The sequence below is a fragment of the Eretmochelys imbricata genome, chromosome 14 (assembly GCF_965152235.1).
Source record: "Eretmochelys imbricata isolate rEreImb1 chromosome 14, rEreImb1.hap1, whole genome shotgun sequence".
Classification (NCBI taxonomy): domain Eukaryota; kingdom Metazoa; phylum Chordata; order Testudines; family Cheloniidae; genus Eretmochelys; species Eretmochelys imbricata.
This window is the reverse complement of record NC_135585.1, coordinates 53,179,262-53,251,350: the sequence shown is the minus strand read 5'-3', so window position 1 is coordinate 53,251,350 and position 72,089 is coordinate 53,179,262. Positions and strand designations below refer to the sequence as shown.

General features: G+C 45.9%; 1 protein-coding gene across 1 annotated transcript; it reads left to right on the top strand.

The window, feature by feature from the left end:
- Window positions 1-43,369: 43,369 nt before the first annotated feature.
- On the top strand, window positions 43,370-59,561 carry LOC144274564 (killer cell lectin-like receptor subfamily B member 1B allele B). Its single transcript, XM_077833443.1, has 7 exons — window positions 43,370-43,409; window positions 45,528-45,747; window positions 51,503-51,601; window positions 51,977-52,090; window positions 55,191-55,345; window positions 55,677-55,786; window positions 56,624-59,561. Exons 2-7 carry the CDS (start codon window positions 45,675-45,677, stop codon window positions 56,742-56,744), a joined length of 672 nt encoding a protein of 223 aa, XP_077689569.1. The 5' UTR covers window positions 43,370-43,409; window positions 45,528-45,674; the 3' UTR covers window positions 56,745-59,561.
- The last annotated feature ends 12,528 nt before the right edge of the window (window positions 59,562-72,089 follow it).

Sequence of the window (72,089 nt, the reverse complement as noted above, 5' to 3'; positions counted from 1 at the left end):
CCTCCAGCGTTAGAACTAGGGGTGCAGGGGCCTACGCCAGTAGCCGAGGGACCCTCCAGGGAAGCCTCTCCATCCGTCACTCAAGAGGATGTTCCCCCTACCTCGGCAACAGAGATTCTCAATAGACGAGACAGGGTGATAAGACCAGTGAAACGGTTAACTTATGATGCACCTGGGGTGACTAGTGAGGAGCCAATACATTTAGCACACAGGCTTGTGGAAGCTAAAGTGGGCTTCCTGAGGCCCTTTGGAGGAAACCAATGAGTTGGTATAAAGGGGGTGTGATTTGTCGGGACGACAAAGTCTCGGCTGGGGGGAGGATGTAAGCAGTGTCAGGATGAGCTCCACCCTGACATCTGGTGGTGAGGTGTGGCAAGTTGTGGAAAAGAACTTCAGGGGCCGATGTCATTTGCATAGGCACACCCACCACGCCTAGAATGAGACCATAGCTGCTCAAATGGTCACTTTGGCTGCTGTGGGATCCCCAGCGTCTCTGTTATTGGGGCAGGAAGAATAAATTGTTATTACCCTGATTATGGGAACTGTGCTTGGAACTGTACGTGGCCTTTTGTTATGATGGAGGGATTCACCATCAACTAAGTAGCACTCGCTAGGCAAGGGTCATGGGTTCCAAAACTGTGTGAATAGAGAGAGGTTGGGGACAAGTATTAATACTTGGTGGCATGGGCCCCTTGGTGAGGACCTTACATGCTAATTGCACTTCCTCCTCTCTCCACTGTGGAATATCAGAGCTAATTTTGATTTCATTAGAAGTCTAGTTATAGGCTGCTGAGCTCACTTTGGGCTGACAGTGCACCAGCACTGGGGCTCCCCTACTACAAGCTGAATTCACCTAAGAGCTGAAATCACTGAGTGTTGTGTTAAGTAGTGGGGGAGCCTGAAGATATATTGTGGAGCAGTTTGCGGCACGGCTGGCGAAGCAGTTCAACGCGGAGCAGTGTGTGGATGGCAGGAGCTGCTTGTGGGTCGTGGAGCTGAGCGAAGGAGTTCGTGGGGCGGCTGGCGGAGCGGAGCGCAGCGGAGCGAAGGAGTTCGTGGGGCGGCTGGTGGAGCGGAGCGCAGCGGAGCGAAGGAGTTCGTGGGGCGGCTGGCGGAGCGGAGCGCAGCGGAGCGAAGGAGTTTGTGGGGAGGCTGGCAGAGCGGAGCGCTGCTATGGAGCTACGGGGCGGTCAGCTTCAGATCATGTAAGGTGCCTCTTACCCCTGTCCCATTTCCACCCAGGTTGGGAGGTAAAGCTCCGCAGATAAACTTTCGAACTCTGGGGCTGCCCTGACCAGGGACAGAGACTTTTGGGGCATTGGACTTTTGGGACTTTGGGTGATTTGGGGTTGCTGGACTCAAGAACCAAAGGGAAAAGGGCATGCCCCAATTTGCCTGGGGTGGGTTTTTTTTGCTCATGGGTTGTGTTATGAATCCTGTTGGTGGTGTTTCCCCAACATAATGCCACATTGTTTCTCTCTGTTATTAAAAGGCTTTTGCTACACTCAGGCTATGTGCTTGCGAGAGGGGAAGTATTGCCTCTTGGAGGCGCCCAGCGGGGGTGGTATATATTTGTCCCAGGTCACTGGGTGGGGGCTCGAGCCGGTTTGCATTGTGTTATTGGAATGGATCCCCTAGATATTGAACCCGGCCCTTGTTGCTGCCAACTCTGACGGGCAGAAGGGTTACATAGGAATGGGGAAGCTTAGGAGATGGCACGGCAGGGTCTGCACGCAATGTTTTCTGGGACTCGGCACAAGCCGCAGGAGAGAAGCTGGCAGGGTCTAGTGATGGCCTCAGGGGTGTGGGGAAAGGCGGAGGAGTCGGGTGTCACTTGTGTTCAAAGCCTGAACTTCCTGTGGTTTCTCATGAGGAGGGTCAGTGCTGCTCCTGGAGGTGTGAGCCCTGAGCTGCAGAACCTGATGGTCAGCTGGTAGCTGGCTCATTTCCCACCCCTGAGTATCGGCTGAAAAGAATTCAAACCCAGGATGAGCCTGGCCAATGGAGGACGAAGCGGGTTACATGGTATTCAACCGTCGTCCGAAGTTGACAACATCAGACCGGCCGTGTCAATCTGGGACCCAAGGTAAGTGATTTACTGTCTCCCTGCAGTGTCCGTTACTGACTGTGCCTTTACATGTTACCTGGCAGGGAGCCAGCGCTCCACACAGCCAAACTGCTGTGAAATCTATTTGTTGGTTCTCTCCCCATGTCTTTTTGTCAGCCCAAGTGAGAGCTTCTCTCTCCCCCAAGGCCAGCTCTTACCTTAGCCACCAGACACCTCTTGGTCCATTGTCCGCCCCAGAGCCATGCTGAGTTCAGATGCTCTGCCTGCCCAACATTAGGTGTTCAGTCCTTGGGGCTCCCATTGTTTTTCTGGATCCTCCATTGATATGTCGGTTTCAGCCAGTCCTTTAATGACCCATGTCACCCCAACTCCACGTCTCCTGCTCTGTTCCAAGAGCAGATTTCACCCTTCCGCAACCACTAGGCAGCAGTGCCAAGTACTGAGGGAAACTGAGGTACAAAAGTATTACACAAAATTCCTGCTTGGTCACAACATCCACCAACTGGAGAGCAACCGTCTCTAAGGCGAAACTCTAAGTGGCTGTCAAGCAGTGCACAGCAACACTGCCCAATAGCTAAGGACAGAAAGTGAAGGAGAATCCCAACTGAGCATGACCTGCATTAGCCACTACAATTCAGGACTGGAGTGCTCACATCCTGACCCATACCCTTCACTCCTGGCTGCAGAGCCTCCTGCTGATTGAATATTGGACCTGTCCCCCAAAATAAGGATATTAGTTCTAGCTGCACGAAGGCTCTGTGATTGACTTGGATGAAGGTCAGCATTCGTCAGAACCTTCTGTTCCATTAAGTGTTTCCATTTTCCCCTCCAGAAAGATCAGGGTGTAAGCTCTGCCCCACAAACTGGCTCCTGCACATGGACAAGTGCTACTGGGAGTCTAAAGAAAAAGCTCCCTGGAACAAAAGCCGCGACGTGACTGGCCCAAGGTCACACAGGAGTCTGTGCTGGAAAAGGGAATAAAATCCAGCTGTCCTGCGTCTCTGGCTAGCACCTAAACTACTGTAACCTCCTTTCTCCCTGTCAGTTTATTGTTCCATGTCAATTACAGGCTTTCATACAAATTACTTCCAAAGATATAAACTGGATCTGGCTTGGACTCACCATTACATTCCCTGCACGGAAAAGGAATTGGGTGGACGGCTCCCTGTTAAATCAAACACTGTGAGTGTTATCCTTGGAGTCCATGTAAGATGTGCAGCAGGGGCCACAGGGCTGTTGGCTTTCCAGCATTGCTGTGAGCAGAGGCTCTGTCTGGGCGTAAGGGATGTTCAGAACTGTGCACAGTCGTCTGCACAGAGAGGTGATCAGTCCTAAACCTCAATAGATGATTTACATCAACCGTGAGGGTAATCCTGAGGGTTGGATTTTGTAATGTGAACAAGTAGTGTCCACTTCTGGAAAACACCAGCCAGCTACAGGATCGTGTGCTAGGAAGTCTTATCAACCGGGGCACTGTAGGAACAATTCAGGTGTTAGGAAGAAATTCAAGAGAGGTGTCAGAATGAGGAAAAGGTGCTATAAATCTTGTTCAAAAACTCTAAACAGAGATTTTGTTTCCCAGGTTCAAGGTAGTGGATCCTGCTGAAGGGAACAGCTGCGGGGTGATAAAAGCAGATCAGATTCATTTTGAAACCTGCAGTGCTGTATCTAAATGGATTTGTGAAAAAGACGCTCTCCTGCTATAGACAGTGACATTAGTGCTCTGCACTTGTGTGTGTGTGAAGGACAAATCCTCTTTAGTGTCAGTCTGTCACGTGAATGATGAATAATATAGGTGAGCTTCAAAGGGAAAAAATTGGACTTACGCCCTTTCCCCCTCCCTCCTTTTATAAAGTGGATAGAAATGGCCCTGAAGCCTTTTCTTGCATTTGAAATTCAGGTCCTGTCTAGGTTGGAAGATTATAGTGAAAGGAGAACTAGTGAAAAGACATCACAAGTAGAGGTGGGGGAAATTTTCCAATATATCATTTATTTGCTTTAAAAAACATAATGCACTTTTGGGCCAAACAAGACTATTCACCAATGGGTGTTGAATTCACGGAATAGTTTCAGCCTAAATCACTAAATAAATACAATTCAGGCTAGGCTCACAAGAGGGCTGGAGGAGGAGAGAGCAGCTAACCCCACCCAATAGCCAAGTGGCTACCCCACCAGGTTTGAATCCCTGTTCTAGAACAGTGCTAATAGATGAATCATATACATCTAGACATGGCTGTGCTATTTTAAGACAGTTTTCTGTCAGCAACCGAATCCATTCCCTAGAAAGAGCTCAACATACCTGATAAGCAGATCTGAGTATGACAAATATATTGCAGAGCAAGTTTACACAGTTGAGTTCAGATACCTTCAAGATTCTAAAATGCTGCAGAGAAGGCACATACCTCAAGAAGCAGCAATCTGCCCTCTGGAATTTGGAATAATTAGCATTTGTTTAACTAGCAGCCTGGACGTTCCAGCACTGCACATTGTTGCACTGCAGTTTCTTTATAAAAGACACGTAAGAAAATATTTTACATTAAAAAGTGCCTTAAAGAAATCTGCCCCTGAAGTGCGGCCTGCAGATGTGAAAATCGGCAGTCAGTGAACAGGGGCACCACAAAAGTTTGGGCAGGGAGGGGAAAGAGGAGCCTCTAGGGGGGGAGAAAAAAAAGTGTGTCAAGTCATCTCTAGGGCCACATTTTCACCAAAGGAGGCTCCCAGGCAAAAATTCAGAGGCTGGGTTTGCATGACGACACCCACACTCCATATCTCACAGGGCAGCACAGCTGCATTGCTGGCTGTAGCTAGCGGACGTGGACAGAGCTTGGAAGTGCCAACACCACATGGAACCTAACACCCAAGGCCAAAGCCAACCTATGGCACCCAAGGGGTTGCAGAGATGGCTGTCTGCAGAGAGGAATGTGTTGCAAGGAGCCATGTCCCAGTCTGAAGGGTGCAAACCCCAGAAGAGCAACAAATCATTAAAGGCACCAGGGAGCAACTGGAGCTAATGGGATGAATTGAGCAAGAGGGGAAATTTCAGGCTGGTGCTGAGGAGATGATCCTGAGCAGTGAGGAAGTCTGAGAATCTGGGATATTGCAACCCCCTGCAGTCTCTTTGGGGACCAGTGTGTTAAATGTATGAATGGCTTCTGTAAGCTTGTGTTCTACTCCATGGGGAGGATGACCACAGCTCCTCAGGATCTACAAACAGTGGAGGTTGATTAAGGTGAGTCACTAAACAACTCCAGAGAGGTACCACCCTGTGACAGCATGTCCCCTGTATTCACACCCTACACTCTATTTTAATAAACTATACCAATATACCTTGTAAGGCGTTGTTTGAAAACTAATAACTTGTTGGTCAGTAATATCACCGTGAAATGTGTGTTGCAACATTATATGTATAACGCTTTTGCCCATCAGAGTTGGCAGCCACAAGGTCTGGGTTCAGTATAAAAATGAACCATGAGCAAAAGACCCACCCCCACGTAAGTTGGGCAGTGTCTTTTTCCCCTCAGGTTCTTAAGTCCAGCAACCCAAAAGTCCCTTTAATGTGCCTGTCCCTTCTCTGCACTGCACTCACAGTTGCTGTCCTTGGCCAGTGCAGCTCCAGACTTCAAAGGTTCATCCACAGAGTTCACCTCCCACCCTGTGTGGAAGGCAGGGGCGGGGGTAAGGAGACACTTTACACACGCCACTGCTCGGGCACTTGCTTATCACCCCAATGGCCGATTGCCACAGGGCTCTGCTCTGGCCCTCTCTACCAGCTGCCCTGCTGGCCGCTTGCTGCACCTCTCTGCCCTTTTGGCCATGCCTCTCCACCAGCTGCCCTGCTGGCCACACTTCTCCACCAGAAGGCCACTCACCAGGATGTCTTCAGGGCCCCGCATGTAACACAGCTCTCAGTAATTTCAGCTGTTAGTGGGGGAGCCTCAGTCTGGTACACACTGGGCAGTCTCTTGCAGTAGAGACACTGTCCCAAAGTCTAATACTTAGACCTAGGTATCAGCAATTTCAGCTCTACAGCATGTAACAAGACTCTCAATTGAACCTAAATTAGCTGTTTTATTATAAAATGGAGAGAGGAAGGGTCAAATAGTATCTAGGACCCTTAAACAGGCCACACACCGGTCGGTCGGTCGGTCGGTCGGTCGGTCGGTCGGTCGGTCGGTCGGTCGGTCTATTATTCTCCTTCTCCCTGCCCCCTACACTCACCAGGTTTTGGAATCCATGTCCCCTGCCTAGCGAGTGCTGTTTAGTTGAGGGTGAGTCCCTCAACTGGGAAATGCCAAGTACCGTTTTGCTACCTTTGATTCACATAGCAAGGATAATAACCCTTTATTACTCCTGCCCCAATAACAAGGAGACTGGGGATCCCACACCAGCCAAAAGTGAGCATTTGGGCAAGCAATCCCATCATGCTGAGCACCTAGGCAGGGTGGGTGTCCCCATGCAAATGAGATCAGCTCCTGAAGTCCTTTTCCACAGCTCGTCACTAGATGTCAGGGAAGAGCTCATTCAGACTCTGCTTACATCAGTAAAGTTATGATTTCCCCCTAAATGGTGGTGTTGGCACCCATTCGAACGCACGTAGCCCCAGTTAGGCAGCACTGGTCAAGCAGGTCTGAAACAAACGAATGTGTGTTTCCCTCAGTTTACATACAAGTTGTAAACAGTCCTCAGACAACAAGAGGGGGAAGACAGGAGACAAGGAAAAATCTGCATTTCAGGAAACAGAGGTGAGAAGAAACAACACAGAACTTTTCACCACCAGACATTATGTCACCTTCTTTACTGGTTGAATAAACTGCTTTGAGGGGTGACCTTCAGGAAAATGTATCTCAAAGGGGGACTGAACTATAAAAGTGAGGGGCAAAACACCCCATGTTCCCTCTCCCTACCCAGCTCTCTCTTTTCACCTAAGATGACAAAAGAAAAAGCTGTTGGACTTTGGGAGCAGATCCTGGCTTGAGAGTTTGGTCAGCAATGTTACTGAGAACCTGTGGTAAGGGATGTCACCTTGTACCAAGTCTAGGTTGTTTAGTGTAGAAAGCGTTTATCTTTATTGTTCTTGCAGCCATTCCTGACTTTATGCCTCATTACTTGTGCTCACTTAAAATCTCTCTTTGTAGTTAAATAAACTTGTTTTAGTCTTTAATTTCACTAATCCAGTGTTGTGACTTGTTTGGGTAACTCCATTTAAGGTAGCAGACTGTGTATGTTGCTCCCCTTAGACGGGCAATGGACCGAGTAGATCTGGCCTGTCCAGAAGAGGGCTGGACATTATAGTGGACCCAAGAAGGTTGGGTCCGGGTTGTCTAGTACACTGGGGTAGAGGGCCTAGTACATTACTTACAGGCTATAATTAGTGGCCGTTCTTTAGAAGGTTGCCTCCCTCTTGACTGTTTCCATTACAACATAACACAAGTATACTTAACAATACACCAGCTGCTATGATAATCCACAGCAACACAGAGTCCTGACCACTGTAGTATAGTCCAACATCCTGGCCACCACCAAAAACACTGCTTCTCCTCCTTTGACAGGGTTAAAACCCTGTTAACGCCATCCTGAAGTGTATATTTTAAATGTGTTTAGTTGTTGGCAGTTGCAGTGAGCTGCCTCTGCAGGTTTCGCATGCTTTTGTCCATATCAGGAGTCCACTGTATAGTCACAGAAAAATAGGGTATTGTCCAAACCAGCTGGACCACTTGGTATGGAATTGGGTAGTATGCACTAGTTCGATTGTGCAAAGCAATGAGTTCCACAGATTCATTTGTGCACCATAATCCTGATGACAGCGTGTGGATGTGTGTAACTGTGTCAGATGCTGGTGTAATTGTGTCCCCAAGTGTTGTGTACATTCCCAGCAAACACCCCCTACCCCATATATATCACCCCTAATGGCCCCCATTTGCAACAGGCCATTAATTCTGCCCCTCCATGGCCATTGAAGAGGGACACATTTAAATATTTTCTCTGGACAAACAATTACTTAACCGAATTATTGTCCATTTTACACCATTCCATCCTTCCGATCTATCTCCCGGTGGTTCCCAGCGAGCTCCTCCCTTTCTCATTATTCCCAGGGGACTCATGGGGACCACCTTAGTAGCATTCCCTTCCCATGGTATCATGGTAACTATTACACAGGTGCTAGCCCCAGAGTTGAGCATTTTGTATTCCCATACACACCTCTCCCTCCCAAGTTAGCCTTTTGAAGCCACCCTCCATCCATCCTCAACCCTTCTCTGTATGTTCTGCAGTTGGGGTGTACCTGGTCCACCCACCATTTTTGGGGGTGTGCTGCCCGTGTTATGGACTGGAAAGACATGTTGAACAGCGCTAGTTTCCACCCGCTCCCACAGCACCTTCGCCCGTCAGGAAGTATTTCCGGCTCCAGGCTGCGGCCAGCTCAGATCAGGATTCTTCCAGCGTGGCATCCACATTACCTGTAGGGTTACGTTCTGCAAAGCGGTTACATTGTCATACCCAGCGTCCCAGGGGAGACTGTATGGCCAGTGTGATGTGTACATAACAACTGCACGTCCAGGGATTTTCCTCCGTGCAGGTACCATTATGAGTACACATGGGAACATCACACCCTAATTGTGATTAGTGGGGGGCGGAGTGGGGGCGGGGCCTGGGGCAGAGCAGGGGTGGAGCATGGGCGGAGCCACAGGTGGGCTGGGGAGCTGGCCTCCCCAAGCGGCAGCTGCACCCCCCGCCTGTGACAGCGGGTAAGAGCAGGTCGGCTCCCGCACACCCAGCCCGCGCTGCAGTCTCCTTAGGCAGGGGCCGTATAAACAGAGCCGAATGTGCCGGCACCGCGTATTCTGCGTGAGGGGGAGGGTCCGGGGGTCTCTGCGGAGAACTGTGACCCTCTGTGAGCCAGGCCAGGTGGCTCGGTATCCTTTTCAGTCTCTTTCCCCACCGCCCCACCTTGGGCTGCGAGCCTGGGCTGCCATCAGGCACAGGGGCACCAGTTTAATAATACTGTGTAGGGCCCCATAAATCCTAAGGACGACCCTGGTTGGTGGTATCATTCCTGGGGGGGATGGAAGGGACAGGGAGACCCAGGGCGGCTAGTGTGTATGTGTAGGGGTGGGGGGCGACAGTCACTGGTATCACAGGGGGTGCCTCTGGGAGAGCCAGGGCAGTTAGTGTTTATGGGGTGGGGGGAGACAGTTGGTGGTATATCACTGCTGGGGGGGTGGAAGGTTCTGGAAGAGCCAGGGCAGTTACTGTGTGTGTAGGGGTGGGGGCAGACAATCACTGGTATCACGGTAGTAGGGGGGGGTCTCTGGGTGAGCCAGGGCAGTTAGTGTAGGGAGGGGATGGTGGGGGGACAGGCAGACTGTGATCACCATGTGAAGGAGGGCCTGGAAACAGCAGAGTCAATAGTGAATGGGGAGCAAATTGGAGGGCGTGGGCATGTTTAGGGATGGCAGGTTCAGAGCTGGGGTGGGGGGTGTCACTCGTGAGGGCAGCAGATCCGTCACCGCAAGGGGAGTTCTGGCCATTCGTGAAGGGCAGACAGCCCGGCAGAGTTTGTCCAAGACCTCACAGGGGCCTGGAGGAGCAAAGGAGGATGCTTCTGGCAGAGCCAGGCAAGGGGGAAACCACCTGGCAGTTAGTCGGGGTGCCATGGGGCTGGAGAGAAGAGGGAAGTTGTCACAGAACAGACAGACAGACTGACAGCGTTGAACTACCCGTGACTGGGTTCCCTGTCCCCATCCCACCCGCCTGTGACCACAAAAATCCTGGCTGCCTCCTTCGTACCTGCAACCCCATTCAAGCTGCTGTGGTGACCTTCCCCTCCCCTGCTCCTGTCCTGGACTCCTTTGCTGCCAGCCCTGCAGTATGGGCACCGTGAAACCAAGAGGTGCAGCTTTCCGAACGGTGAGTGGGGAGGGAGATGGGAATCGGCCCTCGGCTGTGGCTGTGGGGTCAGACAAGATCAGGGTTGGCGCTTGGGATGGTGAGCCGGGTGTGTGGTGTAGGGTTCCTGAGAGAGCAGCAGCAGGGGGCCATATGCTGCCACATACGTCTCTACTGGGGGTCAGTCAGTGATGACAGAGAGTGAGGGAAGGTCTGGAAGGACCTGTAGGATCTGCAGCAGCTGCTCAGCGAGTGCCCATCCACACTACGTCAACCACGCTTGTTCTAACCTTTAATTCCAGTAACCAATGATGTTGCTGTTTCAGTTTGTGTATGCTCTAGTTGCAGTTTTAAAAGCACCATTTTCTTTTGTTCGCCATGTCCTCCTGGTTGTCGGAATTGGGAATTCTTTGAACAATCACCATTGCTCTTCCTCCGGGGGTTACTTGTTAGACAGCCAATAGCATTTGTTCTTTTGTGGCAGCCAGTTCCAGGGGCAGAATTTGCACCCAGGTCCCGTTGGCAGCTGGATTGGGGGTGGGGGATGGGGGTGTGGGCGAATTAAATAACAAACACTTTCCACACAGTAATTTGAGGGACCATCATGCTAAATAATTTGCACTGAATGCAGGAGTTACTATCTCAAGTTCTCTAGTCTGGGTTATGCAGGAGGTCATATTAGATAAAGTGGCCGCTTCTGTTACTCTAATTTTATTTCTATATCTTTTGGTGTAGATAGGCTGCATCCTGGGAATAGGAAAGGCGGGTGGGTGGAAGCAACCAAACATAAACATGTTCAGTCTGTTATGGATTTTAGGGAAAAATTTAAGAGCAGAATGGGTTAATAATCAAAAGGGGCCAAGGGAAATCTGAAGGGCTTTTACAAATGTATATATAAGCACTAGAGAGCATTGGATGCAAATCTAATTTATCTGGGAAGATCTACAGAGAAACCTAAAAAGAAAAGGAGTACTTGTGGCACCTTAGAGACTAACAAATTTATTTGAGCATAAGCTTTCATGAGCTACAGCTCTCTTCATCAGATGCATTCAGTGGAAAATACAGTGTGGAGATTTATATACACAGATAACATTAAACAATGGGTGTTACCATACACACTGTAACCAGAGTGGTCACTTAAGGTGAGCTATTACCAGCAGGACAGCGGGGGGGGGGGGGGAGGGGGGCAGGGACCTTTTGTTGTGATAATCAAGGTGGGCCATTTCCAGCAGTTGACAAGAACAGTGGGAGGTGGGGGTGGGATAAACATGGGGATATAGTTTTACTTTGTGTAATGACCCATCCACTCCCAGTCTCTATTCAAACCTAAGTTAATTGTATCCAGTTTGCAAATTAATTCCAATTCAGCAGTCTCTCGTTGGAGTCTGTTTTTGAAGTTTTTTGTTGAAGTATTGCCACTTTCAGGTCTGTAATCGAGTGACCAGAGAGACTGAAGTGTTCTCCAACTGGTTTTTGAATGTTATAATTCTTGACTAACACGGCTGCTACTCTGAAACCAGAGAAACCTAAGATAGGGCCTGACCCAACTCCTGTAGAAATCAACTCTCATTGACTTCAAATCTAGCCTTACTGGACTGGGTCAATATTTTAACTTTTTTGCAAATATTATTGAATAAATGAAAACTTTAAACTTTTTCAAAAACTTTCAGGACTTTTTGCAAATTCAAAGCTCATTTTCTCTTCAGTTTTTCCCACTATCATTTTTTGATCTTTTTCCAGTTGAAAAGTTGGGGCAAGTTTATTTCTTTAAATGAGAAAACACTGTCATGTTCTTTTCTCCCCTTTTCCAATGAAAGCGAGAACTTGCAAAACTGCAATGAAATTTTTTTATCAAAAACCATAAAAACTGACAATTTTCCACAGGAAACTTTTGTTTTTGTTTTTTGCTTTTGTGTTTTAAAATTTTTTTTCAACCAGTTCTTGAAAGTAGGTCCATTAATACATGAGGAATATGGGACAGGGGAGAAATGACACATTTCCAGATGACAGCAAATTGGGAGGAGTTGTGTACACCAAAGAAGAAGAATACACAGGGATTAGAGCATTTAGAAATATGGATAGAAAACAGGATTCAGTCTGGGAGACAGGAAGGCAATACATGAGGGGAAAACTAGCAAACAAACAACTTACAATATGTACTGCTTGACCACTAGATGGTGCTGCTGCTATAGACAATCAGAGTTGAGACTATCTCTAGGCCAAGCTTTTCAAAAATAGGAGCCGAAAGTTGGGTGTCTATATAGATTGAGAAGCTAAGTAAGTGGCTTGGCTTGCAAGAGTACTGAGCACCCAGTAGCTCCCACTAATGTCAGTGGCAGCGGTGGATGATCACCACCTCTGGAAAACACACCAAGATGCCTCAAGCTGGGAAACCAGAAATTGAGGCACCTGAACAGAGTGGACGCTTTAAAAATCGTGGTAATGGAATTCAGATCTCCTAGCTCCAGTCGAGTGCTTTAACTGGAAGCCTGTCCTTTCTTTCATCCTTCTGTCTCAAATCAGCAAGTGTTGGAGCACCTTGGGTTTAGTAGGACTGAGGACCTAACAATAGTGTACTCGGTGCTTTAAGAAGTAATGGTAATAGGCTTGCTCACCAGTCATAGCAAGTGTGTGGAGAACTCTTGCAGGATCTGAGATTACTTGTTATGCTACTGCATGGTGCCTTATGCAGAATTTGTTTCAAGTGAAACCAGAAATTCTCAAGGTGAATGGTGCCCTCTGCTCTGGCAGAATCTTAGTCAGAGCCATTTAGAGGTACTCTGGCCTGACCTTTCTGACCGGGACTGTGGAAAACTTAATAAAAGCATCTTTGTGGAGTGCATGGTAATGTCTGGGTGCAATAAAGCAGCAAATAATGTGCATCATAAACAGCACAACTGAGAGTAGCAGGTGGGAGAATCTGATTCTGTAGAATTTTAAGGGAAATTTCGATGGCTTTTCAGCATGTTGTGGAAGTGACACTGTTAAAGGTGACTTGTAACAATTAAGTAAATGCGGAGGGGAGTGTATTGAATGTGAGCCCTTTCTTGCTGTTTTCAGGTACATGAAGGTCTGAAGGGGTCTTTTATGTTAAATTATGGATGCGGGCATGTTCACAGCATATACACAGAAAAAATAGATAAAAACAGAACCACTCTTGCTGGAAGGTTGCAATGTAACTATTTTATTTCTTAGAATTGAGAATAGTAACTCAAGAACCGAAAACAGAGAGAGAGCAAACAGGCTGTTCCCTGCGGTGGCGAGACACAACTCACCCACCTTGCTTTACTCTGGCTCATTCACATGCTTTGCCCCAGAGCCCCTTGTCTGCAAACAAGACCAGGAACCTCCTACTCTTAAAGAAAGCACTTGCAATTCTAATGCAGTCCTCAATACATGGGGGCGGGGTGGAAGGGATTTGCCTTTATATATTAGAAATGTGGATCTTGCCTGTCCTGTTTGTCGGGAGACTCGGTGGCTAACCAGAGAACTAGTGCGTTTATTGTATCAATATCAGATTCTGAATGTGGGGTTTGTTAGTTGTGCTCCTTCTCCTGTCTGCCTCATCAGCAGCCAAGCTACAACACTGGATGGAGCTACGTACCCAGATTTTGGGAGTAAATTACTTGGCACAGTAGCCCCTTTAAAGTTAAAGGGCTTGTTGATCAGAGGTTTTGAGCAGAACTGTTAGCAATATCCTGTTTGAGGGGCCTCTCCTCTTGTGGTGGTGATAAGTATGAAGCGTCAGTATGACTGGTATGAAAACACAATCCAGGCTGTGTTACTGAGTCTGCCACTTACCCAAAATACTCAGCTAACACAGCTAACGTCAGAGAGATGCTTCCAGCACCCAAAATTCCCCTAGTCACTTCATACCAACACAGACTGACTGTCTCTAAAGATCCATTTTGGGGTGAAACGTTGTCATTGTCTCTTTGGAATAAAAACAGTCGCTGGGTATTTTAATGTTATATTGTGACATGTTGGTATTTTCCTAGATCAACAGCAGGGAATGAAAGAAACACATGGGGGAGAGGGGAAAACCTCAAGGGACGCTAGAAAAAAATCTTCATTTATTTCAGTGCATATAATAGCTCCCACATCATTACCAAAAGTTAACTTTTCATTACTGAGATGTGCTGTATGTGCCCCTTACAATATTAACAAAAGAAATGGTCAGACATAGGCTTGACAGAATTTGATTTTTATGTTTGACAATTTTGACAGATAATTCAATGTTTATTTTTAGCATTTTTCCATTTTTATTGACTTAAATTTTCACAGTTGTAGGAAATTATTGCAGAGGGTCAGACAACAATTATTTAATGATAGTAGATGTTGAGATTCAAAAAGTTAAAGCTTTATAACCGTTAAAACAAATTGTCGGTACCATATGTCACAGTATACAATGTAAATATCCTTAAATCAAACTCTGAAGCCCCAACTATTTTGTCTATCTGTAAATTTTGATTATTATTGACTGGAAATATTTTTGGGTCAGTTTGTGTGTGTGTGGTGAAATCTGTTTACTGATATTTACTAATAAGAATCTAATCTTTCCAAACCTAGTCATAAGAATGGCCATAGAGGGTCAGACCAGTGGCTCATCTAGCCCAGCATTCTGCCTCTGACGGTGGCCAATGCCAGATGTTTCTGGCAGCTGGAGACTTATGGGCACCTGGACCATAGAGTTGTGTCCCTGATCGTCTTGGCTAATAGCCATTGATGGACCTAATCTCCGTGAATTTATCTACTTCTTTTTTGTACTTTTGGCCTTTACAACATCCCCTGGCAAAGAGTTCTGCAGGTTGTCTGGGTATTGCATGAAGAAGTATTTCCTTTTGGTTTAAACCTGCCTATTAATGTTATTGGGTGAACTCTAGTTCTGTGTTCCCTATTCACTTTCTCCACACCATTCATGATTTTACAGACCCCTATCATATCCCCTGTCCTTAGTCATCACTTTTCTAAGATGAAAAGCCCCAGTTTTCTTAATCTCACCTCATGTTCCATCCCCCTAATCATTTTTGTTGCCTTTTTTGAGATAGGGCGACCAGAAATGCATACCTGTGTAGCCAGACAGCCAGCCCCCCCCCCCCCCCCCGCTCAGACCAGCATTGCTGGAAACACAGGAGGAAGCCGGAACAGGGCACTTAACATATATTCCAGCACAGCCTTTGAAGCTGTGAGAAGCACAGGTGTGCTGCTACAATGTGCCTCTGGGGGCAGATACAACGATTAAGCTCACAGCAGGCAGAGGCCCTGTGACAGACATGGCTTTTAGCCCCTACTAACTAGCGTGATGCACACACACCAACATCCTAGTTGGGAAAATATTTACCCTGATAAAAGAAATGTCCAGTAGTCAACACTTATTGTTTCTCTCCCTTGCAAGTGTAAACTACTCTTGCGAAAGCTGGCGTCACCCAGACAGACCAGCCTCAATTTGGCATAAGAAAGGAGAAAGAGAATAAAGGAGTACAGAGGTATAAGTAGGGGACCTACAGCACCATGATTTTTGAGTGCTTTTCACTATCTATCTGCTGGTCAGATAAGTGACAGCCTCCCAAGGCTTCTGCAGCTAAGAGGGTCCCTACGCCTTGTCCCTTATTCGTCTTTTCGCGGAATTGAGTGACCGATCCTGGCTTGGCACCGCTGGAATCGAGAGATGCAAGGAGGGTAAGAAGCACCCACACCTGATCTCCTATCTTTAGTGTACACATATTTTGAAATAGAGCTCTATATTTTGTTTTCTTTCTTTGGGATTGTGGCTTCAGTTTTGTAACTTGTTTGTGTGTGTAACATCTCTACATTTAAATAAGTAGGCACTAGCAATTTTGTAACCACATGATTAGAATCTAGCTTAATAAATTTTGGTAACCATTTATGCATAAGCCTGACTTGTTTTCTCTGGTTTACTGTAAAGCAGCCAACACAATTAAAGAACCTCAGCCGTTTTGGCTCTAAAGCCTGGCCATTAGGTGAGAGTACTAAGAGCCTAGCGTTGAGTTGTGCCGCCTCCACGGGGCAAACTCTTGGGGCACCTGTCAGTCAATCCTGGCTGCCCGCTGCGAAGGAGCTGTGAGCTCTAGCAGTTAAAGTCACGGGTGTGGAGAGGCTCTTAGTGCTGCCATTGGGGCACCTGTCAGTCAGTATTGACTGCCCGCTGCGAAGGGGCTCTGAGCTCTAGCAGTTAAAGTCACGGGTGGTTAGGACCTTGGGGCATCCGTCAGCCTAGCCCGGGCTGCCCGCCGCGAAGGGACAGTGCGTCCTAGCGGTTAAAGTCACGGATGGTATAAACGGGCATAGCTGGCACCTCACCAAACATCCTTGGCCGTCGGCTAACAGAAATTGGCGTCACGAACAGGATTGTGATATAGGCTGCACTACAGTAACACAGTGAAACCAGTCATGATAAACACCACAGAATTCCCTGAGCTAGAGAAAAGTTTGACCCAAGAGGGATGGGGAAATCCTCTGTGGAGCAAAGAACTGCTGGAGAAATATTGGGGAAAACCAGTAGAGATCTGGCAGCATTTCTGTAACTGGAGAACTGCCTGCAAGATGAAGAAAGGGAAAGGAAAAGGTGCTTGTATATGGCTGCTTACTAACATTTGGCAAGCTGCCTGTAAGGATTATCATAGTCTGGCAATAGAATTTAATAGGCTACAACAGGAAAGGGACACACTGCACAAGGAATGCCAGAATTTAGATACCAGAGTAAGAACACTGAATAGGGATATGGAACATCTTCAGAAAAGATTACTTCCCTTAATTGAGAAAGAAGGGATAGAACGAAGGGAAAAGCTGGAGACTAAAACACGCAGTATCAACCGGGCTAAAGTTGAGACTGCTCTCTGGCTAGACCCTGAGGAATGGGATGGAGACATTTGGGATTCAGCAGATGAGTCCCCCTCCTCTGAGGAGGAAGGTCCCTCTGTAAAATTAAGACCAGCTATCACACATCACAAATCAGAAGAACATGAGGAAAATTTGAGTGGGGCAGAGCTGGATGAAGAAGGGGATGACAATTATCCATCCACCTCTTCAAAAACAAAGAAGGGAGGTAAAAAGGGAAAAGGGAGTAAAGCTCCAACACACTTTACCAAAATTACCACCCGCCAATATACTCCCTTGGAGTTAAAAACAATCCAGGGAGATTTTGCTAAAAAACCTGAGGAAGGTATAATAGAGTGGCTGGTCCGCCTCTGGGACACTGGGGGTGGATATATACGCCTGACAGCCCAAGAAACTGAGCGCCTTAACTTAGGTGCAGGAATATTCCTGGAACATTCAGAGGGGAACACCCCTAAAACACTTTGGTCTCTGGCTTGTCGATGGGCAAGGGGAATTTACCCAGCAGACCGAGATGAACCCACAGTAATGCACTGGACCAACATAGATGAGGTAAAAACAGCTCTATTAACTGTGGCTGTTATTAGCATGCTTGGCCAAAACCCTCAAGAGTTAGCCTATGAAAGCCCATGGGAGGGTCAGGTAGATGTAGATGATCTCAGACCCCTGCTTAAGGGAGTTCCAAGTAACCACAGGGCTATGGCACTGTCCCTTAGATCAGAAGCTGCAGCACATAACAGTACCTTTCGGGCACTGCTAAACCGTCTGGTGTCATACTTTAGAGAATTCGGAGACATCAGAGCACTGACAGGCAAAGCTAAGATACGTTCCCTTCAGGGAAACAAGGGGGCACCATCTAAAGGACATAAAAACAAGCGAGAGCCAACCCAGGAGGAAAAGGAGCTTAGAGCCAAGTTGTGGAGACAATGTCTGGCTTTAGGTTATCCCAGAGATGTGATAAATGGACTGCCCACAGAGCGGCTAAAATTATTCACCACCTTTAAAAGAGCTGACTGGGAGACAACTAATGCTACTCCCAGTGCACCTCTGCAGCTCTCTCCTCTTTCCCCACCTGCAGACACCCTGTATACTCCATTGCTGCGGCAACTGCAAGAGTTACCAGAGCAGGGAAACTAGCTTGCGGGGGTCAGTCTCCTCTCCTAATAAACCAGCTTAAATCCAAAGAGGAGAAAACAACAGCAAAAGACCCCCGGATACATGTAACTGTAAATGACAAACACATTATTCCTTTCTTAATGGACACAGGGGCTCAAAGGTCCATGATTAAGAGAGAAAGTTTTCAGGGCTTGCCACCTACTGGCGGAAAACAGGTACTTGTTACAGGAGTAAATGGCAGTACCATAACTTACCCATTAGTTAAGATAAAACTGGATATCCCCTTGCAACCCCACCATCAGCCCCGAAAATATGAGGTGATTTTGGGCAATGCCAACATACTGGGCATGGACGTTTTAAGAGGAAAGAAGGGAAGGATTAATGGGGAAAGATGGGCTTTTGGAGTCAGTTCTTTTCCTCATGCCACCCACCCGGAAGAGGAAAGCCTTCCCCACTATTCTGTAAACTTACTTAGCAGCGCGCCTGCTCTCCCGCCCTCAACAGTAACAAACATAAAGCAGTATAATGTTCCAGCTGAGGCCATAAGCCCTGTTACTGACCTGATCAAAGATTTGGAACAGCGAGGAATTTTAATTCGTACCCACTCTCGCTTTAATTCTCCTGTGTGGCCCATCAAGAAACCAAATGGCAAATGGAGACTCACTATAGACTATAGGAAGCTAAACAGTAACACTGGACCATTAACTGCAGCAGTCCCTAGCATAACAGATATTGTAAACACCATACAAACCTGGGATAAACCCTGGCTAGCAGTATTAGATGTAAAGGACATGTTCTTCATGGTCCCTTTGCAACCAGCTGACCAGGAAAGATTTGCTTTTACTTGGAAAGGTGTACAATACACTTTTACCCGAATGCCACAAGGGTTTAAACACTCACCCACTATTTGCCATGGGGCACTGGCAAAGGTCCTAGATGACCTTATATTGCCACCCAATGTACAAACTGTGCAATACATTGATGACATCTTAATAGGTGGGAAAACCTCAGAAGAGGTACAGGAGACTATGAATCAAATCAAAGGAGCACTAGAAGCCCTTAATTTAGAGTTACCAGCTGAGAAATGCCAAGGTCCCTCCCAAGAGATAAAATTCTTAGGTACTGTATGGATGGGAGGTAGGAGGTCTGTGCCTAATGACACTGTGCAAGAGCTAAATCAGGCACCCTCCCCTGAAAGTAAAGATCAATTGAGACAGATTTTGGGAACCCTGGGGTTTTGGAGAAAACATGTACCTGGCTTTGCCATTATAGCCAGACCATTGTACATTTTGTTAAAGAAAAGTGCTGCCTGGGAATGGGCTCCTGCCCATGAGGAAGCCCTCAGGCAACTGATAGGGGAGATACACACCTATCAGGCTCTGGGTCCCATACATCCTGAAGCCCCATTCCATTTGTACCTAACTGTGGGAGCCACTGGAATGTCTTATGCTCTCTGGCAAGAAAGTGACACTGCTCCCAGACGACCAATTCAGTTTGGTTCCAAGTCATGGCAAGGGTCACAGGCTAACTACGCGCCTTATGAGAAGGTGCTTCTGGCAGCTTACACAGCCTTGAGAGAAACTGAGGAATTAACTCAGGATAAGGACATCACAATTCACACTCCTCTTCCAATCATTAAACCTATATTGGAAGGGAAAGAGTTACCACCTGGTGTAGCACAAAAGATGACTATCCAAAGATGGGCACTTTACATACACCACAGGGTAGGGAGTGCAGACACTGCACAGAACCCCACTATGATTCAGGAATCCCTACGGAAAGTAGGAATGCCTGATGAATACCGCCTACCTCCACAGCAGTCTCCCATTAAGGATGCTGCCCCATTTGATCCTTCTAAGCCTGAGGGAGTATGGTTCACTGATGGCAGTGCCAGGCTGGTCAAAGGAAAATGGAAGGGAAAAGCTGCAGCAGTGCCTGCAGACACCTCTGCAGCACCCCTAACTGCTGGAATTGATGGGTCAGCACAACTTGCAGAATTGGCTGCAATTAAACTGGCCTGTGAAGCAGGAGCCACCGCAGTATATACGGACTCCTATGCGGTATGGGCAGGTGCCACTCAGTGGATCGCTAGCTGGAAAAATAACCACTGGGAAATAGGAGGTAAACCAGTCTGGGGACTGGAATACTGGAAGTGGTTATATCAGCATGCCCTGCAACAACCCCTGTCTATAGGACATGTCTCAGCTCATCAGAGGAATAATACCCCAGCTGCACAGTTAAACAATTTAGCCGATGCAGCTGCCCAGCTCTTTACCGCACAAGTCGAATGGGAACGCTTATATTCATGGTTACATGATAATTTAGGACACACAGGAAGTGATGAGTTAGTGCGGCAAGCACATATCAGGGGGTGGCCTATCACCCACAGACAGGCTAGAGACCTGGTGCAAGCCTGCACTATTTGTGCTGAGACTAGAAAACATATAGCAGAAGGACAACGGTTTGCCAGGCTAAGAGATGGAAAAACACTATGGGCAACCTGGCAGGTCGACTATGTTGGACCACTGCCCACTACAAGGCAGAGGTGGAAATACATCTTGACTGGGGTAGAAATTGTTTCAGGGATTGGTTTTGCATATCCAACCCGATTGGCAACAGGGTTGTCCACAGTTATGGGACTAAACCGCTTAACAGCAATTGTCCCAATGCCTCAAGAAATCCAATCAGATAATGGTTCGCATTTTAAGAATAAACTTGTAAGGGAATGGACCCTTAACCATGGAGTCCAATGGACCTTTCACCTTCCATATCGACCTCAATCTAATGGCATGGTCGAGCGCTGGAATGGGTTGCTAAAGAATCACTTGAAGCCTACTGATGGCACATGGGGAGACAGACTGGACGAAGTGGTGCAGAGATTAAACAACAGACAGACTCCTACAGGAAGTCCAATCAGCAGGGGATTCTTCCCTACAGGGAAAGCTATCTCCCCTGCCAGAACACCACTGCACAGTTCCAAGTATGCTCCCGGAGACACTGTTGTGATTAAACACCCAGCCCTGGGAACCTTTACCTGCGTTTTGCACGCCTATAAAGAGAAAGGTGTATGGAGTGCCTTAAATGCTGATAAAAGGCTAATAACCATTACAGAGGCTTGGATCGCATCCAAGACCGGCTGACCATGTGATTTATTGCAGGAATGGTCCCACGGTTCCGAGCAACCTGCCAGCTAACCTGTCAGCAAAATGGACCATGCAGCAGACCTGTTTGATCACTAGAGACTACTATGGACTGTTGATATATTTGCCATTACTTATAATAGCAGGTGTAATTTTTGCTTTTGGTTTTAAAATAAGTTTTTTAGCTAGAACACGACCCACCAGAGATATGTTCCTGCAAGCTCTCATGATCCTTCTGTTGGCTCCAGTCACCTTGGCAATACCAGAACATCCTCTCCGGGGAGCAATCCAAACCATCGCCTCAGCTGCTGGTGCTACAAATTGCTGGATGTGCACCTTGCTAGATTCAACCAATGGACTGGGAATTGAATTTGTACCACTACATGCAGTGGCTGAGAATGGACAAACCTCATGGATGCAATGGTTAGCTCAACACTTGGGATTTTCCCTCTCCCCGTTTTTACATTCGGTTGTGAATACTGTTTTAACCATTTTAATTATTGTAATTGTTTTTTGTGTAACTTTATGTATTATGAAGCGTTTGATTCAAACTGCTCTTTCCTCCACGCAAATCAGATACCTAGAGCTAAAAAGGGATCCTAACCAATTCCGCGAACCCTCATCCTCTAATTTGGTTGTTGGGTATTTCTAGATTTCCCCAAGGAGGGCAAGAGGTGCTGGCATCACCACCACCTTGCAATCTGGGATGTAGTGTGGTGCATCAGGGGGTGGAATGTAGCCAGACAGCCAGCCCCCCCCCCGCTCAGACCAGCATTGCTGGAAACACAGGAGGAAGCCGGAACAGGGCACTTAACATATATTCCAGCACAGCCTTTGAAGCTGTGAGAAGCACAGGTGTGCTGCTACAATGTGCCTCTGGGGGCAGATACAACGATTAAGCTCACAGCAGGCAGAGGCCCTGTGACAGACATGGCTTTTAGCCCCTACTAACTAGCGTGATGCACACACACCAACATCCTAGTTGGGAAAATATTTACCCTGATAAAAGAAATGTCCAGTAGTCAACACTTATTGTTTCTCTCCCTTGCAAGTGTAAACTACTCTTGCGAAAGCTGGCGTCACCCAGACAGACCAGCCTCAATTTGGCATAAGAAAGGAGAAAGAGAATAAAGGAGTACAGAGGTATAAGTAGGGGACCTACAGCACCATGATTTTTGAGTGCTTTTCACTATCTATCTGCTGGTCAGATAAGTGACAGCCTCCCAAGGCTTCTGCAGCTAAGAGGGTCCCTACGCCTTGTCCCTTATTCGTCTTTCCGCGGAATTGAGTGACCGATCCTGGCTTGGCACCGCTGGAATCGAGAGATGCAAGGAGGGTAAGAAGCACCCACACCTGATCTCCTATCTTTAGTGTACACATATTTTGAAATAGAGCTCTATATTTTGTTTTCTTTCTTTGGGATTGTGGCTTCAGTTTTGTAACTTGTTTGTGTGTGTAACATCTCTACATTTAAATAAGTAGGCACTAGCAATTTTGTAACCACATGATTAGAATCTAGCTTAATAAATTTTGGTAACCATTTATGCATAAGCCTGACTTGTTTTCTCTGGTTTACTGTAAAGCAGCCAACACAATTAAAGAACCTCAGCCGTTTTGGCTCTAAAGCCTGGCCATTAGGTGAGAGTACTAAGAGCCTAGCGTTGAGTTGTGCCGCCTCCACGGGGCAAACTCTTGGGGCACCTGTCAGTCAATCCTGGCTGCCCGCTGCGAAGGAGCTGTGAGCTCTAGCAGTTAAAGTCACGGGTGTGGAGAGGCTCTTAGTGCTGCCATTGGGGCACCTGTCAGTCAGTATTGACTGCCCGCTGCGAAGGGGCTCTGAGCTCTAGCAGTTAAAGTCACGGGTGGTTAGGACCTTGGGGCATCCGTCAGCCTAGCCCGGGCTGCCCGCCGCGAAGGGACAGTGCGTCCTAGCGGTTAAAGTCACGGATGGTATAAACGGGCATAGCTGGCACCTCACCAAACATCCTTGGCCGTCGGCTAACAGAAATTGGCGTCACGAACAGGATTGTGATATAGGCTGCACTACAGTAACACAGTGAAACCAGTCATGATAAACACCACAGAATTCCCTGAGCTAGAGAAAAGTTTGACCCAAGAGGGATGGGGAAATCCTCTGTGGAGCAAAGAACTGCTGGAGAAATATTGGGGAAAACCAGTAGAGATCTGGCAGCATTTCTGTAACTGGAGAACTGCCTGCAAGATGAAGAAAGGGAAAGGAAAAGGTGCTTGTATATGGCTGCTTACTAACATTTGGCAAGCTGCCTGTAAGGATTATCATAGTCTGGCAATAGAATTTAATAGGCTACAACAGGAAAGGGACACACTGCACAAGGAATGCCAGAATTTAGATACCAGAGTAAGAACACTGAATAGGGATATGGAACATCTTCAGAAAAGATTACTTCCCTTAATTGAGAAAGAAGGGATAGAACGAAGGGAAAAGCTGGAGACTAAAACACGCAGTATCAACCGGGCTAAAGTTGAGACTGCTCTCTGGCTAGACCCTGAGGAATGGGATGGAGACATTTGGGATTCAGCAGATGAGTCCCCCTCCTCTGAGGAGGAAGGTCCCTCTGTAAAATTAAGACCAGCTATCACACATCACAAATCAGAAGAACATGAGGAAAATTTGAGTGGGGCAGAGCTGGATGAAGAAGGGGATGACAATTATCCATCCACCTCTTCAAAAACAAAGAAGGGAGGTAAAAAGGGAAAAGGGAGTAAAGCTCCAACACACTTTACCAAAATTACCACCCGCCAATATACTCCCTTGGAGTTAAAAACAATCCAGGGAGATTTTGCTAAAAAACCTGAGGAAGGTATAATAGAGTGGCTGGTCCGCCTCTGGGACACTGGGGGTGGATATATACGCCTGACAGCCCAAGAAACTGAGCGCCTTAACTTAGGTGCAGGAATATTCCTGGAACATTCAGAGGGGAACACCCCTAAAACACTTTGGTCTCTGGCTTGTCGATGGGCAAGGGGAATTTACCCAGCAGACCGAGATGAACCCACAGTAATGCACTGGACCAACATAGATGAGGTAAAAACAGCTCTATTAACTGTGGCTGTTATTAGCATGCTTGGCCAAAACCCTCAAGAGTTAGCCTATGAAAGCCCATGGGAGGGTCAGGTAGATGTAGATGATCTCAGACCCCTGCTTAAGGGAGTTCCAAGTAACCACAGGGCTATGGCACTGTCCCTTAGATCAGAAGCTGCAGCACATAACAGTACCTTTCGGGCACTGCTAAACCGTCTGGTGTCATACTTTAGAGAATTCGGAGACATCAGAGCACTGACAGGCAAAGCTAAGATACGTTCCCTTCAGGGAAACAAGGGGGCACCATCTAAAGGACATAAAAACAAGCGAGAGCCAACCCAGGAGGAAAAGGAGCTTAGAGCCAAGTTGTGGAGACAATGTCTGGCTTTAGGTTATCCCAGAGATGTGATAAATGGACTGCCCACAGAGCGGCTAAAATTATTCACCACCTTTAAAAGAGCTGACTGGGAGACAACTAATGCTACTCCCAGTGCACCTCTGCAGCTCTCTCCTCTTTCCCCACCTGCAGACACCCTGTATACTCCATTGCTGCGGCAACTGCAAGAGTTACCAGAGCAGGGAAACTAGCTTGCGGGGGTCAGTCTCCTCTCCTAATAAACCAGCTTAAATCCAAAGAGGAGAAAACAACAGCAAAAGACCCCCGGATACATGTAACTGTAAATGACAAACACATTATTCCTTTCTTAATGGACACAGGGGCTCAAAGGTCCATGATTAAGAGAGAAAGTTTTCAGGGCTTGCCACCTACTGGCGGAAAACAGGTACTTGTTACAGGAGTAAATGGCAGTACCATAACTTACCCATTAGTTAAGATAAAACTGGATATCCCCTTGCAACCCCACCATCAGCCCCGAAAATATGAGGTGATTTTGGGCAATGCCAACATACTGGGCATGGACGTTTTAAGAGGAAAGAAGGGAAGGATTAATGGGGAAAGATGGGCTTTTGGAGTCAGTTCTTTTCCTCATGCCACCCACCCGGAAGAGGAAAGCCTTCCCCACTATTCTGTAAACTTACTTAGCAGCGCGCCTGCTCTCCCGCCCTCAACAGTAACAAACATAAAGCAGTATAATGTTCCAGCTGAGGCCATAAGCCCTGTTACTGACCTGATCAAAGATTTGGAACAGCGAGGAATTTTAATTCGTACCCACTCTCGCTTTAATTCTCCTGTGTGGCCCATCAAGAAACCAAATGGCAAATGGAGACTCACTATAGACTATAGGAAGCTAAACAGTAACACTGGACCATTAACTGCAGCAGTCCCTAGCATAACAGATATTGTAAACACCATACAAACCTGGGATAAACCCTGGCTAGCAGTATTAGATGTAAAGGACATGTTCTTCATGGTCCCTTTGCAACCAGCTGACCAGGAAAGATTTGCTTTTACTTGGAAAGGTGTACAATACACTTTTACCCGAATGCCACAAGGGTTTAAACACTCACCCACTATTTGCCATGGGGCACTGGCAAAGGTCCTAGATGACCTTATATTGCCACCCAATGTACAAACTGTGCAATACATTGATGACATCTTAATAGGTGGGAAAACCTCAGAAGAGGTACAGGAGACTATGAATCAAATCAAAGGAGCACTAGAAGCCCTTAATTTAGAGTTACCAGCTGAGAAATGCCAAGGTCCCTCCCAAGAGATAAAATTCTTAGGTACTGTATGGATGGGAGGTAGGAGGTCTGTGCCTAATGACACTGTGCAAGAGCTAAATCAGGCACCCTCCCCTGAAAGTAAAGATCAATTGAGACAGATTTTGGGAACCCTGGGGTTTTGGAGAAAACATGTACCTGGCTTTGCCATTATAGCCAGACCATTGTACATTTTGTTAAAGAAAAGTGCTGCCTGGGAATGGGCTCCTGCCCATGAGGAAGCCCTCAGGCAACTGATAGGGGAGATACACACCTATCAGGCTCTGGGTCCCATACATCCTGAAGCCCCATTCCATTTGTACCTAACTGTGGGAGCCACTGGAATGTCTTATGCTCTCTGGCAAGAAAGTGACACTGCTCCCAGACGACCAATTCAGTTTGGTTCCAAGTCATGGCAAGGGTCACAGGCTAACTACGCGCCTTATGAGAAGGTGCTTCTGGCAGCTTACACAGCCTTGAGAGAAACTGAGGAATTAACTCAGGATAAGGACATCACAATTCACACTCCTCTTCCAATCATTAAACCTATATTGGAAGGGAAAGAGTTACCACCTGGTGTAGCACAAAAGATGACTATCCAAAGATGGGCACTTTACATACACCACAGGGTAGGGAGTGCAGACACTGCACAGAACCCCACTATGATTCAGGAATCCCTACGGAAAGTAGGAATGCCTGATGAATACCGCCTACCTCCACAGCAGTCTCCCATTAAGGATGCTGCCCCATTTGATCCTTCTAAGCCTGAGGGAGTATGGTTCACTGATGGCAGTGCCAGGCTGGTCAAAGGAAAATGGAAGGGAAAAGCTGCAGCAGTGCCTGCAGACACCTCTGCAGCACCCCTAACTGCTGGAATTGATGGGTCAGCACAACTTGCAGAATTGGCTGCAATTAAACTGGCCTGTGAAGCAGGAGCCACCGCAGTATATACGGACTCCTATGCGGTCTGGGCAGGTGCCACTCAGTGGATCACTAACTGGAAAAATAACCACTGGGAAATAGGAGGTAAACCAGTCTGGGGACTGGAATACTGGAAGTGGTTATATCAGCATGCCCTGCAACAACCCCTGTCTATAGGACATGTCTCAGCTCATCAGAGGAATAATACCCCAGCTGCACAGTTAAACAATTTAGCCGATGCAGCTGCCCAGCTCTTTACCGCACAAGTCGAATGGGAACGCTTATATTCATGGTTACATGATAATTTAGGACACACAGGAAGTGATGAGTTAGTGCGGCAAGCACATATCAGGGGGTGGCCTATCACCCACAGACAGGCTAGAGACCTGGTGCAAGCCTGCACTATTTGTGCTGAGACTAGAAAACATATAGCAGAAGGACAACGGTTTGCCAGGCTAAGAGATGGAAAAACACTATGGGCAACCTGGCAGGTCGACTATGTTGGACCACTGCCCACTACAAGGCAGAGGTGGAAATACATCTTGACTGGGGTAGAAATTGTTTCAGGGATTGGTTTTGCATATCCAACCCGATTGGCAACAGGGTTGTCCACAGTTATGGGACTAAACCGCTTAACAGCAATTGTCCCAATGCCTCAAGAAATCCAATCAGATAATGGTTCGCATTTTAAGAATAAACTTGTAAGGGAATGGACCCTTAACCATGGAGTCCAATGGACCTTTCACCTTCCATATCGACCTCAATCTAATGGCATGGTCGAGCGCTGGAATGGGTTGCTAAAGAATCACTTGAAGCCTACTGATGGCACATGGGGAGACAGACTGGACGAAGTGGTGCAGAGATTAAACAACAGACAGACTCCTACAGGAAGTCCAATCAGCAGGGGATTCTTCCCTACAGGGAAAGCTATCTCCCCTGCCAGAACACCACTGCACAGTTCCAAGTATGCTCCCGGAGACACTGTTGTGATTAAACACCCAGCCCTGGGAACCTTTACCTGCGTTTTGCACGCCTATAAAGAGAAAGGTGTATGGAGTGCCTTAAATGCTGATAAAAGGCTAATAACCATTACAGAGGCTTGGATCGCATCCAAGACCGGCTGACCATGTGATTTATTGCAGGAATGGTCCCACGGTTCCGAGCAACCTGCCAGCTAACCTGTCAGCAAAATGGACCATGCAGCAGACCTGTTTGATCACTAGAGACTACTATGGACTGTTGATATATTTGCCATTACTTATAATAGCAGGTGTAATTTTTGCTTTTGGTTTTAAAATAAGTTTTTTAGCTAGAACACGACCCACCAGAGATATGTTCCTGCAAGCTCTCATGATCCTTCTGTTGGCTCCAGTCACCTTGGCAATACCAGAACATCCTCTCCGGGGAGCAATCCAAACCATCGCCTCAGCTGCTGGTGCTACAAATTGCTGGATGTGCACCTTGCTAGATTCAACCAATGGACTGGGAATTGAATTTGTACCACTACATGCAGTGGCTGAGAATGGACAAACCTCATGGATGCAATGGTTAGCTCAACACTTGGGATTTTCCCTCTCCCCGTTTTTACATTCGGTTGTGAATACTGTTTTAACCATTTTAATTATTGTAATTGTTTTTTGTGTAACTTTATGTATTATGAAGCGTTTGATTCAAACTGCTCTTTCCTCCACGCAAATCAGATACCTAGAGCTAAAAAGGGATCCTAACCAATTCCGCGAACCCTCATCCTCTAATTTGGTTGTTGGGTATTTCTAGATTTCCCCAAGGAGGGCAAGAGGTGCTGGCATCACCACCACCTTGCAATCTGGGATGTAGTGTGGTGCATCAGGGGGTGGAATGTAGCCAGACAGCCAGCCCCCCCCCCGCTCAGACCAGCATTGCTGGAAACACAGGAGGAAGCCGGAACAGGGCACTTAACATATATTCCAGCACAGCCTTTGAAGCTGTGAGAAGCACAGGTGTGCTGCTACAATGTGCCTCTGGGGGCAGATACAACGATTAAGCTCACAGCAGGCAGAGGCCCTGTGACAGACATGGCTTTTAGCCCCTACTAACTAGCGTGATGCACACACACCAACATCCTAGTTGGGAAAATATTTACCCTGATAAAAGAAATGTCCAGTAGTCAACACTTATTGTTTCTCTCCCTTGCAAGTGTAAACTACTCTTGCGAAAGCTGGCGTCACCCAGACAGACCAGCCTCAATTTGGCATAAGAAAGGAGAAAGAGAATAAAGGAGTACAGAGGTATAAGTAGGGGACCTACAGCACCATGATTTTTGAGTGCTTTTCACTATCTATCTGCTGGTCAGATAAGTGACAGCCTCCCAAGGCTTCTGCAGCTAAGAGGGTCCCTACGCCTTGTCCCTTATTCGTCTTTCCGCGGAATTGAGTGACCGATCCTGGCTTGGCACCGCTGGAATCGAGAGATGCAAGGAGGGTAAGAAGCACCCACACCTGATCTCCTATCTTTAGTGTACACATATTTTGAAATAGAGCTCTATATTTTGTTTTCTTTCTTTGGGATTGTGGCTTCAGTTTTGTAACTTGTTTGTGTGTGTAACATCTCTACATTTAAATAAGTAGGCACTAGCAATTTTGTAACCACATGATTAGAATCTAGCTTAATAAATTTTGGTAACCATTTATGCATAAGCCTGACTTGTTTTCTCTGGTTTACTGTAAAGCAGCCAACACAATTAAAGAACCTCAGCCGTTTTGGCTCTAAAGCCTGGCCATTAGGTGAGAGTACTAAGAGCCTAGCGTTGAGTTGTGCCGCCTCCACGGGGCAAACTCTTGGGGCACCTGTCAGTCAATCCTGGCTGCCCGCTGCGAAGGAGCTGTGAGCTCTAGCAGTTAAAGTCACGGGTGTGGAGAGGCTCTTAGTGCTGCCATTGGGGCACCTGTCAGTCAGTATTGACTGCCCGCTGCGAAGGGGCTCTGAGCTCTAGCAGTTAAAGTCACGGGTGGTTAGGACCTTGGGGCATCCGTCAGCCTAGCCCGGGCTGCCCGCCGCGAAGGGACAGTGCGTCCTAGCGGTTAAAGTCACGGATGGTATAAACGGGCATAGCTGGCACCTCACCAAACATCCTTGGCCGTCGGCTAACAACCTGCCATGGATTTATATAGTGGTATTATGACATTTTGTATTTTATTACTTATCCCTTTCCTAATGGTTCCGAACATGGTTAGCTTTTTTGACTGTCGCTACACATTGAGCAGATGTTTTCAGAGAACTACCCACGATGACTCCAGTATCTCTTTCCTGAATGGTAACAGCTAATTTAGATCCCATAATTTTATATGTATAGTTGGGATTATTTTTCCAATATGCATTACTTTTCACTTACAAACACTGAATTTCATCTTCCATTTTGTTGCCCCGTCACCCAGTTTATTGAGATCCCTTTGTAACTCTTCACAGCCAGTGTTGGACTTAACAAACTTGAGTAATTTTGTATCATCTGCAACTAGTCTCTTACAATGTGTATAGTACTGCATCTAACACACTGACGTAATGTACCGGAAGACCAGACAATGGTCAGTTGGCAGGTTTTTGCCACCTCGTCCTCTCTATTTTTTGGGCAGATTATCATTAAAGGAGTTAAGTATATGTGCTTCCAAAGCCCATAGTCTCCCAGGCCCAAATCCACAAAGGTATTAGGCCCCCAACTTCTATTGGTTTCAGTGGAAGTAATAAACCTAAATATCTTTGTGATCCTATTGACTACTTTGAGGTCTGTATGAGTCCCTAATCTTAAAAGATACTGAGCACCTATAGCTCCCACTGACTTCAGTGGGAGTTGAGGGTCCTTAGACTGTGTCTTACATGCTCAGCATCTCTCAGATGATTTGATCATGGCTATTTATTAAGCTAACAAAGATTGTTTCACTGCTTACCTCATCCCTTCATTACCCCCATTTATTTGTTTAATCTACATGTTGTCAGTCTGCAGATGATGAAATTTCCTACCTCACAGAGCTACTGTCTTATGTGTACGATGCCTAACATGACTGGGGCCTTTAGGGGCACCATTACAGAAATACTTAGGAATGGGTTAAGCAATAAAATTAGCATTGACATATTGCCACAATTATGCATGCAACTGTGGGAATTGTATGCACAAACTAATTTTGCAATTGCACACTTTTCTGTACAACTGTACTTGTAAGGTTTTGAAGTTTAGGTAAATAACATCTAAAATAAGTGTCCTGAATTGCCTTTTCGTTACAGCTGTATTGGTTTCCTCTTTAAATTCATTTCTGGTTTAATACAACTGACAAGCATTCAGGTATAAAGTCTTTGTACATTATTAGGAAGTTAAATACATTTGTCTCACAACTGTCAAATAATGGTTTTTCTAAACTTATTCAGTAGCTTCTAACGTGAAGATTCTTTACATCAAATTATATTTTTATAAAAATATAAAGTAATTTCATTGTTTTATCCTCATCAAGTTGTTGATTGCATCCTAAGCATCTGTAGTTTATTTTGAGAGGGAACTGTTTGAGCATTTGCCTAAGGATCATCTTATGGTTAAACATAGACTTAGTCAGGCAACATTAGTATGACTTTGAGCCCTGCCATAGACTTCCTGTCTGACTTTAAACAGATCCTGTCTCTCTGCCTCAGTTTCCCTATCTGTAAAATGGAGATATTTACCTACTCATAAAGCCATTGGGAGGATTTAACATATGTTTATAAAGCTCTCTGAGGGCTCCAGATAGGATGTTATTTATTAGTACTAAATACTACATTTAATTGTAATTAGTCAGTTCTCTGAAAAAATGTACTATAGAAATGCTGAGTACAATAGTTATTATACCTTGAGTCCCTCTTTGAGACAGGTGGCTGGGGTTTCTCACTTTAGACTCAAGATTTAATGCGTGCAACCCCGTTCATCTTGCATCTTTTTATATTCTGCTAAATTATTAGATGTTAAGGGGTAGCTAAGCCCATGCTAAGACTGTTCAACTTAGGATATAGGCCTGTGGTGGAAACAGTGACATCTTATCAAAGGTTTGAACTGAGAAACCACTTGAAAATGTAGACAAGTTATAGCTGCAGATAGAAGAGCAATATTTAGAAATTGTTAATCAGATTAGACAGAACTTCATGATGCATGAAGATTGTTTTCTGACCGCACAATATAAAGTTAAACCAAAGAATCATACAGATAATGTTTGTGTAATGAAGCCAGACAAACAGCTCCATCATGTTATTCACTCTTAGATGTGGCTATCCTTCACTTCCTCCTTCTCCCTTACCTGTTCCCCTTTGAAAAAGAGGGTTAGTTGCTTTTTTTAATAGCCCTAACACAAGTGTGAGCCTTTGAAAATGGGTGGGATTAAGCTCTAGGTGTTTGCCTTCACTCTGCTCAAAATCACTATTGTTTATTACTCGGAGTGGACATAGGGGCAGAGTCACAAAGCTACTTAGACACCCAGACTGAAGAATTAGACACCTAACTCCCAGTTTTAGGCTCCACAGAGATCCACAACACTCCCACCAAGCACTGCAGACACCTAACTTTTCATGGGAAAAATTCCCTAGGTGCTTTTGCCTCTGAGCATAGGCCGTGCTGCCTCACTGGAGGTGTCAGGATGCCGAGCTCCCGCCTAAGTCCCCACCCAATCCATGACCCAGGGTAGGTAGGTGTTTGCCCATCTAGCTCACATGCAGGGCCTGATCCGGTAAGTGTGCTCAGGGGCTGCCTCCCACATAGGCTCCCATTCAAGATGTGGGCAGCACTGGAGGTGAGAGCGGCAGCCACCTTATAACTTTTAGCCCGGTGGGTGGAGCACTCACCTGGAATGTGGGAGACCCAGGTTCAATGTCCCTCTCTGCCTGAGGGGGAGAAGGGATATGAAGAGGGGTCTCTCGGGACTGTGCGCCAGCCACTGAGCTAGGGGATAGTCTGATGGGGAGAGGGTCCCGAAGTCTCTCCTGTTGAAGCTGTTCCACTGTGGATAAATAAATATCCATTTGAACAGGAGGACTAGACCATGAGTCTCCCACCTCTCGAGTGGGTGTCCTAACCCTTGGACTACACAGCCATTTATTCTCTTTCCCCCAGAGGCGCCGACTTTCCAATGTGCTGCGGGGTGCTCGACCCTCCAGCTCTGCCCCAGGCCCCACTCCCACCCCACCTCTTCCTGCCCCATTCCGCCCCCTCCCCAAAGTGCACCCACCCTCACTCCTTCCCCTCCCTCCCAGTGCTTCCTGCACACCGCAGAACAGCTGATCCAAGGTGGGCGGGAGGCGCTGATCAGCAGGGCCGCTGGCAGGTGGGGGGCGGCAGGGAGCTGGCTGCAGCATCCATCATTTTTTCCCCTGGAGCCCTGGAGCACCCACAGAGTCGGCGCCTATGCTCTCCCCCCTTCTCTTGCTCCAGAAGCATATGCTGTGTGAGCAGGGGTCTGAATGAGCTCTCCCTTTCCCTCTTTTGATGCACTGGGGGCAAAAGACCTCAGGAGCAGACCGTATTTGCATAGACACACCTAAATTGCCAAGGTGATCAGCAGACAGACCTGCTTTGCCAAAATGACCAATTTTTGCTGTTTTGGGTTAAAAATCACTTTACTTTTGAATGTGGCAGTAATAAAATGTTGTTCTCCTTACTGTGTGACTGAAGGGCAGCAGAATTGTGGAGGGTCACCCTAACTGTAACCTCAATAGCTAAGCAGGGGGTAATGATGTCACATGTTAGTGAAAGGGGAGGGGACTGTTCAGTGATCACCAGAGGTGAAATTGCTGATTAATAGGTTTAAGGGGCTGAGCCTTAGCCCTGGTCTGGGGAGAACTACCTGGTGAAATTGCTAAGCAGTAGAGCCTCAGAGCACGACATTGCGGCTAGAGGCAGAGGCGACAGTAGAGACAGGGGTGAGCAGCAGCAGCAAAGAGGTGGCAGAGGCTACAGAGGTCAGCCACAGAGGCATTGATCAGTCCCCCCTTTCAGGGGTGGGAATGAGCCACGTGGACACACCCCCGAATTCTGGGACTTTGCTGACTTCGGACAACCAACTGTGAGTGGGGTGCAGCAGAGGGAAAGGGGAGTTGTGTTTTAAAGGGACATTCATCCATCAGACTTCCACACCACAAGCTGGGAAACTGGGGCAACTGACACAGCCCAAGATATTGTGGAACAGGCGTTTACTTACAGTTTGCATACTTTTGAATCATTGTTGCAGTGTTTTCCCAAAGAAATGCTGAGTGCCCTCTCCCTTTTATTGAAAGTTTTCGTTTGTTATACACAGACTCAGTGCTTGTGAGTGAGGTGCATATTGCCTCTTAGAGGTGCCTGGGGTGGTGTTTAGTTTTCCCAGATTACTGGGTGGGGGCTTGAGCTGGTTCTCTTTTGCAGTGTTAAGAGGAATCCCTAGATATTGAAACTGGCCCTTGTTCCTGCCAACTGGCAGAAACAAGGGCCAGTTTCAATATCTAGGGATTCCTCTTAACACTGCAAAAGAGAACCAGCTCTAGCCCCCACCCAGTAATCTGGAAAAACTAAACACCACCCCAGGCACCTCTAAGAGGCAACATGCACCCCGTGTGTGCGTGTATATAATATATATCTAAAAAAGGGACTTAAACTTAAGTGCAAAGGGTGTCCCACCTTCAGGTTTATTGCAGAGTTTGCGTGTGTGTGTCTCTCTCTCTGCTCCAAAAGCGTATGATGTATATCACTGGGACGTAAACATATGTACAAAGTGTCCAAAGCGGCCTTGCTACTTGGCCGCTAAATATGTTGTTTCATGCATGGCAGACAAAATCTGTACATCCAAACAAACTCTTTTATACATGAATTGGATAGAACTACGTGATTGATATGAGCAAAGATCCTCTGCACATCACATGTGTTTTTCATGTACAAATACTTGCATGCAAATATATTGTAACCTTAAGGCCTTTTTTTTTTTAAATGGCTGTCTTCTTCTGAGAGCTTTGCCTGAATACGGCTTGGGCTGTATAGTACATGTCATGCTCCGCTAAACAGCAGTTCCCCTGGAGTGAAATGTGCTGCTGAACAGTGGACAGCAATACTGTGCGGTACTTTAGGACAAGAACTGAAGATGCTCACAGTAATAGCAGGTTTACTGAAGTAGTGCCTGGGGACCATCAAGAAAGGAAGGATGATCCAGCGGTTTAGGGTGCTTTTGTAGGGCTTGGACAATCTGGGTTTAAGTCCCTGCTGTGCCACAGACTCCCTCTGTGACCTTGGGCAAGTCACGTAGCCGTTCTGCGCTTTGGTTCCCCAACTGTAAAATGGGTATAATAACCCTGCCCTGCCCCACAGGGGTGAGTGGGGATAAAGATTTTGACGGGCTCAGACCTATGATGATCACGGGTTCCATATAGGTATTTCTGACAGATAGAATGGGCCCCCCGCTGTAGCAAGTGTTGTACAAAAGAGCTGATTGTCCCTGCCCCCAAAACCTTAACAGTCTAAATATACAGGACAGGGAACGGGCATAACAGACAAGCACAGTAAACGAATGTGATGGCCTGGAAATATCCTGCTACTGCCCCAATTATCTGTATTCCTTGGATGGGGTTTAGTTAGGAGGGGATTAGCTGCTGAACAGACAAAGGAAGGGGGCGAAGGGGCATAGGAGAGGGAGGGAAGGGAAGAGAGGAACATGGAAGCAAGATGGGGTGAGGCTGAGGGGAAGGCATTGGAGCAAACCAGTCCCTGCTGTAGCAGTTGTTGAGGCAGCTTCTGCGTCTGCTCCTGCAGGCTACTGTCTCTTTGGCCTCTGAGACTAGTTCCTCCATGGTCGTTTTCTTTCCCCAGCCCCACATCATGGCTCGGGGTGGGGGGTTGCTGCTGCATGGGTCCTGGTGCTCTTGTAGGTTGCGGTGGGAGAGATCGCTCCTGCACAGTTCTGGTTCTAGAGGTATTGGGGAGAGGGGGCCCTTCCAGCTGGGCCCCACCTCTTCCCCTTCCCCAGCCCACTGTGGCAATACCTGCTGCTTTTGGATCTGCTCTTGCTGTCCTTCGTAAACGTGAATTGTGACACTAGACGTAGGGGGTTGGGGGGTCACTGTTTGTTTATTTTGGGTTTTAAAAAGGTAGAGATGTTTATTTCACAGAGATTAAGAATCTATGTGATGTTCTTTACTGGACTACAACAGTTTCCAGAGATGATAGATGTTCGTCTAAACTTTTTAATGTTGTCCCTCAAATTCTGTTTTTTATTTTGTATTTTCCGTGAGAGTGGGTGTCACAACCCACACTGAGTTAAACATCGCCCTGCAAAGTTTTCTGCTGTTTGCTTGCTGGTTTGTACAAGAAAGGAAACTGAGCCTTTCACCAGCACAATTAACACTTCAGACTTCTGATACCGCAAGCCCCTGAGCCCAGCTACCTTTTTACAGAGAGTTAGGCCCTGATTCTGCAAGCTCTTCTGCATGTTTACCTTAAAGCAGGGGTCAGCAACCTTTCAGAAGCGGTGTGCCGAGTCTTCATTTATTCACTCTAATTTAAGGTTTCACATGCCAGTAATACGTTTTAACGTTTTAGAAGGTCTCTCTTTCTATAAGTCTTTAACGTATAACTAAACTATTGTTGTATGTAAAATAAATAAGGTTTTTAAAATGTTTAAGAAGCTTCATTTAAAATTAAATTCAAATGCAGAGCCTCCCGGACCGGTGGCCAGGACCCGGGCAGTTTGAGTGCCACTGAAAATCAGCTTGCGTGCCGCCTTCGGCACGCGGACCATAGCTTGCCTACCCCTGCCTTAAAGCATGTGCATACTGCTCTTGATGCCAGTGGGACTGCTCACATGCGGAAAGCGAAGCATCTGCATAGATGTTTGCAGGGTGAGAACTTGTTTTGAAACCTACGGGAGAAAACAAAATCAGATGACAATTTTTTCGCACTTCTGGTCAACAGACGGGTGCCATAATGATTAACAGCTAGCAAAATCTCTTTTGTGCATCATCCTGTTAACCACAAATTCTTTCCCCTTATTGGCCACCTGCTTTTGCTAAACATCCGCATCATTTTTTCACTAATTGCTCTGCCCACAAAATACATGTTCCCAGACCTCTTTTTTTTTTTTTTTTTTTTGCTGAATAACTGCACAGTTTGGTTTCCAACTATATGCTACTTACTCTAATTAAGTGGCATCATTTCAGAAAAAAAAAATTTTGGGGGGTGTGGGGAGATTGTATCAGCAAATAGAACATTATATGTGATTATGTTCTATCCTGCAAGGTTGGAGGGGTGGGGAAGGAGCATATAGACTTATGAAAAGTTGGGTGGGGAGCAAACCAAGGCTAGTATGTGTGTGTGTGTGTGGGGGGCAACAGCCCCCTTTGCCCAAGATCAGATAATGCCCCTGCTCTAATGTTCACTGTAAAGGATCTTAAAGTACCAAAATACTTTACATACAAATGCTCCCCATTATATTGCTTTGTGCTGTAGAAACCTGCACGTTTGCCCTTCCTGCCTCTTGCTCACTTAAACTGCAACGTTATGGTGGCTTTAATAGCATAGGGCTTTTTGCGTCTAGACTGAGACTTCAAAGCAGCCTAAGGGAGTTAAGTACCCAATTCCTATTGAATTTCAGTGGGATTCGAGTGCTTAAATCTCAGGGTCAGATGAAATCTCCTAATTTTTTAAAAGGAAACCATATAGAATGAAACATGAACCTGTATTTCATTGTTGTATTTTGGAATAAAACTTCTTCTTCGAGTGCTTGCTCACGTTCACTCCAATCAGGTGTCTGCGTGCACACGGGCACGGTAGCCGGAAGATTTTCCCCCTAGCAGCATCCGTGGGGAAAAATCTTGCAGCTACTGTGCCCATGCATGGACACACCTGATTGGAGTGGACGTGAACAACACATCTCAAAGAACAACACTTAACGAGAAGGTGAGTAACCATTTTTTTTCAACAGATCATGCTTAAAAACATCCCAGGGTTGATAAATAGAGCAGTAGCAGGTTCTGTGGTCAGAGTTAGATGTGGAGGCTTGTACCACAGCAGCCTGTTCAGTAGTTGTTGCTGAACCCCCTCTCCCCCCATTTCATGAGAACAAATTCACGCACGTTTTACAAACAACGAAGAACAAAATTGGGAGATTTTCAGCTGAGCCTGAGATTTAAGCGCTCGAATCCCACTGAAATTCAGTAGGAATAATTGGGTCCTTTACTTAACGCATCTCATTCAGACTCCTTTACACCTTCTTCGAGGTATTTCAATTACTCTGCTTCTAACAATGTTTTTTTTCATCCTCCATAACGGTTTCACTTATCCGGAGGATGCAGAGTAAGAGGTCTCTTTACAAAATGCATCTGAAATAAAGAGCACGTGGTGACACCAGCTGAATCGTTATGTTTAGTGATCACACAGGAAAAGAGAACAAAATGAGTCAATGATCAGGCAGGATTTGGTCATTGCTGAGGCTTTTGTGGTATAGATTTCTCCAGTGCAGCTGACACAAACACCAGCCTAGAACACAGGCCTGAGGTCAGAGTCTGAGGCTGTTTATTTAATAAAGTATTTTGTTCTTCACATATCGGCCTATGGACTCAACACATTATATTGGTGCAAAGCAGCAGAGTACCTCAGTGTAAGGGTAGCGAGCTCAGGGCACTTCAGTCCCACTCTCCTTGTGCCTGGCAGCACTCAGGAATAACATGACTTCTGTCTTATAAAAGAGTGATACTTGCCCCTTCCCTTTCTGTTCCTGATGGACAACAATCCCACCGGCAGAATCAGAATGTGCTTTAAAAAAGCCTCTTTGTGAGTGAAGTTTGAAAAACTGTTTCATTTCTATTCCTCATCCCTCTTCCTGCTTCCATTTTAAGCCCCCTATGCACCTTCTATGCTGTCTCCTCTCCTTTCTCACCTGTCCCTTGTTCTCCTGCCCTCTTCTCGGTGTAAACATGTGTAAATGTCGAAGTGTAAAAGTGCAGGAGGGAGGGAGCAGAGCAGCTAACAGAATGTTTTTTAAAAGCGTCAGAGCTGGTGACGCTGTTGTGCTCCATCGGTGCAGCTGGACTGATACAGCTGCCCTGCTGCAGCACGTCTGGTGAAGACACGCTATGCTGATGGGAGAGGGCTCTCCCTTCAGCCTAATGACTCCACCACAGTGAGAGGTGTGCGCATTGCTGGTGGGAGAGCGTTTCCTGCCACATAGCCTGGTGTAGACACCGCTTTATGTTGATGTAACTGATGTCGCTTGGGGGGTGGTTTTTTCACACTGAGCGATGTAACTGACATCGACTTAAGCAGTAGTGTAGACAAGCCCTTTATGTTCGTATAATATTTTAAACATTTAAAAAAGAGACAAGAGCAGTGGTCCCATCTTTATATTCGCCAATCCACTTTTAAACAACCTTAACGCTAGAGCAGGGTGAAATTCTTTGGCCAAATCTATTTTTCAATTAAAAACGCAGATTCAGGGTGAGTGAAACATTTTGTGAATTCACGTCTAATTCATTAAATTGTTTTGATCAAAGACAAACCTAAAAAAGTTCCCACCAAAATGGAACAATGGAAATGGAAATCTTTTAAAGATTTTTTAAAAAACAAAACACTTTGAATCTAAATGGCTTTTCATTTTGAAATGTACTTCAAAAAACATTTTTTTAAAAATGAAATGTTTGGTTTTGGGTCAAACAAAATGTTTTGTTCAATCTGGAACAATTTTTTGTTACTTTTTGGTTTGCTGTTTTATTTTTCAAATTTTTGGGACAGTCCGTGAACTGAAAAAACAGTTGTTTGCACGAGCTCTCCCCATAGCAGCATCTGAAGAATACCCACTGTGAAATAACCCAGTTCATCCGAGCCAGGGCTGGAAATACAACCCAACCCCCTATTCTAACACCAGACAGTGCTGCTTTTTTTCCTCACCTGACATGCTGAGTCTTTTAAAGATTTGGCCATTGATTTTTATGCCTAATTACAACATGAGATGTCGATAAAATTTCATATAATGACTTAGGGGTCAAATCCTCAGCTGGTATGAATGGGCACAGTGACATTGACTTCAATGGATCTGCAGCAATTTACACCAATTGATATTCTGACTCTAGCGCTTCCTTATGTGTGAATTACATATTTTTCTTTCAGTCTAACCTTTTTGTAGATCCACCTAGAAAATAAAATTATAGAAATATAGGTCTGACAGGGACCTCAAAAAGTCATAAAGTGTTGAGGCAGGACAAAGTAAACCTAGACCATCCCTAACAGGTGATTGGCCAACCTGTTCTTAAAAACCTCCAATGATGGGGATTCCACAGCCTCCCTTGGAAGCCTGTTCCAGAGCTTAACTACCCAGAGAGTTAGAAAGTTTTTCCTAATGCCTAACCCGAATCTCCCTTGCTGCAGATTAAGCCCATTACATCTTATCCTACCTTCAGTGGACATGAAGAACAACTGATCACTGTCCTCTTTATAACAGTGTTATGGGAAAAGGGAAAATAGGAGAGAGATAAAGGACCCCTGGTAAAGGTAGTGTTCTGGTTCCCTGAATTAGGGTCTATCACCCATGGACGCAGCAACAATGACACTTTACTAGAATTAAAGGTGAACCAAAGAGGGTTTATTAACATAACATTGGTAGATAAATAAGGATAAATTTAGCAACAATAATAATAACTTGGTGGTCTGAGAAACAGAAGGCTCGGAGCTGGTCCCAGTATTCCCCAATACAGATTATGGACTAACAACAAGATTAATACTTGACACATGAGATGACAATCGGAACAAGGAAGGCGGGTGTGTCCGTCTGGTCTGCCACAGCTCCTGGTGAGGTGGATCCAGACCTTCGACTGTGTGATGGATGAACACAGGAGGAACTTGGATCAGTTGGAACAATCTTTCAGGTAAGCTGGACCTCAGGTAAGTGCTGATGATGCTGCACTTGTCTCTTGAAGACCTCACAAACACAACTGACACGGGCTGCCTCTGGGGCGGACAGCACTCGGTGATTGGCGTGCAGGGTTCATATACCCAGCAGCATCTAGGCAGATTCGCCAGGTCATGTGCTCAGTCTTTTCCCGCCACACTTGAAAAGAGTGCCAAAAGCTAAACAAGAAGGAACCCCAGTATGGCCCCCAAACTACAACATGTACAGATTTGAAATGGCGACGACAGGAAATTTTTCAAAATAAAAGTAAATGACAGCAAATGACCATAGAACCTTCCAACAGCTCTAAACATATTTGAAGACTGTTACCAGGTTCCCACCCCCCAGGGTTCTTTTCACACGACTTAATATAGCCAGGTCTTCAGGGTCGAGTGGGTTGGTTTCTTGAGGATTGAGCAAGCTGTTGCTGTCGTAGCCCTTCATAGATTCCATCGCCAGAAGGGGCCAGTGTCATCATCTAGTCTGACCTCCTATAGAACACAGGCCAGAGACCTGCCCCAAAATAATTCGTAGAGCAGATCTCTTAGGAAAAAAAACATTTGATCTTGACTTAAACATCGTCAGTGATGGAGAATCCACCATGATGCTTGGTAAGTTGTTCCAGTGGTTAATTACTCTCACTGTTAAAAATGTATGCCTTATTTTCTGTCTGAATTTGTCTCGCTTCAACTTCCAGCCATTGGATCATGTTCTACCTTTCTTTGCTGGACTGAAGAGCCCATTATTAAATATTTGTTCTTCCTGTAGGTACTTCTAGACTGTAATCAAGTCACCCTGAACCTTCTCTTTATTTAGCTATATAGATTGAGCCCCTTGAGTGTATTACTACAAGGCATATTTTCTAATCCTTTAATCATTTTCATGGATCTTCTCTGAACCCTTTCCAATTTATGACCACCCTTCTTAAATTGTGGACACTGGAACTGGACACAGTATTCCAGCAGCAGTCACATCAGTGTCAAATACAGAGATAAAATAACCTCTCTACACCTACTCTAGATTCCCTCTTTATGCACCCCAGGATCGCATTAGCCCTTTCAGCCAGTGTTGCCCTGGGAGCTCATGTTCAGCTGACTATCCACCATTACCCCCAAATCTCTTTGAGTCCCTGCTTCCCAGGAGAGAGCCCCCCCCCCCATTCTCTAATCATGCCCTGCAGACTTTGTTCCTAGATGTATATATTTACGTTTAGCCATATTAAAATGCATATTGTTTGTTTGTGCCCAGCTTACCAAGTGATCCAGATAGTTCTGTATCAACGACCTGTTCGCTTCATTATTTACCACTCCCCCAATTTTTGTGTCATCTGCCAACTTTATCAGTGATGATTTAATGTTTTCTTCCAGGTTATTTTTATTAATGTTAAATAGTGTGGGTCCAAGAACTGAACCCTACAGGACCCCACTGGAAACAGACCCGCTGGATGACGATTCCCCATTTATAACTACATGTTGAGACATATCCATTAGCCAGCTTTTAATCCATCTAATGTTTGCCATGTTAATTGTATAGCTCTCTAGTTTTTTAAATCAAAATGTCACTTGGTACCAAATCAAACGTAAGTATGTTATGTCAACACTATTACATTTATCAACTAAACTTGTAATGCCAACAAAAAAGATATCGAGTTAGTCTGACAGGATATATTTTCCATAAACCCATATTAATTAACATTGATTATACTACCTTCCTTAAATTCTTTGTTAATAGATTAATTAATTAATTAGCCCTGGTAAAGCTTCCCCTGTTGGACACTCACCAGGCTTCTGAGTTTGGGTCCCATCATGCTAGATCCTTGTGTTGTAAGTTTCCTGACTCTGAGCAGGCCCCAGTGCTCTCTCTTTCATTGGCTTCTCTGGCATGCTCCCTAGATGCAGGTGCTATGTCTGTGGCCCCTTCATGGAAATGGGACCTTGTGTTCCAGTTACCCTAGGCCCCCAGGATCAGTGCTGACCCCCACATAGACATCCCAGTAGCTAAAGCACTCTTCTCCAGAGCTCTGACCTTACAGGTGTTTGGGGTTACAGTTTACCTCTCCAGGGAAGCATGATAGTTGAAGCATGATAGTTGAAGCATGTAACACAGATTTTGCAAAAGGCTCCCAAACCAATCACTGTTCTTTTAGATAGCTCCAGAGATGTACAGCTCTTGTCAAAACATTAAAACATCTATACTCCATTCCTGTTTCAGTTTCCTCAGCATGCTGGAGTGTTCATCAGGATTTGGGGCAGTGTCCTCTCAGGATTCCAAGTCCCCTCTCCTGCACCTCTCTCCTCACGACTTCTCTGCAATGTGCAGTCTGCTCTCTCCTCCTGCCTGCTTCTTTGACCTTGGCTGGTCCCACAGTCAAAGAAGGTCCCCTCTGCTGCAAAAGCATCCCTCTCTATTCCTCTCTCCTGCTCAAACTTCATCTGTCTCAGAGTCCCTCTGAGTCTTTGGAGAAAATCACCACCTGGTTTTTTTGTTCTCCTGTTTTTAGACTTTCCATTCTCCAAAACCTGCTCCCTTCAGACGATCTGGGTCAAACTGGTTCTCCCAGACAAGGCATCCTCCTTAACATACCCACAATTTGAGCAGAGACCAGGTATTAAGGTTAATGATTTATTTTATTTGTTCTACAGGTTCTTCCAGACCATGGAAGGAAAGGAAGAGGGGGTGTTATACATCTCTGGGACCCTGCCAGACACTCTGAGGCTTTCAGTGATACAGGAATTTCATAAAATTAACCAGAGTTCATAAGTTGTACAGAGACAGAGTCCCCAAATCGTCTCAGTTGCATTTTTCAAGGAATTTGGCAGGTGAGCTTCTCTGAAGGAGGTGTTGATTATTCCTATGAATAGTGGGCATAGCTTTTCCTACCTGACTTTTACCAGCAAGGACGGGCATGGATCTGTTTCACAGGTTGTATCTCTAACATTTTTCAGGATTTCTTGAGGTTCAGTGTGTATGATGGGGGCAAACTTAGGAATGGTGGGGTGAATAATACAATCTGGTCAGCAATGGAATTTTCTTTCCGACTCAGCTCTATTCATACATATTTGGTTGATCTTACCAGTGAAGCATGCTGACAGCTCTTCACAGCAGTGGATGCCTGGGTCTGATGTCTGGGCTATGCAGCCTGGATTGCTTAACCAGTTCATGTGCAAAATAGCTCCATTGACTATGATTCTGCTGCATGGATGTTGGAGGATCAGAAGGGTTGTTTTGCCTCCTTTACTGCAGTGCTGTAGTCATTAGGATTGCTGTACAGAGGGGTGGATTTGCTGCAGTAACAGGAGGGGTATGAGGGATGGACAGAGAAGTGAGGTGGAGACGACTCTGGAGCTGCAGATTTATCAACCAAGTAGTTAATAAACTAATGTTACTAGCAAGTGCTACGTGAGACCTAGGGGTGCCGGCATTACTGCATAAGGCTGGTTTTTCCTCCAACTGTTCTTCCTACTTGTCAGGTCACTGTGTGACAAGGGAACCTGACTGTTTTACTGTGGGCACTAATTCTGCAGAACCGGGGCTGACTCCTACAGCCCCGGTATCAGACACAGGTCTCTATCCTGTGAAGTGCTGAGCGCCCTTTCCTCCCGTTACTTCAGTAGGAGTTGATGTCACTCAGTGCCTTGTAGTCCTAATGCAACAGAGCAGCTTTTCCCTGGACCAGGCACAGCTTGCCAAGGAAGTGCTATTACGAGAGTCTGAATATCTCAAAGGAATGGTACTAATCCTGTTATTGCAGGTTTAACCACTGGCCTTCATTTAAGTCACGGTGGTTCTCAAATTTTTGTACTGGTGACCCCTTTCCCACACCAGACCTCTGAATGTGACCCCCCCCCTTATAAATTAAAAACACTTTAACATCATTATAAATGCTGGAGGCAAAGAGGGGTTTGGGGTGGAGGTTGACAGCTCGTGACCCCCATGTAGTAACCTTGCAACCCCCTGAGGGTTCTCAACTCCCAGTTTGAGAACCCCTGATTTAAGATAAGTTAAGAAAAGCCCTGGCTGGGATGATTGAGTTGTGGTTGGTCCTGCTTTGAGCAGGGGGTTAGACTAGATGACCTCCTGAGATCTCTTCCAACTCTAATCTTCTATGATTCTGTAATCACAAGTCCCCGCTTAAGACAAAGGTGGACGTGAGCCCACCCAGAAATTAGCACTGTGTAGAAGGCTGCACTGTGTAGAAGGCTACACTGTGTATTGTTTGGCCAGAGATATATGTGTGTGTTTGTGTGAAGAGAAGCATCAGACAGAGCAGAGAGAGAGAGAAACTGGAGGTGGAGGGTGAGGGGGGTACAGACACGCAGCCTGAACAAGCCACTGGAAGCATGGTTTGGCCAGGGGAGTAGCCTAGAGAAAGGATTTGGGTTGGAAAGCTGAAATGAGTTTTGGACCTGTGAACAAGGACACTGGCTCCTGTTTGGTTCCTCCTGTGTTTGGGGAAACATGACTTTGTACATTCTTTGTAAATCAGATTGCATCAAAGGTAACAGGCTTCATCAGCAATTTCTCTTCCTAACTGGAACGACCCACAGAGCTCCCAACTTTAAGCAGACAGTCAGGTTAAAAGGGGTAACAATGTAGAACCTGAATAGAATAGCTAGAGAGAGGGGTATGACTGTCCCTAGTGATGAGATAAATTAAAGATGTCTGTCTCCAATGGGAAATATGAACTGTAATTAAAAAGTTCTTATTTTTCAATCTGTTTTCCAGTTTTATGCGATTATAAGAATTTCTTCTCTTAAAATGCCCAGAGCTTCTGAACCAAACACACCAGGGAGCAGCTTTCTTTTAATGTAGGAAAAATCAACAGTTTATGTGAAATCCCAGTACCAGCTCTAATGCATTGAGAGAATGTCTCAGATTAGCTAATGCAATTATACTTTAAACACTCTTTATCTCTAGTGCCTCGATTTCTCTCTTAGATTGCTAGGAAAGAAGGAAGTCAAAACCTTCTGATAGACACTTCCTCTTACTGGATACGACTGTGTCATCTTGGCTCATGCATAAATACGAGGCAACTCTTAGACAGTCCGTCTTCTTGTAGCCTCTTATCTTCCTCTGCACTTGCCATGGCTGGAGAGACAGAATATGCTGATTTAAACATTCCTGGAGCTTTTTCCACTTCAAAGTCACTGCATCCCAGTAAGTGTATTTAGCTTCTTAGTTTTGTACTGATATGCGCTCCTTTTTTTGGTTTCAGTTCCAATTTTTTGAATGTATTTTTTTGTTTTTACAGGTAGCACAGATATTTAAAGAAAGATTTTCTAGAAACAAAGAGCAGGTGTGAGTCTCTGTGTTCCATTTGTATGTTAGGACTCAGCAAATATGAGGTAATTTACCATCTGTCAGAACTAGGAACTGAATCTCTTTAATGCAATATTGTGCATTTTACTTTCACGTTAATACAAAGTGTCACAGTAACCTTCAGAGCTACTGCCAGACTATACATGTAAATTAAATGTGAAGAACAATACAGGGTTATTTTATGGCATTTTTCTACTTACTTTATAAACACTTGGGGGTGGATACTCATGCTGTATTGAAGATGCAGTACATAATATAGTGGGGTAAGTCGGAGGTAAAGAGCAATGCACTGATCAAGTCTTGGGAAGACTGAACATAAGGAGTCTGGGAGACTCGTATAATTGTCTTTCATTTCTTGTTGGAGAGAATGTTATGTCACACAGATCAGGGAGAAGGGACTGGTTTTGGAAAATTACTGAGAACTCAGTGCAGAGGGTCATGGAGGTGATTCCACATGGTGAGGGAAGTGTGGAGAAAAGAATCTGCTAAGATTCATGAAGAGGCAAGTAGGGAGTCTGAAGTCTAGTATCCCAGGTTAGGAAATAGATGAGGAGAAAAGAAAGACATGAAGAGCTACTTGGTCAATAAAGGATGAAGAAGACTGGGGGATGCAGCGGGGGGTTGTACTGGATTCTGAATGGACCTGGATAGGGAAGATTTGTGAGGAGTCAAGTCATTATACTTGAGAGCAATTAAAGTTTGGACAACTCTTAACTCGGGGAGACCAACACAGTAGGAAGGAGAGGAGGAAACATAATAGCTTTCAGTGTTCCAGGAATAATGAATATACAAGGAACTGTAAACTAAACTTAAAAGGATGTAAAATGTAAATATATAAATCCTGGTATTTTTTTTACAAGACTCTCCTGAAAAGATTGGTATCTGGAAATAAAAAATCCTAATAATATTTTGCAGAACTGTGGTAAAATTGTAAATATATTAGCTATTTTCAGAGCATATTTTCTATAGAGTCAGGCTACTAATGAGAGGACATTTTAGATGATTATTATGCTGTTAATCTTAGAATCAAAATATATAAAGCTGATATTTCAGTTGATGAGCAAATTAAATACTAACAGTCCAGATATTGTATCACTCAGTCTGCGTACAGTACAGTATATGCAGGATTACATATAAAAAGTTAAACCATTATTTAGTTTGCGCAGTGAAGCATTCAAAAGTTAGGAAATGCCGGACATACAGTTGCTTGTACAACCTTAATTCTGCCCCACTGTGCAACCATTTTGTGTATTCAATAAGGCAGGGATCCTTTGGGAAAAAAGTAGTCTTTAATTACATGGACATATATTGTCATCAGGCACATGCACAAGGGAGCAGAGATAAGTTTCTGGCATTTCCTAACTTTTGAGGGGTTCACTTTGCAATCTAAATAACATACTTTTGAGAAAAAACAACAAGGAGTCCTTAGAGACTAACAAATTTATTTGGGCATAAGCATTCATTGGCTATAACCCACTTCATCAGATGCATTATAGTCCACGAAAGCTTATGCCCAAATACATTTGTTAGTCTCTAAGGTGCCACAAGGACTCCTCGTTGTTTTTGCTTATACAGACTAACATGGCTAACCCTGTGAAACCATTCTTTTGAGAGGGTTTTTTGTATGTAATTTACTAGAGTTTTTTTTTTTAAGGAAAAAGGTAAAACCAAATTCTGTTATATGCCACTGTAGCACCTCCCCATCGTGTATTTTCAGCGAAGTTTGAACCCTGAAGCTTCAGCACAAACTGCTACTGCTTGAACAACAAGACTAATTTAATTAGCTGGCTGCAGCAAAACACTTATCGCAGAGGGAGGAAATAGACCACTGGGTTCAGGTGTTGGTTTGTGGGGTGGCTCTTGGTGGAGCCCAGTCCATGCCAGCTCTCTCTCCCTTCAAGCCTCCAGGAGTTGGAACTTCTGTCTCTTGTGATGCACCCAGGCCACTGGGGTCATGGGCTGGGTCCAGGATGTTGTTGGGGAAAACCTGACCCAGCTCTCTACCCCCAGGGAGGTGGGGGAGCTCCAGCCCCATGTGGTGCCCCCTGGGGCTGGAAAATGGAAATGGGCTGCTGTGGCCAGGAGGTGGGTCTCTACAGATGTCCCTTGCTTCCCTTGGAAGCTGGAGCTTAAACAGTGGAGCCACAGTAGTTACACTTGTCAAAGAGTTTCTAGTACAAGCCTAATTTTTTAACACCATCTCTGACTCCCCCCACCCCCCCGTTTTATCTTGAAATTTGTTAATCTGGGGCCAGACAAGAATTTTTTTTCTTTGAAAAATTGAAATCAATTTAACAAATCATTTAATTATTTTAATTAAAAAACAGAAAAGCAGCTTTTTACTTTTTTAAAAATACACCACTTTTTGTCCACGTATGCCTCCAGAACATCTTGTTCTATTAAGGACATAAGTTTTATTTATTAAGTCTCAGTGAGAACTCTCACATAAGATGGACTTTTATGAATAATGGGCTACAGTTTTTGAAGTTACTCTAAGTTAAGTTCTTTGATATTGAAAGTGCTGAAGTCTCCTGTCGTGATTACCAACTCAGTGGGGCCTAGAGACTATTACTCTTTTTATTTTAAATTATGTTTTTAAGTCTCTTGCCCTTTTCCTCTTTGAGGACAGCTTTGAAAATGTAAAGCGACTTCTAGGGTTGTACTTCATGGTGGCTTTTCTAATTTTTTTACAATAGTAGTGGTACTGGAGGGGCTGTACAATGGGTAAGCATCCTCTTAACATAGCATATGATGCCTTGGAGACCAATACAAGGGCTGTGGCCACTGGAATAGTCCTGTGTAGATATTCCTGACCCCACTCCCCCAGGCCTCATTACAGCAGCCCAATGGAGGATAGAAGATCTGCCTTTTAAGGGCCAGTGAGAAGATCTGGAGAAGATCAAATCTACTCTTTGCCAGAAGCTGGGAATGGGTGACAGGGGATGGATCATTTGATGATCACCTGCTCCGTTCATTCCCTCTGGGGCACCTGGCATTGGCCACTGTCAGAAGACAGGATTTTGGGCTAGATGGACCTTTGGTCTAACCCAGTATGGCCATGCTTATTAGAAGCATATGTACGACCCAGTCTGAAAATTATCTGAACCTTGACAGGTTTCAAAGGGTGGACTCAGCAACTTCTCAGGCCTGCTCCTCACTAGGGAGGTTACAGCCTCTCTCCACAGTGGCCATGGGAGGAGACCTCAAAAGCACACGAACAAACACTTCCAGCGTTCTTCATCACAGTCCTCCTCCTCTGCCTACAAGCAGCTGGTTTAATGGGACACACAGGAGCCATACAAATCTCTAGCACCTTTCCCCCTGACATTCTCTGTCCCCTCCTGTACGGGGAGATTTCAGCAAACCAGAAAAGTGCCTGAAACCGCTATTGCTTATTGCTAAAAGCAGCCAAGTCAGCAGGCCATAAAGTGGCCATGCAGCAGGCTCAGCTTAACCAAGGCAGGAGGAGAGGGGGTTTTGGGTGCCACAGAAAGGGCAGCTTGACCCTGTGTGCTTCCTGTTAAGAATTGTGTTGAAGTTGCTGATGCATGCATTTTAGAGACCTCAAGGCTGCAAACTCTGGAAAAAAACCCCCACACGTGGTTAATCAATAATCAGAAGAAAACCTCTTGCTTGGCCGTTGAAACTGCTTGCTTAACAAGGTTTCTTTAAGGGACATGTCATTGTGTTACTAATGTATAAATAAGGGGGAAAAGTTTGAGGATTGGTCTCTCCCTCTGGATGCATCTTGTGTTCCCCACCGGCAGACGGGCTGCAGCTGTGTCACTCGAGAGCCACACTCAGCTTCGATAATTATCGAGGGTTGGGGGTATTTTACTAACCTGTTGTGGACATGTGTAAGTGCTTGAGACTAAGTAAAGTTTAGCTTTAAGTGAAATCACCCTTGTGTTGTCCTGTTTGTGCCAGCCATCTATCGGTCGGACGGCCGTGTTTCTCCTGATTTACTCTGCGCAAGGTGGTGTCAGGAAATAAGTTACCAAAAGCTTTGGGTTGAAAGAACTCTGGGTAACACTCCCTTCAGTCCTTGTCTATTCTTCTTCTACAGCGACTGGTGCACAATAAATAACTTCTGATTGCTGGGCTTTGGAGACTGTCACAAGGCAGGGCTTCTTCCCCGCTTGCCAAGGATTCACTGCCACACCCACAGTCTCCTTTAAGGTTTATTATCCAAACTTAAACAAACAGTTCCTCAGCTCACCCTTTAGATGTTAGACTCTTCCTGCCTCCCTTCCCAATGGACTCTGGCAGTCCTGCTTCTTGCGGCTTCCTAGATTTCTCTGTCAGCTTCCTTCTCGCAGCTGGTCCTCGCCCAGTGGAACTTCCCCTGTAGCCCCAGGTGCAGTTCCCTGCCCTCGAGACTGGCCCAACTGGGAGCACCTGCTATGGCACAGGACATTGGACCTACTTAAAGTGACAGGAGCCAGCCACCCTGTGACAGAGACCATTCAAGATAGATATTCCATCCAGTTCTGCACCAGGTCCCCTCCTCAGGGACTCCCCCTCACAAGAAAGTCTTCCTGGAAGATGGGGACTCACTCCTCTTGAAAGTAGCTATAGAAGTTCCTCTGTGTCACCAAAGGAAGGGACTCTACGCCCACTACTTCCTCATCCCCAAGAAGGAAGGTCTATAACCTATTCTGGGCCTCGAAGACCTGAACAAATATGTCAGGCTTCAAATCCTTCGCTCACTCTTAAGGAGACTTGTATTTATCTCTCAGCATGAAAGATGGATACTTCCACCTGGCTATCGGGAAGAACCATTGCAAATACCTGAGATTCTGCATGGGAGTCAGGAACTTTCAATTCACAGTTCTTCCCATCACCTTGTCAACAGCGCCATGGGTAGTTACCAAGTGTCTGCTGATGGGGTTGGCACACGGCAGACATTGAGGGATACATGTTTACATGGATGGATGGATGAAAAAAGCCAAGTCCGAGGCAGCCATTGCTGCCACTTGTAGCCTGTTTTTGCCATGCAGTTATATGGTGAAATATCTCCCCTTTACGAACACTATGGACCAAACCACTGACAAAACTCCACTGAATGCCATTAACTTCACTGGAGTCACTGTCACAATTCCACAGGATCAGAGCTGTGCCCCAGCTTTTGAACCTTCTCTTGGAGAACCCCCATCAGTGTGCAGAGAATCTGGCCCTCTGTGATACAGGATGATGTGAACTTGCTAACTAGTAAGCATTAAAAAGAAAAGGAGTACTTGTGGCACCTTAGAGACTAATAAATTTGTTAGAGCATAAGCTGTAGCTACAAAAGCTTATGTTCCTTTTCTTTTTACGGATACAGACTTACACGGCTGCTACTCTGAAACCTAGTAAACATTAGTTATCTTTGGTATTTTCTTCAGCTTTCCTCTACTTCCATCTAGTTAGACAACTAATGTTGCCCTTGTGAGGGTGATGTGGCCTCAGAGTTTTAAACTCTGAGCATGACCATTTTCCTCCTCATATTACATGAGCCTGAACTTTATCCTTATCTCCAGTTGAGCAGCCTCCAAAGGAGGAGAAGTTTCCATGTTTCATTATAAATCTTTACACAAGGTTTTGACTCTTGCAGATATCCCTCAGTGCCCACGCTGGCATCGGCTGACTCTGTGGCTTGGATGGGCTGGGAACATCATCCTGGTGGCAGCTGTGATCGCGCTTCGTGTTTGGGGTGAGTATCTCAGCACCATAGATTCACTGGCTCAGTGAATTCTCCTCTTCCTCTGCAATTTCATTTAGATTCTATTTTTTGGCCTCCAAAACATTTCTGAATAAATTACCAGGCATTTCATCACTGCCATAGACATCAAAAGTGTTACATAAACAAAGTAGAGTTGAGAGCTTGGTACATGAAACATGCATTATTTGTCTGTAACAGCTCCACTGTGAGATGTGCAAAAATGTGGAATGAACCTTACAATGGACAATGAGTGAGATTCCATCTCACGCTGCTTCTCTGTCCCCATCATAACTCAATAGATATCCCATGGTATTTGGTGAGTTGATAGTTTTTACCTTCTCTCTTTTGTTACACATCCTTGTGAAGGTCAGGCTGAAAGACAGAGAACAACAAATGGAACTGAATGTAATTCCAGCCTGAAGGATTCCCAGTCTTGCTCAAATCAAAGTTTGTATCCAAAGCCAGACAACAACTCAACAGGTAACTGTATCTGCTATTCTTTGTGCTCTTTGCAACATTGTGTCTACCTGGAAGAACACTCACTCCAAACTCACTGATTGAAAATTCAGCTACTGTGTCACAATAACTTATACATAGCTGAGATGTGCCATACCCTCATCTTCCCGTCTTTATTTTTCTGGTTATTTGTTATGTTTGATGGCTGTAAAATAAATACTACAACTGGCTGAAAGATTTCTGATTCTTAATCAGAAAAGAGGGTTTTGCCAAATTTTATTTTTCATGAGAACATTTATTTTTCAATTTTCTGAAATTTTTCCAAAGGGGAAGTTTTCTGGAGAAACTAAATATGTAGGTTCAAAATCATGGCCTTTTCAACACTTTCCTATACATTTTATCTTTTCACATCTTTTCTCCAGTGGGGAGAAAAATAGGAGAGAAAGAAAAAAAGGTAAAAAAGGGGAAAACCTTCTGATAATTTGCCAGGGAAATCCCACTTTTCAGGCAGCTCTAATAAATAAGTTTTCAGCTGTTTGTGCAGAGTAGTAGGAGTGAGATATAGTGGTCATTCAAAGTACTTCCAATGTGTATGAAACAGGCACATTTTATATCCTTTCACTTACCATTGTAGTGTGATCACATGTGGGGTGAAACTTGCTAGCTGTTTAGTAACACACAACATTATACGATACCACAGGAGAGGAAGTGAAAAGCAGTTCCAAATCCCAGGGAGTTTCAAATGTTTTTGGATGGTGCAGCATATTTTAATACAGAGCACCTAATGGATGCCTGCCTTCCCTTGTGTAAACTCCCAGATCCCACCCTCCTCACCTCCCTTTTGCAATCCTATAACATCCCAATGGCAACTACAGAAGTTGCTCATAGAAAAGTAGTACTGGGAAAAATTGTAGCTGTCTTGTAGAGAGATATAGCAGCTGGAAACAAGGAGAAGCCAGGCACATGTGACCTGTCAGCTTTCATGGAGTACCTACAAGCACCCCATAGACCATAATTTGGAAATGTTTGCTACATCCAACTGAAATTTCCAGAGAGATTTTTAGGGAGGAAAAAATGTAGTTACTCAAGCTGGTAAATCCTCTGTTAGTCAAAAGAGGATGCTGCGATTTTAATGATCACAAGTGTAGACACACTCAGAATGGGGCAGTGTCAGACCTGGGCTTAGAACCCAGGTGTGCAACCTCTCTACTCCACCACTAGGTAGCGTTGGCTTTCCCTATGATGGTTTTTGGGGCACTGAGTACGGGCATTCAGGATGTGCAGATTATCGGTGAGGCTGGTAGCACCACCTGTTAAGACAGCACAATACTTCCCACTAGGAGAGCCTGTTTTCAGTTGCTTTTATTTTTGCTGAAGATTAAATGTTCGGGCTGAACCTTTCCATGCCAGGGGTCTGCCTCAGCCTGATTTTTATTTTGTTTTTAGTTTCAGACATAACTGTCCAGCTGCTTCTGAGAACCAGCCTAGTGAAAATACATTGTTTTCTCTCATGTTAAACAAATTCTGGAGACTTTGTCTTTCAGAAGCTCTAGTGCTGTCCCCATGCTGTGGAATAGGGACTTGAAATTTGGCAAGGGGGTGGCTTACGAATCAGGGATCTGTCTGCCTTTAGCTGCGCCTGTGAATATCTGCCCAAACTTGGCCAAGTTATAAGCCTTTGAAAATTCATGATTCTATCAACAATGAGCATGCTCCAGCCCAGAGCTACAGGGGGCTGAGTAGGACGTTCCATGCAGGTTTGGGTCCTGACAGTGGCACTGAGAGCGGGGAGCCTGTCTCTCACATGCTTGCTGTGTCCTCCTGAGCCCTGGCAGCATGGAGGAGGAAGTTGCCTGAGTTGAATGCAGAAGGAACAAGAGCCAGAAGGCGGGGGAGAGAGTACATTGGGGCTGGTGGTAGGGGAGAGTTACTTAAACCAATCCTCTCACAGGTGGTCACTCACTGTGTTCCTCCATTCACTGGGCGCCTCAATTGAGAGCCTGGGGTGTGATTTGTAGCAGTGCTGAGCGGTCACAGCTGTAACTGAAATCGATGGGAGCTGTGCCCTGAACATATGAAGTACCATAGAATGCTAAGTACTTTAAATGCCTTGATTTTTCAGGTACCTTATTCCTGCCTAAGTACCTTTTGAGGGTCTGAGTCTCAGGTTGGGCACCCAGTATTAGTGGATACTTTTGACCTCAAACTCTCCATGCCTAAGTTCCTCATCTGTAAAATGGAAATATTGCAATCCCCTGATCTCACAGGGGTGCTGTGAAAATTTATTACTGTTTTGTGAAGCACTCAGATACTATAGAGCAGGGTGCCAGAGGAAAGCCCAGGAGGAAATTAATAGTTCTGTCTTCAGAGCCGGCTTTGACTAGTACTACTGGGGCTACACATTGAATGAGAAGAAAACAAAATATTGAATAGCTGCTCAGTAAGTCAGCAGCACCGTCCGTCATGTGCCCAGAATGAAGCAGGAGTCCGGTGGAGAAAACTGGTATGTGACTATTTATATACGGACTGGATCATAATGCATATGCACCAGGGGCCCAATAAAGATTGCACAGGCAACCTCAGTTCTGACACTTCCTAACTTTTGAGTGCTTGACTGTTCTTGTAAGGTGGTTTTGTAACTTGTAACTTTTGAGTGTAATACTGTTCTTGTAAGGTGGTTTTGTGTGTGTGTGTGTGTGTGATCAGCACGCAGCCCACAGAACTTCCTACGAGAATCCCTTACCTCTTTCCTCCTACTTTTAAAGTGCTCCAGAAGTGATTCAGCAGAGAAGGCGACAGTTTTGTTGTGTCTTTCATTTCAGAGGTTCGGTGCTCCTTGGGGGGAAATGCATTGTGTGATACTGAGCCCGTAAAATGTGAATTGTGTGCCCAATCTTATGAATTCATATTCACATTACAGCTCTGCCAGAGCACCTCTCTCCTGACCCGCACCTCCATCTGCTATTTGAATAATGGGCCTTTCCTCACACAAACAATGAATAAAGAGAAATGTCTTGGCTGAGAATGTTTATAGTTTGAAAGCCCCTTGTGAACATGGGGAAGCTCAGCACTGTTCAGAACTTTCCGGCCCATTTAATGTTGCCTTTTCCATGTCTGTTTCTAGAGGGCTGTGAGTGCAAACTGTGCCCCGCTGGCTGGCTGCCGCACAAGAACAAGTGCTATTGGGTCTCTAAAGAACGTAAAACATGGAATGAGAGTCGTGTGGACTGCTCAGCGAAGAGCTCTCAAATGCTCGTGATCCAAGACAAGGAGGAGATGGTACAGTAAATAAAAATGGCTTAACCCGCCCCTTGAGAGACAAATGTCACTAGTTATAATGCAATACAGTGAGCTTGCAGCAAAACAACAATGCCCCAGCTGTATGACTTTTGGCTTAAGAAAAATCTTTTACAGAGCACATTAAAATATCATTGATACGTGGAGGGAAAGGAGGGGGTGAGACTGGGAAAGGGAAACATCAGAAATTGGGTTTATCTCTATTGCAGAGCTATGTAGCAGGTTCTCTTCCTTCATTTGCTGAGAGAGCAAAGAAGCCAGAGAATTCTAGCAGGTTATATTCACCCAGACTCCTCCGTCCTGTCACTTACAGGCGTATATACTGAGTATTCCACAATTGAACCTGGTTTGGCTTGGACTCAGTGTTACATCCCCAGAGAGGAAATGGACCTGGGTGGACGGCTCCACGTTCGATGAAACACTGTGAGTGTTCATGGTTCCTACTTTGGCTTTGAAACTGAGTGTCTTGCATGGTGCACAAGTGGGAACACAAGGTTAGTGCTCTCTAATGCTAGCAGGAGCAGAGGCTGTCTGTGAGCACAAGTAAAGTTAAGCACCAGGCAGAGTCCTCCATGGAGAGATGGTCAGTCTCAAGCCCTCTGTGTGCTTGCAAAGCCACAGGATAAAGGGGGGTCAGGGTCTGTTTGGAGAATGGGCATGTCAGGGAAGACGCTAGCTTATGCCCAATCCTTGTCTTGCTGAAGAGGCACTTGCTGAAGAGTTCACACCTATGTTAGCTCTCAGCTGTGCTGCTCTGCCTGAGTAAGGTGGCCCTTGTCCAGCAATGCGCTCGTTAATGCAGGGTCAGGGTCCCCTCTCCTGCTGAGCAGTACAGTTTACCTCCACCAGGGCTGCCATGGGGGTGGGGGAAGGGGTGGTACTTTCCCAAGCCCCGCCCACCAACTAAGCTCCACCCACTTCAGACACCACTCAGTGCACATGGCACAGTTGTACAAAACAGGACCACACAGGTGCTGCTGGGCTCCTCGGCTTGGCTCCCCAGCAGTGGGGTTTGAATACACCCACGGGCAGTATTGATCAATCATCGCAGTGGATTTTGCAATGTTTTCCAGCACTGAACTGAGCCTGCCCAGCTCCTTTCCCACTCTGTGAGGCCTATTACTAAGTAGGGCTCTGTAGAAAAGTACAAATGAAGGAAGCTAGTATGGAGACAGACCACCCCTCCGAATGAGGGATCGCTGCTAAAGATCTTGCTCAGTAAAGCTAAACACCCAGTGACTCCTGCTCTTTGTTCCCCAGGTTCCAGCTAACAGAAGCTGCTGAAAGGGAGAGCTGTGTGATGATCAAACGGAACCATGCTCTTTCGGAAACCTGCCTGGCTTTAGCTAAATGGATTTGTGAGAAAGTTGCCCTGAAATAAGCAGTCACATCAATGAGCTGCACTTCCGTAACTGAAATAGCAAGTGTCCTTGTTTATTTTCTAAAAGAAAAACACATTTGCTAATTAAAGAATTCTAAAGCCTCCAACAAACCCATTTTCCAAGGAAGATCCTTTCACTTGTTCCTCAGGAGCTGGGTCTGATTTCATGAGGAGCTGGCTGCCTCCTGGGCATCGTGTGTGAGCAGACACACTTGGCTCTTAGGAACCGTTTAAAAATTAAAAGTTGTAAGGCACCAATGTTACCACTGGAGACCTATGTGCCATTTGGCCACATCTCAGAAAGGCACGGTTTTGAACATTCTTCCACCCTGCCCTACTTTCACTCGTAGCCTCCAAGACTCTGAAACTGGGTCCTCAGCAACCAGCTATCCCCCCACCTTTCTCCATAGCTCCCTGAAGCAATTCTAGACTCCTCCGGGAGGCTTGTGTACACTGTACCCTGCAGCACACACTGCTCCCAGTGAGTATTAGCAGCAACACCAGGCAGCCTTTTCAAAACAAGGTAACAATTTATTAGTCACCTGGCTACAGAATCTGTCAGTCCTTAGAGCAGCATAGAGAGGCAAAGGTTAAGGCCTGGTCCCCAGTTGCCAAGCCAGTGCAATCAGCCAGCCAAGCTGGTATGGGATCCATTGTTGTCTCCGTCTCCTTATCAGTCCCAAGTGCGAGATTCTCTGTCTCTCCAGAGGCCAGCTCTTCTCCCAGCCATCACCTTTCCCCTTTGTTCTCTAGCTGGGGCCTTTGTCCTGCTTCTCTTCCAAGATGTGACAAGGGAAATCTCCTTCATTTTGGTTGGTGTTTCCTAGGTCTAAACATCATGGCCAGTGGGGTTCCCATTGCCTTTCCAGATTCTCCATTGTTTGGGTCAGGTTCTACCAGTCCTTTAATGACCCCTTCATACCATCCCAGACAGTTGTGTGATGCAAACACCTCCTGTCTCTTAATCTGCTCCCAAGAGCAGGTTTAACCCTTTTGCCCCCCCCCCCCCCCCGGTAGCAATGCAAAGTGCACAGGGAAACTGAGACACACGTGTCAAAATATTGCAGAAAATGCCCACTTTGTCACGGTATTTGCTCCCCAAAACATCCTTGTAGGTACAATTCTTTGTGTGCTAATCTACAGTCCATAGTGAGACCTCCCATTGGAAAATCTGATCCTAATCTCTGCAGACACTGCTCTGGGAATTCACAAGATTCAGAGCCAGCACTTGCTAGCCATTGAGAATCACCCTCTGTCCATAAACTGCTCGTCCAACCGGATTGGCCAGTTTTTCAGCTTTTCTGGTTGGGCGGGGGCAGGGCAGGGCAGTGTCACTGACCCACAGGGTCTGTGCTATGCCCAAACCTTCCATCAGTCTCCTGCTAGTAACTACTTTAACGTTCTGGACCCCAAGGATCCCCACTGTTCTGCAACAGCTGGCCTGTAGCCTCAACAACTCTGAGACCGGGGCCTTGGGGCCCAAGCAACCCATTTGGCAAGCTGAACTGAGGTAGGGTCTGTTCAGACTTTCCTTTCCAGGGTGCAATGCCCTCAGTGAGTACCTGCAGTGACCCCAGGCAGCCTTTTCAACGTAAGGTACCAATTCATCAGTCACCTGCAATACAGAAGCTGAAAGGCTGTAGGGTAGCATCAATGAGGTAGTCGTAGGCCAGAGATCTGATGGGGAAGGTTCCCATGGGTTCACCATGCCCTGCTTCCCTGGGTTCCATCTTTGTTCTCTCCTTGTCCTGCTCTGACTCCAGCAGCAACCTCACCCCTTTGCTCTCCAGCCACAGCCAGGGTCAGCTGCCTCAGCTTCCCCTTTGGTAGTGTGACTTGCACTCCATATGTTTATGGAAATATGCTTATAAGTGTAAATATAATGTAACTGGAATATGCTTTATGCAAAAGGTCTCTTGTAAGTCATGATTACAAAGCTTATAATCTACTGAGTGTGGTCATCCTATTTGTATGAATGTATCATTCTTGTATCTAAAACTAGAAATATGAAGTATTACTCTGAAGTCCTATTGTAGTGATACAAAGTGTGGGCCATTAATGGTGGCTTTGAATCTTAATGGCTCCCATCAACTAGGACAATTGGTTGTGAATGGCTCAGTTTACTTGCAAAACTTCCTGGGTACCTGCAGGCCAGTGCTGGAAGGATGAAGGCTGGGGTCTCACAGGGCATGTGACTATGTCACATGATACTGGAATCCATCTTAAACCTGGTGCTTTTCTATTTAGAAGGAGGGGTGGTAACCCAGAGAGAGACAAAGGATTCCTGCCTTGTGCCAAAGCTATAAAAGGGGGTGGAACAGAACAAAGGGGCCCAATCATGTGAAATCCCCTGCTTTTCACCTAAGATGTCTGCTGGAACTAACAAGGTCTGTACCAGGCGAAAGGATTGGGCCCAGACTAGGAAGGAGTCTAGTCTGTGAAAGAAGCTTATTGGAACATCTTTGAGGGTGAGATTTTACCTGTATTCAATTTCTTAATGTATTAGGCTTAAATGTGTGTATTTTGTTTTAATTTGCTTGGTAACTTACTTCGTTCTGTGGCACCTTATAGACTAACAGACGTATTGGAGCATAAGCTTTCATGGGTGAACACCCGGTTCGTCAGATGCATGTAGTGGAGTCTAGGGAATTCCCCACGAAAGCTTATGCTTCAATATGTCTGTTAGTCTATAAGGTGCCACAAGACTCTTTGCCGCTTTTACAGATCCAGACTAACACAGCTACCCCTCTGATACTTTACTTTGTTCTGTCTGTTATTACTTGAAACCACTTAAATCCTACTTTTTATACTTAATAAAATCACTTCTGTTTATTAATTAACCCAGAGTACGTGATTAATACTTGGGGGAGCAAACAGCCATGCATATCTCTCTCTATCAGTTTTATAGAGGGTGGACAATTTATGAGTTTACCCTGAATAAGCTTTATACAGAGTAAAACGGATTTATTTGGGGTTTGGATCCCAATGGGAGTTGAGTGTCTGGGTGCTGGAGATAGGTGACCTGCTGAGCAGTTTTTGTTTAAAGCCAGCAGCTTTGGGGGCATGGACCAGACCTGGGTCTGTGTTTGCAGCTGGCAAGCATGTCTGCCTCAACAAGGCAGGGTTCTGGAGTCCCAAGCTGACAGGAAAAATGGGCTCAAAGGCAAATTGAGCACGTCAGGTGACAGTCCCAAGAGGGTCTCTGTGACCGAACCCATCACAGATAGGTGTTCAAGCCCAGGCATTGAGGTTTCCATTGTTCTGTAGGGTCTCCCATTCAACCAGGTGGATTGGAACCCAGACAGCCTGTGTTTTACTGAAAATCTGCCTCTGCATGGGGGGGACAGACTGGCAGTTAGTCAGGGATGTGCGGGGAGGGTCTGGAAGAGCAGGGCTCTGTCTGTGGGGGGACAGACTGGCAGTTAGTCGGGGACGTGGAGGGAGGGTCTGGAAGAGCGGGGCTCTGTCTGTGTGGGGACAGACCGGCAGTTAGGGACGTGAGGGGAGGGTCTGGAAGAGCGGGGCTCTGTCTGTGGGGGGACAGACTGGCAGTTAGTCAGGGATGTGGGGGAGGGTCTGGAAGAGCGGGGCTCTGTCTGTGGGGGGACAGACTGGCAGTTAGTCAGGGATGTGGGGGGAGGGTCTGGAAGAGCGGGGCTCTGTCTGTGGGGGGACAGACTGGCAGTTAGTCGGGGACGTGGAGGGAGGGTCAGGAAGAGCGGGGCTCTGTCTGTGGGGGGACAGACTGGCAGTTAGTCAGGGATGTGGGGGAGGGTCAGGAAGAGCGGGGCTCTGTCTGTGTGGGGACAGACTGGCAGTTAGTCAGGAACGTGCGGGGAGGGTCTGGAAGAGCGGGGCTCTGTCTGTGGGGGGACAGACTGGCAGTTAGTCAGGAATGTGGGGGGGGTCTGGAAGAGCGGGGCTCTGTCTGTGGGGGGACAGACTGGCAGTTAGTCAGGAACGTGGGGGGAGGGTCTGGAAGAGCGGGGCTCTGTCTGTGGGGGACAGACTGGCAGTTAGTCAGGAATGTGGGGGGGGTCTGGAAGAGCGGGGCTCTGTCTGTGGGGGGACAGACTGGCAGTTAGTCAGGGACGTAGAGGGAGGGTCTGGAAGAGCGGGGCTCTGTCTGTGGGGGACAGACTGGCAGTTAGAGATGTGGGGGGAGGGTCAGGAAGAGCGGGGCTCTGTCTGTGGGGGACAGACTGGCAGTGAGGGATGCGGGGGGGAACGGTGTGGAAGAGCAGGGCTCTGTGTGACAGACAGACTTGCACTCGGGTTCATAATGGGTGGATGGAAGTTTCTGAAAGAGCAACTTCCATTTGTGAAGAGCAGAGTGTCAGTCAGGCATATGGGGAGAAGGAAGGTTCTGGAAGTGCCAAGTTCTGTTTGTGAGGAGGCAGGGGGGAGATACTGGCAGTAAGTCAGTGATGGGGACAGTGGATGAAAATCTGTGATAGAGCTAGGCTCATGGGATGGGGGCCCGCGAGTGGTGGGGAGTTAGGGATCTCACCGGGGCTGTGGAGGGGAGTGGGGAAGAAGTGGCAGGTCTGGGGCAGTTAATAAGGTGGGGGCAGAGGACAGACTAGCAAGGTGTCAGGTCAGGGATAGTGTGTGGAGGACAGCATTTAGAAGTAATGGGGTTTATTAGCGAAGCACAGACTGAATGGCCATCAGGAATACAGAGATGGAAGGTTCTGGAAGAGCCTGGTTTTGTTGGGGGCAGAGCCTGGCAGTTAATCAGGGATTGTGGATCAGGGGCTAGAAGATTCTGCCAGAGCCAGGGCAGTTCCAGGAGGTGGGGGTGGGGTAGAGAATAGACTAGCAGTTAGTCAGGAATAGCACAGAGGGGTGGGAAGGAAGCTCTGGGCTCTTAGTTTTGGGTAGACAGTCAATCAGGGGTGTGTTTGTAGGGATGGAAGATTCTGGAAGAGCAAGAGTCTGATTGTGAATGGGAAACAGAATGAGGAGTAGAGGGTAGGAATGGCAGGCTTTTGCAGAGCCAGGGGAGTTACTAAGGAGGTACAAACATGAGCAACTGAGAAGGGGTTCTGACAATGCACGAACAGTAGACCAATTGGTGGTTAGCAGAGCTGGTCAAAATTTTCAATCAAAGCCTTTTTTTTTTTTTTGTTAAGTCTTTTTCATCAAAACTAAAAAATTTGGTGGGGAAAAAATTGTTTACGCCAGTTTTGCATTTTTGTCTACAAGCCAGCATATATTGATGATTCAGTTGCCAGAACCTGCAAATTCTTCCATTTTCAATAAAACCCTGAAAGCTTGATTAAAACAAGTTTTCAGTCAGTTCTATCAGTTAGTGCAGGATATCGCAGCACCTGGAGAAGCAGGGAATAGCTGAAGGGAAATGCTCCAGATGTACTGGATAGAGCAGGGTAGGGAGCAGTTTTCCCATCCTGTGAGAATTTTGCAATCTTTGAAGTCTTCCCATCCTGAACCAAAAAAGTCAAAATCCAAAAATGTTCATTAACCAATAATCTGGAGGAGAAAAAATATTCAGGTCAGTTGAAACACTTTATTTTGATTTTTGACCTTTTACTTTTTTTTTACTATAAATTAACTAAAATGTCAAAATTAAAAGTTGTTTTGAATCAAAAAATGAAACTTCATTTTGACAACATCACAACAGGACACTTCAGATTCAAAACTTTCTCACATTTCTTTCAAATCAGGAGGTTTGTCAAAACTAATCCTTCCTGCAAATAGTTTTGGCTTTTCTGATTTGAAAAACTTTGTTGGAAAATTTCCAACCAGCTCTAGTGCTGGGGCAGCTCCAGGGGTGGGGACTGGCAGATTAGTCAGGGGAATTATAAGGGCCTGGAGAGGGAGGGGGAAGTTTTGGTAGAGCTGTAGGGTGACTACATATCCCATTTTGGCAGAGACAGTCCCTTTTTAAAGCCCTGCCCTGGCCGTCCTGTTTTCACAAAAGTGGGCATTTGTCCCATTTGTTTTTGCCAACTTGATCAGTTAGCAAGAGCAAACAGGACAAATGCCCACTTTTGTCAAAAAAGTGGGGTGTGGAGGAACTTGCGGCAGAGGGGGGTGAGCAGTGATTCCAGTCCTGTGCAGGAGCGACTCCAGCCCTAGCCTTACACAGGGGGCAGGCAGGGCTTGGGCGAGCAGCAATGCTAGCCCCAGCCTCACACAGGGGAGCAGGCAGGGCTCAGATGAGCAGTGCCGCCTGCCCCAGCCTTGTGGGGGTGGGCAGGAGGGGGCAGGGCTCAGGCCAGGCGCAGCCTGAGAGTGGGAGGAAGGGGGCAGGGCTCGGGTAAGCCCCACAGGGTGGGGGCTCAGATGTGCGGCTTGGGCCAGCCACGGGGACGGGGGATGCTCAGACTAGTCCCATGTGGTGTCCCATTTTCCCTTTGGGAAAAATGGTCACCCTATAGAGTTGGGGCAGGCAGTGTGCCAGTCTACTTTAGTCCTACCCAGTTACCTCTGATTAGGCTCTCTCTGCAAATTCTCCTTTGTACCTGCAACAGCCTTCAAGCTCTGAGTTGAGATTATATTTATCTAGTGGCCCCAAAAAGGACAGAGGGGGTTCTGGTGGTGTGACATGTAAACTTTGCAGCATGTTAACTTCTGGAGAAATAACTGGTTTCTGTATGATTAATACCTGGAAACTGACTTCTGCATATTTAGATTCCGTAAAGGCCTGATAAGATTGTACCCTCAGCTAAGGGAGCCTGTTTTCCCCCTGGGGACTTGAACTTGGTTTTGTTTAAACTAATGGGACCACTATTGGAACCTCTAGCCATGTGCTCCTTACTACACTTTCCATGGAAGGTGATATTCTGAGTTACTATCCCTTCTGCCAGATGGATCTCCGAACTGTGTGCCCTCACATCTGAACCACCGTACAGAGTCTTCTTTAAAGATAAGGTGGAACTTCATCAGAGTTTTCTCTCTAAGAAATTTTCAGATTTTCATATCAATCAGTTAACTTACATGTATTTTATCCAAAACTACACACATAGCTCTACCAAATTCATGGCCATGGAAAACACATCACGGACTGTGAAATCTGGTCTCCCCCCGTGAAGTCTGGTCTTTTCTGTGCTTTTTCCCTATACTATACAGATTTCATGGGGGAGACCAGGGTTTTTCAAATAGGGGGTCCTGACCCAAAAGAGAGTTGTAGGGGGGTCACAAGGTTATTTCAGGGGGGCTGTGGTATTGCCACCCTTACTTCTGTGCTGCCTTCAGACCTAAGCAGCCAGAGAGTGGCGGCTGTTGGCTGGGCACCCAATTCTGAAGGCTGCATCCCGCCAGCAGCAGCGCAGAAGTAAGGGTGGCAATACCATACCACGCCACCCTTACTTCTGCGCGGCTGCTGGCGGCGGCTCTGCCTTCAGATCTGGGCTCCCGGCGGGCAGCCACCGCTATTCAGCCGCCCAGAAGTAAGTGTAGCAGTACCGCAATCCCCCTTACAATAACCTTACAACCCCACCACAACTCCTTTTTGGGTCAGGCCCCCTTCAATTAAAACACCGTGAAATTTCAGACTTAAGTAGCTGAAATCATGAAATTTTTTATTTTTAAAATCCTATGACCGTGAAATTGACCAAAATGGGACATGAGTTTGGTAGGGCCCTACATATAGGGACAAGCGATGGCTACATGCATGGGATGTGAGATGTAATTGACTTAATTTGCAGCAGGGGAGACTCAGCTTAGAAAGTTTTTCCTAATCTCTAACTCAAAGGATAGTTAATGATTTGCTCCATTATCTTTCTGCGTACTGACGTTACATTTCTATGATTCTGGCCTGGTGATGCCCGTATCCAAAACCATAACTCTTTTTTGATTCAAACCTCATGTTTTCAATCCGTGCCCCACCCCAAATAATACATCATACCCCTAAGGTGTACCCCTCAGCCCTAAATAAATGCTGAGGAATTTTGGCATGTTATTGTGAGGAGAAATTGTTGTGTGGTTTCCTTTTCACTTGGAGGAATAAAAAGGTTACCTGAAGATGCAGTCCATCAGTGTCAGTGGACCTGTCCTACATGGGCATTAGGATATGGTTAAGGGGGAGTTATGTTCCGTCATAACTTACTTCCTTTTTTAGGATTTGCCTTGGTGTGGGATGTCATATCTGTGACGTTTCACTCCATATTCTTTATGAAAATATGCTTATGATATAAATATGACATAACTGAGATGGCTCTTGTAAGATATCATTGGAAAGGCTATAATTTACTGAATGTGATTATCCCATTTGTATGCCTGTATCATTTCTGTATCTGAAGTTAGGAATATTGACTATGTATCTGTATTTCAACTATGCTGCTTTGGGTGATGCCCACTGCTAACACTTCAGCTATAACAATGGAAAAAATCAGACAGGGCTGATGGCCCATCAGCAAGAACAATGGGCTGGGAAAAGGCTTGGCCTTCCTGCGGATGCTCCATACTGCCACTGATTCATGGATGCTGAGATATTAGAGTCAGATGGTCTTGTCACCTGATATTAAACATTACCTGGAACTTCTTGTAACTTTCCACTGGAAGGGAAGTGGGGTCAAGTTTGGGAAACAAAGGATTCCCACCTTATATAAATCCTATTTAAGGGTGAGGAGGAAGGCAAAGGGGACTCCTCCTCTCCATGGCCTGTCTGACCAAAAAAAAGACTGCTAAAGCCATCTGAAGGGAAGGCGGGGGGGCGGAAGGGTCTGAAAAGAAATATAACGGGAACTCTGAACCACAGAAACTTTGCAACCTGCCTAAAATAACATTTAGGGTAAGACATTACATTTTGTATATTGAGCTTAGCTTGTGTATTTTGCTTTATTCGGTCAGTAATCTGCTTTGTTCTGTCTGTTCTCTTATATTCACTTAGAATTTACCTTTTGTAGTTAATAAACTTATTGCTTGTTTATAATATAACCCAGTTTATGTAATTTCTAACTGTGGTGGGAGGGGGGTGGCAAGAAATTGTGAATATCTCCCTCCGCATTGAGGGAGGGGGTGAATTTCATAAAACTTTTGGGTTTGTACCCCTTAAAGGGAATGGGCTCCAGAGTGTTGGGGTGAGCCCCTAAGGCTGAATCTTTCCAGAGCGGATCTCCATCTCTCTGTGCAGCTGGGTGTGGCCCTGCCTGTGTGCTTGGCTGGAAGAGGCTTGTGAGCCTAACCCAGCAAGGCCAGGTAAAGGGGGCTCAGGCTGGCAGAATAGGCTGACTCAGTGGCACCCTATCACATCAGGTGATACCCCAAAGGGCCCAAACCCGTCACAACATCTACCCAGCTTCTTGTTTTTTTGTTTTAAAGCAAAGATTTTGTTAATGAAAAATATACTTAAGCAAAATGTTCAAAGTGACCTTATAACCTAGCTATTAAACGTGTCAGGATTTTGTATGCACAATCTTATCTGAGGTTTAAGTCGTATAAATTGACTTTTGTAAACTGGCCCTATATTTTTGAGTTTTGCTTGAATAAGGACTGCAGGATTAGACCTTCTAAAGTAGAACATCATTCACTGCAATTGTCTCTGGGTTGAAATGTTTAATATACAGCAACATTACACAACACTTTAGATCAAAATGAGAAGAACAATATGGTAACTGCAGGGCTGGAATTTGATTTTTTTTTCTTCAGCTGCCAATCATGCGAATACTCATGCAGTAATACAACTAGTTCAATGGGCACTGAATACTGAGAACTTATTGTACGGAGAGTTAGAGTCTATAGGCATTCCGTAACTGACTACACAGGCTCGAGATAGGCTAGATGTGGTTAAACATCTTGATGTCCCTCTAAATCTATTCTCTCATCCAGTAACTTCCATTTGAGTGGGCATTAAACCCATTCATTTAAATGTAGCTCTGCAAAACTTTCTGCAGTTTACTTCTTTTCAACGAAAGGAAATGCAGGGTGTCAACAATACAACTGTACACTTCAACGTGCAGTACCTCTAGCTCCTCAGCTCAGCTGCCTTTTTATAAAGACATCTTAACACTGGTTAGTTCGTGGAACAGACTTGTTTATTTACTACTGCCAAAAGCCTGTGTGACCATGTATGCCTGTGTTACCACTTGTTAACCACTAATACTGCACATTTCTTTTCTACCTGCCTCTGGTAAGCAACCAGAGCACTTGCTGCTAGCTGTTCTGCACAGTCTCTCAAAACATTTCCGTACAGCTTAAGGTTTTGTTTAAAAATGCACAGTTGCTTCCAGCTATATGCTGTTGTGGTGCTGTTCATTTTAAAGCTTTGTTTTTCAAACTGCAAGGTGTGCTCTCCTGGGTTATGAGGCAAGTGTGAGGACCTGACTGGTTAACAATGCTGAGTCTCCTACTCTACCTCTTGCTGCTGTTGCCTGGCTGGAAGAAGGAGGAGGAACGAGGAACAAACATAGTACCTATATTTAAGAGAGGGGGCAGAAGCAGTTCAGGAAACTAAAGGCCCATTAGTTTGACCTCAATTATATGTGAGGTCTTAGAACAAATTTTGTGAGAGTAATTAAAGACAGAGGCAAATGGCAACTGGGATAAAATACACCATGATTTTACAAAAGGTAGATGTGCCAGACAGCCAGACCAACCTGATCTGTCTTTGAGAAGATAACCACTGTTCTAAACAAAGAAAATGCAGGAGATCTAATCTGCCTGGAGTTTGGTAAAGCATTTGATACAATTCCACATGGAAATCATTAGTTAAATTGGAGAAGGTGGGGATTAATATGAAAATCAAAAGGAGGGTAAGGAACTGGATAAAGTGGAGACTACACTGGGTCATACTGAAGGGTGAATTGTCAGGCTGGAGGGAGGTTACTAGTGGAGTTCCTCAAGGATCAGTCTTGGTACCAATTTTATTTAACATTTTCATTAATGACCTTGGCACACAGAGTGGGAGTGTGCTAATAAAATTTGCGAACAACACAAAGTTGGGCGGTATTGCCAATACGGAGAGGGAATGGAATATCATAAGGAGTTGGGTGACCTTGAAAACTGGAGTAATAGAAATTGGATGAAATTTAATAGTGCAAGGTCATGCATTTAGGGACTAGCAACAAGAATAAACAGGGGATTATCAGCTGGAAGCGACAGAGGAGGAGAAAGACCTGGGAGTGTTGGTGTATCACAGGATGACTGAGCCGCCAATGTGATGCAGCTATGAAAAAAGCCACTTCAATCCGAGGATGTCAGGCAAGGCATTTCCAGTAGAGACAGGGAACTTGGGAAGTGTTGTTATCATTGTACGAGCCACTGATGAGATGTTATCTGGAGTACTGGATGCAGTTCTGGTCTCCCATGTTTCACAAAGAGGATTTCAAACTGGAATAGGTGCAGAGAAGGGCTGCCAGGATGATCAGAGGAATGGAGAAACTCCTACAAGAAGAGACTTAAGGATATTGGCTTGGTTAGCCTAACAAAACGAAGGCTGAGGGGAGGTATAATTGCTCTCTATAAATATGTCAGAGGGATAAACTCCAGGGAGAGTGCCATTTAAGTGAAGGGTCAGTAGTAGTACAAGAACAAATGGATATCAACCAGTCGTCAACAAATTTAGGCTTGAAATTAGATGAAAGTTTCTAACCATCAGAGGAGTGAAGCTCTGGAACAGCCTTTTAAGGGAAGTAGTGGGGGCAAAAAACCTACCTTGTTTTAAGATTGAGCTTGATAAGTTTATGGAGCGGGTGGTATGATGAGGTTGTCTATACTGGCAAATAGTCTATCCATTACTGCAGTTAGCAAATACCTCCATTAGCTGGTGATGGGACACTAGATAGGAAGAGTTCTGAGTTACCCATGGGAAAGAATTCTCTACTGTCTGGCAGTTGGGTCTTGCTAAAATGCTCAGCGTCTAACTCATTGCCATCTTTTGGGGTCAGGAAGTGGGTTAGATTTACAGAGACAATGGCAGGAGGTCACCTTTTTCTGAAGTATAGGGGATGGGACACTTGTTGGTTTGAAGTGGAGTAAATGATGGATTCTCTTTAACTAGAAGTCTTTAAATCAAGAGTTGTGGAATTCTGCACCTCAGCCAACATTTATGGACCCACTACAGGAGTGGTTGGATGAGGTGTTGTAGCCTGCAATGTGCAGGAGGTCAGACTAGATGATCAAGAGGGTCCCTTCTGGCCTTATAGTCTATGATCAAGGGGGCCAGGCCTCTCCCTGAGCAGGAGAGGAGGATCTGGTCCATCTTGCTCACCTCTCCAGAGGCTGAAGTATAGGCATCCCCTTGGGAGGTAGTTCCTCCCTGCCCACAGGCTCTTGCATGTGTGCTGGGGATCGTGCCAGGAGCCTGAGGTCTGTGAGTGGTTCTGGAGGGTCCCAGGGCATGGGCATGAGGAGAGAGGCTCAGGCTGGCTGGCTGAGTCTTGCTGGGGCTGCCTGGCCAAAGCATGTGCCCGGCTGGGGATGCTTGTGTGCTGGGGAGCAGCGGGATGCCCCAGCTGGGATGGGCTATCAGGCCCTAAGCCTCTGCAGGAAAACTGTTTCCTTAGAGGAGTTCATGCATGGGACACAAATCTCTGAAGGGAAGGTGCAGCAAAAATAGTGTGGGAACCTCTTCTAAGGGTTTTTCAAGTTACAAAATACTCTACCCTCTCCTACTCACATATTTCAAGGCTTTTGGAGCCTTAACTTTTGCTTTTCTTGACTTTAACTGAGCATGGTTGCCACACTGAGGGTATATCTGCACTGCAGACCCAAGTTAATTCTGGAAACCCAGATTAGCTAAATCCAAGTACGAGAGTCCATAGTGCTAGGCCACACTCGAGTCTTTCTTGTGTAGCCACATCCACCCTGGTGCTACACTAATGTGGGTGAGGTTCTAGGACTTCTAGAGGCATATCCCATGCTTCTTAGTGCCGCACAAAGCTACAATGTTGTATGAATTGTTTGGCAGCGTATTGTGGGAGAACTTGTCTGTCCTTTCTGGGCCCCTCTGCTGGAGTGTTCTTAGCCCACCAACTCAGTAAAGTAAAGCACTTCTGACTTGTCATGTTCTAGACTCCATGCCAACCAATAGCAAGGTATAGATCCAGCTCAAGATGGTGACCTGTTCCAGTTATTAGCACTCATGCAACCTGAGGCAGAGAGGGGGCATGAGATGTGGTGGAGGGCATTCTGGCAGCAGCTTTTTGCCCTGAGATGACTGTGATGTACTTTTTAAAGAGCAGCATCTAGGCTGCATGCAGACATGGAGCAGTGGAAACACCTGAGTGGAATCCTCCAGTGTGTACTGGCAGTTTTGGATCAGAACCACAAGCACAGAGTTGTAGATCACATCATCATGCGGACCAGGGCTGACTGGCAGTGGCTCCAGTACTTTCACATAGAATCATAGGACTGGAAGGGACCTTGAGAGGTCATCTAGCCCAGTCCCCTGCACTCATGGCAGGACTAAGTATTATCTAGACCATCCCTGGCAGGTGTTTGTCTGACCTAGTCTTAAATATCTCCATGATGGAGATTCCACAACCTCCCTCGGCAATTTATTCCAGTGCTTAACCATCCTGACAGGAAGTTTCTCCTAATGTCCAACCTAAATCTCCCTTACTGTAGTTTAAGCCCATTGCTTCTTGTCCTATCCTCAGAGGTTAAGAAGAACAATTTTTCTCCCTCCTCCTTGTATCAGCCTTTTATGTACTTGAAAACTGTTATCATGAGGAAAGACACTATGGAGCTGTGTGAGGAACTTTCCCTGACCCTCCAGCACCAGGACATGCAGATGAGGGAGGCCATACCAGTGCCAAAGCAGGTTGCTGGAAGCTGGCTTGCCCCAACTGCTACAGATCAGTGGCTAACCAGTTTGGTGTAGGCAAGTCAACTGTTGGTGCAGTGATGAGGGAGGTTTGCAAGGCAATTATTGCTGTAGTTTACCCATGGATGATGAAAATTGCTAATGTCCCCAAAATAATAGCTGGCTTTCAGTGAATGAGCTTCCCAAACTGTGCTAGAGTCATCAGTGGCACATATGCACATTAGTGTCCTTTCTGGTTTTCAATATTCACTCATTATGCAGGCCTTGGCTGACCATAGAGAAGGGTTTATGGATGCAAGTGTGGGATTCACCGGCAGGGTGCATGATGCCAGGATATTTCAGAGATCTAGCACTTTCATATTTGGACAAGAAAGGATTTATTCCTTCTCAATAGTACGTATATCATTCAATGGGGTGTGTGTGCCCACTGTTATCTTATGACACCCAACCTATCCTCTACTACCCTGGCACGTGAAGCCCGACCCTGGTTTCAGAGCACCTGGCACAAGGTTTAACTAAATATTGAGCAGTTGCAGGACTGTGGTGGAATGTGCATTTGACTGACTGAAGACACGATGGCTCTGTCTACAAAACCATTTGGGTGCCAGTGTAGATAACGCAAATTATGTTAGTGGGGCATACTGTGCACTGCACGACAAATGAGGATAAGGGAAAGGATTTCCACCAGGAGTAGGACACACACAGTGCTGGCTTACAGGCCTGATACAGGCAACAAGGAAGTGTGCCTCAGTGCAGGAGAGCAGTGGAAGTAAGGGACACCTGTGTGGACCATGTCCTTGGTGTGGAGGAAAAAATACAGGGCAAAATGGGATAGTGTGTGACACGTTTTGAGGATCACCCAGATCAGTGAGCGTCTGTCACCATCTGCCCTGTACCCTTGGGATTTCTTAATACTGTGCTGATATGGCTCAGAGCTCTGACAGCACTAGCCAGCCCACAAATATAAAGTTCTCACCCTGGCTTCCACCAGTCTAGCTACTCCTTGCAGAGTGACCTAAACAGCCCTTCTGGTCCCACATCACCCCAGATCCATCTTAACTACCAAACACTCAGAATTTTCCCCTGAAGGTGTGAAAGGAGCTCCCAGTTATCAGTTTGCTTTGGCACACTCACTCCACAAAATTTGTACACCAGAGAAAAATCACAGATTCAATAAATGAAAGAGTAAGGAAAAGCAAACCCAAGTTACACATAAAATAAACATAGAGATGCAACTTCAGGCTTTGCACTTCTATATCAGATAAATTCCCTTTTCTAATATGTTACCTCAGCAATTCCCAAACATTTTCCCTGCATGACCCCATTTTCAGCCTTATGGCTTCCTGCAACCCCAGACACCATGGAGGGTGCCCTGACAAAATGGTGGCCTCTGCATAGCGTGATCTTGCATGCAACGTACATGCAAGGTCATGGTGTGAAAAGCAAAAGGTCATCCTCTGTACACTCAGGATCAGTGGGACCCCCTACACTCACGGTGTGACCCCACTTGGAGTCCCAACCTCTAGTCTGGGAACCGCTGAGTTACCTGTTGCCTCTGAACAGTTTCCCAGTGTGCCCTTGTCAAGGACGGGATCCGGTGTTTCACAGACAGC

What these genes read in the sequence shown, in the direction of transcription:
- LOC144274564 (XM_077833443.1), top strand. Translation starts at nt 45,675, where the DNA reads ATGGCTGGAGAGACAGAATATGCTGATTTAAACATTCCTGGAGCTTTT. An exon ending in GATCGCGCTTCGTGTTTGGG is followed by an intron (nt 51,602 to 51,976) that starts GTGAGTATCTCA and finishes ATCCTTGTGAAG; the next exon opens with GTCAGGCTGAAAGACAGAGA. An exon ending in GCCAGACAACAACTCAACAG is followed by an intron (nt 52,091 to 55,190) that starts GTAACTGTATCT and finishes GTCTGTTTCTAG; the next exon opens with AGGGCTGTGAGTGCAAACTG.